This window comes from Archocentrus centrarchus, chromosome 17 (genome assembly GCF_007364275.1).
Source record: "Archocentrus centrarchus isolate MPI-CPG fArcCen1 chromosome 17, fArcCen1, whole genome shotgun sequence".
NCBI classification, from domain to species: domain Eukaryota; kingdom Metazoa; phylum Chordata; class Actinopteri; order Cichliformes; family Cichlidae; genus Archocentrus; species Archocentrus centrarchus.
In genome coordinates this window covers 29,610,189-29,682,277 of record NC_044362.1, presented here as the reverse complement: position 1 = coordinate 29,682,277, position 72,089 = coordinate 29,610,189, and the positions used below count along the sequence as shown (strand labels likewise).

Sequence of the window (72,089 nt, the reverse complement as noted above, 5' to 3'; positions counted from 1 at the left end):
AGCCATTAATGTCACAAATGTCTCTGCAAAATCCACTTAAGGTATTTAATATTCATCAGATCAAGGAATTTGCCAACATTCCTAATAGCACTCAAAAGCGCTTAACTACAGCTGAGCCATCTCTGACAGTATGTTGTGCATTAGTGTAGTGATAATGCTGCACTGCCCGTGCGACACATCCTGCTTTGTCGCCCACTGTGAGTGGAATGCAGTCTGTCACAGTGGGAGGAGGAGGAGTAGACGGGCAATGCAGAAGTGTAAGCGGGGAACTGTTGACCATCTGCGTTTTAGCAGGAGAGTGGGGTTCAGAGTCTGGTCTGAACCTAAAAGGCTGTTGACCCACATTTTTTTGTCATGGATGGTACTTTGTATCACTTAGCTGTCTCAGTGGAATTCCCTGAATCCCTGCGTGTGCATGTATTATGTACCAACTTTTGTGCAGTTATGTTTGTTCTTACTCACCTCACTTTTAGTTATTTTGTTGTTGTGTGCTGCAGTGTTTGATTCAACAATATTAGAGACAGTTTATCAAAATTCAGTGTAAATTAAATCTCTGCTGATTGGACAAAACAAGCAATTTAAAGATGTTTCCTTCGTGCTCTTGTAAATGATTTCATTTCTTTGATGCGTGAAGCAAAAACAGAAAAGAATTTATAATTTCATGAATGGAATCAAACGGGAAATGTTAGCATATGGGACATTTGTAATTACACATACACCCACCCCGTCATGTCTCTGTACATTAATCCATCCTAAACTGGACCACCCGAACTAATGGCGTAATGGAGCGCAGATGGAGAGATGTGGATGGTGTGCGTCTAACAGTGACGGGGATATCAAACTATTAGAGGAGGTCACTTGTCTTTGCTACTTTCTATAAATGTATGTCCTTGTTAGGAAGACGGGACCTAAGATGTCCAGTTATTTAAATGTGTGCCGTTGGGCAGGTAAAACATGGGTCTACCTGATTTGTCCCGTTTCTATTTCAGACCCTGAGAGCCTGCTGGGTTTTATTAGCACAGCCTGTTCCCTGTTAAGACTCCCTCCCCTTCCTCTGGACCATAAATGGCTGTGTCAGTCAGTCTTCAGAACACACTGATCCCACCATTGCAGATATGTGGTTGAGATCGACTTTCAGGTATCTCAGTGGTGGATTTTACATTTTCCTTTTCTTAAGTCCTTCTTCAAAATGGCTGCTGACTTTATAATGTTCCCATCTTGCGACCTGATGACCTCGTTACAAATAGCACACAACGTGTAGGTAGATGTACGACAGCGATCCAGGACCGTGTCAGCGGGGACTCTGGTTGTAAAGGAAGGGGGGGCACGAAGTTGTTTGACAGCGAAACAGTTGAGCCATTAGGGATGTGGCTGATGAGTTTGCCTGGCGTTACAGCGTGTTGCAACATCTCCAGAAATTTTCACGCTCCCGTTCTCATACTCATCCCCTATTCAGATGCTTACTCCCCAACAGCATATGGCATTCAGTATTAATGTATTTCTGCTTCATGTTCCTGCTCTCCTCTCTGCTGTCAAACATTGTGGCTTTCATTTCTTTTCTTACAAAACACCTGGAGCAGCAGGAGGGTGGGAAGTTAAAGAGAGAGTGAAGATACTCAAACTTTTCAAGCTTTGCTATTTGCACACACACACACACACACACACACACACACACACGACTCCAGAGTGCCTCTACTTACAGCTGCACCGCTGCTCGAGATGCATCGCTTCTCAACGCCGCGATTATTAGATCAGAGTCGGCAGGAAAAGAGGGGGGAAATGAAAAAGCACACAAATATGCACACGACAGACCACGGGGCATCAGAGGAAACTTTTTCATCACACTGTCGAGAGCGTGGCGTCCTCTTTGAAATAAAGATATTTACGATTATCGTTCCTTGGAAAAAGCAAAGCGTGACTGGTTTTTGATTTCGCTCTGCGTCTGTCTGTCTGCTTCTTCTGCCGCAGCTCATTACCAGAAAACATGCACTCATCTCTTCGATCTTCTCTGCATTTTATCCAGCACGTCCACAGGCTCTTACACCCCCCCCCCCTTTCAACAAGACTTGTTCTTACACCACATAAAAATTACATCAGGGCTCTCATCTTTAAATGGCCTATGACATTTATAGAGGGGCTGAAGTGTGCATTCTCTGCGCCGTTTCGGCCCGGGGCCGATTAAAGCAATTGAATCGTCTTTGCATTTTGTCTTTGAAGTGTGGGGAGAATCACTGTGCCGTCCAAGTTCTGGTTAATCATTAGTGATAGCAAAGCGCTCTATGTGAAAAACCACTGCTTTTATGGCAGCGGCAAGCACAGCATGGGGCGTCTGTTAGGCACTCCTAGATAATGTAATCTCTGGTATGGAGGGGGGAAAAAAGAGAGATGAAGAGAGATTTTGATGCAGCAGGGGAACTTTGCTGTTTTTATGTTTGCGTGTGTGTTCCCTTTATGCCCCCTGAGGTATAAAGCATAGCTCTGGTTATAAGAATCCTTTTTTTTGTGTGTGATGATGTAGCCATTAGCGCCCTGTGTCATGCCTCTCCCTCTCATAATATTACTCTGAATGTGAACTTCTACAAAGGGTTTCTGGCCTGTATTCATATTCTGATGTTGGATATGACGCCCGCCTGCGGGCTTATTCTCTCATGTGATGCACCGCAGCAGAGAAGCAGAGCTGTCTGCTATGCTGGGAGTCACCTGCCATGTGAACTGTTGGGCTGTTGTGGTTAGCCTCAAGAGACATGAGCATTTATGCTTTGATTATTGCCTGACCTGAACAATTGAAAACTGGGAATCATGCAGCCTTGGTCTGCATCCACCAGCACATCCTTTTTTTTTAATCAAATACTAAATCACGGCTGGACATGATAAACTGGTCTTTGGTGGGTTCCTTGTGCTGTCAGGATCCCGGGGTCTTAGCTTGGCGATAACAAGATTTCATGTTACATTGTCAATAAAAGATTATAAATGGGTTCTTCATATAGTTTGCACATGAGATATCAAACTCTGTGGAACGTTAAGTCGATATTTACTCTGCTCGTAACAAATGCATCTCGTTCTGTTTGAACAGGAGACCAAAATAGGTGATCTTACAGGCGAGCGGGGCTTACACTGTTTTTTTGCTTCGGTCTGATGAAGTGTGTTTTGTGCATTTTATTTTTAACTTCTCAGCTAAAAACAGACACTGATAATGGAGAAGGTTTTCACTCTTTGGCAAGAATTCACTTTGTTCCTAAGAAGGTTTAATGTTTTGCGCCTGGCGTTCATCATACTTGTGTTGCATATGTGCTTCTTGGAAAGATAAACGTGAGCCCGTTAATGATGAGTGACACTGCACCTTGCAAGACCCTTAGAAATGTGCATTGCATTAAGATAAGTGTCTGCCACTCAAGCAGAAACACACACACCCATCTCATCTGTCTGTTGATAAACTGCTATGTATGCAATTTCCAGAAAAAGTACTAATATTTACTCTCAAAGGGTTCTGGGCAGCCCAGCGGCATATCCACTGTGACATGTACATGCAGTCTGACACGGCGCTATTGTTGTTAGTCGTCCTCCTGTCTGTTCTTCTCTCTGAGAAGTACGGTAAAGTTGTCGGGAGCAGTTTTGTGAAGCATTTTGTAACTGTGTGTTTGTGACATTATGCTTGATGTGAATGCTGTATATCTGAGTAATTTCAGTCACTGGTACTGATTCACTGCAGTTCTATGGGTGTGCAAGTAAATGTCAGTCTAAATGTGTGTGGTTGAGTGTGAGTGTGTAATTTCAGGAAATGGACATCAGGCCCTACCCGGCTTGTCTTCAGCCCAGCGTGCTTCCCACAATTCTGAGGCCTCAGGTTTCCCTCATGGAGGGCAGAAAATAGAGGGCGTTCCTCTAAAGCTGTCGGCAGAGCTCAGCCAGCAGGAGCCGCAGGCTGCATCACAACGATTGGATTTTATTTAGAGGAGGCAGGGATGCTAAGGGGGGGGGGCCAAGAAAGGACTGGAGGAAAAGCTAGGGAGGAGGAAGAGTGGAAAATCTGGTGCTTTTTCTAATATGTAGAGAAAAGGGAACAGAAAAAGAAAATCCTCCGACAATCAAGCAGTGTCCAGTTTTTATACTTGACCATTTTTGATCCTGGGTGCTACGATGCATTTCAGTTAAAACTATATATATTGAGGCGTGATACTCAGGTCTGCAGTAAAGACATTATTTAACACACCTCAGTGTTTTTAAAAAAAAAGAGAGAAAGTTTAAATAAGTGCCTCGTGACTTCTTCTCATTACACGTCAAGAAAACGGAGACGAACGCATTTTGCACGTTTGAGCTTTTTCAGCAGCGCTCTGAGTGAGGATTTTTGTACAGATTACATCTAATGGCTTTAGTTATAATTTTATAGTTATAACTATATAGTTTTGTAGACAAAGAGAATAAGATGTTGCCAGTAAAGTAAATCTTTTATTTTGTCCTCCTCAATTGAATTGAGCTGCTGTTGTTTGCAGCCCCCCCCCCCCCCTCCTTTCCTCTGCTCTGCTTTAATAAGTGTAACTGCATTTGGGATTAAGAGACGCCCTGTTTCAACTACTTCACTGTAATTATCCTTGGCCCCTTTCCACACACACATATACACAACTATAGGCCTTTTTTTTGTTTTGTTTATTTAATTAGATGCAGTGATTTTACTGTGTTAGAAAAAGAGAAAAAGTCATTAAACTAATTACAGTTGCCACAGAAGTCTCTGTAGCAAAGTGTGTATCTGTATTTTTGAATCTTTTATTTCAGTGACAATCTATCGTCCTTTTATGACACCAGTGAAATGACCTGACACCGCCGTGAATGATGCCAACAGCTGCCGGTCGGAGATTTGCCAATGCGGTAAATGTCGGAACAAAGCACAGTCATTCCTTTTGGCCTCCGTGTGTTGATGCCGATCTGCAGTTGAGTTTGATTTTCAGCTAAGAGACGAGGCATGTGGAAAGTATGTGAAGTCTGAGCCTCTGCGCTATAAGAGCCTCTCTTATAGCGCAGAGGCTCATGTATATAAATGTTTAGAAAACTACTGTTTAAAAAAAAAAAAAAAGTTCACCAGCTGTTTAGGCTTTAAATACTGACATAAATTGGTTTGAGTAAAGAAGAATGAAATATGAAGTTGGCTTTTGAGATGGGGTTGGCTTTCTGTCAGCTATGAGTCAATGCTAGAATCTGAGTTATTATTGTTAAATCCATTTTAATCCAAATGTCTGTAAATAACTATATTCACAAATAGTTCAGCTTAAACTCTTTTTAGACCATTAATTTGTGAGCTGAGAAATACAGTTATGTACATTAGGACAATAAAGAGTCACAGTGCTGTTTTTAGTCACACCCTCTTTTCACTGTTTATATCCCACTCTGCGTTTAATCATTGCTTATTATTAATCTCTGGCGCTCTTCCACTGTGCCTTTTGTCCTATCTTCCTCTCCTCACCTCCAGCCTGTTGCAGCAGATGGCTGCCCCTCCCTGAGCCGTTCTTCCTGTATAAAGGGAGTTTTTCCTTCCCACTGTCACCAAGTGCTTTGTCATAGAGGGTCATTTGATTTTGGGGGTTTTCTCTGTATTATAATATAAAGCACGTTGACTGTGATTTGGTAAATAAAATAAAAATGAATTTGAATAGTGCTAAAAAAAGCAGTTAACACCACATGGGTGTCTTGCCTAGCATAGAGCCCTTGATAGCTCAGAGATTGATTGACATGCTTTGTTCTTACTGTACTTAACACTGACCCTACAATGACAACTGTCCATGACATTATATCTGCTAATCATACTCCTGAGACTTTCCAGAAGTATGCAACTCTGTAGCTCGACTGAATAAAAAGTAAAAAAAATGCTGCTCTATAGTAAAATTCAGCAAAAGCACTTTAGGAGTTAATCGTTTACTGACGTTATGAGAAAAAACACCCGGTAAGCGAAATAGAAGAGGAAAAATGTCCCCCCTCCCTCCACTACTGTGTACTTGGACGCCACATAAACTTTATTTAAAACTACATAGTGAAATAAGTGAAACTGCATTGTTGCCTGTGATTGAAAACATGCCTTGATGTTCTCCTGGTTCAGTATTACTGTTTTTTTTAGTGTAGTTTCCCCACACGTCCCCACTGTGACATCAGTCAGATTCTTTTCATATGATCGATGGACTGAAGAGGACCCACGCCGCCATGAAACAACACGTTCACGTGTCATGTGTTTAACATTTGAACAGATAACCAGAATGACAGACAGATCCTTTTGAATCCAATGCCTTGCTCATTTGTCTTTGTTCTCATACAAGCAAGACTCTGCTTAAATTATTTTTCTTGTTAACATGTAATGACTGCTTGATGACAGGGGAGGGCTCTCGCCAAAAGACCTCTTCTTTGATTGGTAATTGGGCTCTTAAATCACCTTAATTCACACACACACACAGAGAGGAAACATTCTAGATTAAAGGGATCTCAATTAGTCCTCATTTATCTGATATTTTCAAGACGTCAGGCCACAACCTCCCCTCTTTCTCTGCATATCCTGTTCCATATTCTGTCCACTTAAGGACTTCTGACAACAAGCAGACATCTGCAAGCAATGGGCCTCTGCCCTGACAGACCACCGGTTGCAGAACTGCTAGCTTGTAGTTCTCATGGGTTTAAGAGGGAGAATGTAAGGATAAGAAATTGAGGAGCATTTTTTTTTAATTCCCAGAGGCCTCCAGAAACATTAAGAAGGGAAAGGAGCGAAAGTTTAGCAGAGGAAAAGGAAGAATCTATGAAGTGTTGACAGCTTTGTTGCTTGGCGGTGAAGAAGGGAAACTTCTTTTCCAGTCTCCCTTGATGAGCCATGTCAGTATTTCTTAATATATTTTTCTCCTGGTTGTGGGTCTTTTTCTTTTTTTTTTTTAATAAGAGGATTTTCCATATTTCCAGTTTGTCTTTTTTTTTTTTTCCAGCTTTAACAGATTCATAAAATTGGAAAGCAAAGCAAAGTTTCTACTGCTTATGACTTGTGGCGAAACACAGAAAAGCTTTACCTCTTGAGGCCTTTAAGATTAGCCAAATAAAGAATAATTAGAAACAGAAATATCAGTGATTGTGGCTCATAGTGTCATTCTAACAGGTCATAAGCCAGAAAGCCTAGAACCATTGCTCTACTCGTCATGCCACTCACTGTAAGTGATTTTTTTTTTTTCCTGTTGTGTCTCAGTGGAACTTAAGAGGAAGAGCAAAGTCACAGCCAGACCTGTGTGAGACATATTGATCCGTGCCAGCATCTTTTCTCCCCCCTTTAGATAATGGATTGCCAGCTCCTACCCCCGTCTCTCCTCCCCTCGGGCCTGTTAGTACAAATAATGTCTAATCAATATGCGCCGGAGTCCCCGTGAATATCCTTTTAACACTAGATTTATGTCACGGCAGCACACGCTCTCTCTTACTCATTTCACTTACCAGCCAATCAATTTAACCAATCACAGTGAAGACCCATTTCTCTTCATCATATGTGGTTAAATACATTTTTATTTTATTTTAGTTTATTTTTAATTAAAGGAAGCATGACCTCAGTGACATAGCTGGATTGGGTGAGATTATGCAACAACAAGGCAGCTTGGTCACACATCTGAGGCTTTATTGACTGGGTATTTGGAATCTATTATGTAGATTTGTATTGATTGGCAATTTCAGTTCATCACTCACTGTTTGCGTGCAGTCGTTGGTGGACAAGTTGTAACAGCAGATCAGAGCATCAAGAAGGGATTTTTCTCTGCTTCGTCACGTCTGTCACTTTGGTGTGTCTGACGTATATGAATGCTACATTTTAATGAGCGGGAGCTCGAGTGTCTTAAGGAATGTATTAGCAGGGCACACGGGGGAGTGCATCTTAAAATTATCTTGAATACATTTTGATTAGCTAATGATCAACTGGATAAACATCTAGTTTTCAAAATGGTGCTTCTTACTTCTTAGAAAAGAGTGGAAGAGGCTATGTATTATTCCATGGTTCTCTCCCCATCTTTATAGATATGCATATGTATGGGTAGGTGAGGAAGAATATGCGGTAAACAATCCGTCTCACGAGGGCTGCTCCTGTGGCCAGCGCTCAGCGCACTGAGGTCGGGGCTGCTCTGACCTTCCCCTGTCAGTGGATCTGATTTCCGTGGCTGTATGTCGGAAGCAGTGATGACAACCACATGGGCAGAAACTCTCGCCCTCCCTCACTTGCCTCCTTCATTGGCATTTGACTCAACATTTGTGCCTTTTTGCAGAAATAGAGTTTACAGGGTTGTGTTCAGTTCAGTCTATAATCAGTGTTCAGGTAGTAAACTAGTAGTTTGCCCTTGCCAGGGAAGTAAAGGTATGATTTTTGCTCTTTTGATTGTCTTTTGATTAATTTTGATATATGCCGATTCTTGTCTTGTCTGGTTTGTGGACCTCAAAGTCACTCATTTTATTTTGTTTTTTCCTTTGAGGTCACAGTGATTTGTTAAAGAAATCAAACATACAGTTGCCAATGACAGCATAAACACTCACTTTTTTTTTTCTTTCAAAGTCTAAAAGGCATGACCTGAAAAATGTGTTACATTTTCCCCTCTTGCTCATTCCCTTGTTCCCTTATACATAGGTCTCCAACTTATGACTACATTGTATCACTAATTGACAAGTAATCCTCAACAAAAGGAAGCTTATGCATTTTTATCAGGTATTTCCGTATATTAACATTTAATGCCATATGAATTACATCCAGATTTTGTGGCTAATCCCCTTCCAAAACAGTAGATTTGGCTGTAAATGTTCCATCACTAACACTAATCCAGAGTGTATCCCTGTCATGTTCCCCGAGCTATTTTAAGAGGGCATGTCTGTCATTTTTGCTTTTTAAAAAAACATGTTGGAATTAACTAACCCTTGTATCCTGTCAAATTTTGTGGATTTTTCACGCTCCGTGGACCTTGACAACCCAGTGACCGCACACTGACTGAGGAAGGTAATGGCAAGTGGTATTTATATGTTAATAGCTAGTTTATTCCTTAGTGTAGTACAAGCTAATTTCTAACTGGAAGCCAGAACTGGATCATACAATATATTCTGTCTTGCCGTTTAGCGCTTGAAGGCAATGCAAAGAAACTTGTGGCATTGTTAATCACAGCAAACAGTAATGAACTGATTTGTATATTCACAATTGCCCCGTCCTTTGCGGCAGACTCCGCCCTTCTGATCCTGAAAAGGTTGCCACAACTTTGTCTTTGCATTTACTTTGATTCCAGTGTCTGGTGAGCATCTGTTACCAAACTGTACACTTCATGGAAATGACAGGTACAAATAGTATTTGACTGGAGTTTCCTATGAAAGTAGTACATCCTGGTAAGTGGTGCATAGTGCAGAAAATAACTCTTACAAAAGCTGTTTAAAAAGCTTTTTGTCATGTAGTTTTTCTTTTTCGTCTCCATCATCAGATCAGCATCAGATGCTGGAGTCTTTCAGTGCTGTTAATGACCCTCGAGCTGAGAAAGAAAGCTTATAGGCAGCTGAGAACGTGTCCGTGTGTTTTACTATGTTGCTATGCTAAAAGAGGTGGTCGAACTGTTATTTTTATGTGTATTTACTATGATCTACAATAGTTTCTTACTGTAAAAATATTGCAGTACTGTGCCATATAAAAGCCTTATAGCACAATACTGCTAGTTGTTCAGCTGCTCTTTCACTGTTGGTTTTAATGTTTCTGCTCATAATATTTCATCCAGTAGTTGACTGCAAAATCATGGAAAGAAACCATAACACACATCTATCCAAATGTAATCATTGTGCCAACACAACACATCATAATTAAGTATTTATATTGAACATTTATAGTGCAACAAGTGTTTTTGTTCAGCTCAAGTCTCATTTAACCCACAAAGGAAAAACATACTGGATCATGCTGTAAGATTTTGCAGTAGCTTGCTGTTATTATATTCTGTGGCATTGGTATTTAAAATCTAACAATAAAACTTTATAATATATTTACAGCAATTTGTTACAATGTAATTATCAAAAACTTAGAATGCACAGTGTTCAAAAGTAGTTTACGGTTTGTGCTGCTATATCACACATGCACAGTATAAATGTACATGTAAATGGCACATTGCCTTCTGACACTGGATATCTGAGTGGGTATATTTGGTGCAGGTTGCACTTGCATCGCGCTGGTAAGGCTGCTTTGAGGCAACTGTTTCTGAGAGTTGGTGCTATATAAACAAAACTGAATTGAATTACAATAGAGTTCTAGTATTGTCTTGTGCACTAGCAGTACAACTGTCCCTGCTCCACTGAAGGAGCGAGGCAGCTTAACAAATAAGAGCTGATGGGAAAGATGAAGAATGGGGGGAGTGAAATAGAGAATACATTACATTTCAAGTCTCATTTGTGGAACTCTGGCAGATATGAAAATGTAGGAGATTAATAAATGAAGGAGAAAGTGTTCTAATATGCACAATCAATTCAACATCTCTTGCCTTCACAATACAATGTAAAATATATTACAAGTGATTGAAGAGCTTTGTTCCATGATGAGATGGCCACCATTATGCACCATTATACTCCAGCTCTTACAATATGATTAACAGCACAACAGGCAGGGATGAAGGGAATCATGATCTTGAGACAGGCGGCTCCCTCGAGGCCCTCCTGGGCTGTGTCTCGCCTGGCCACTTAAAGTGCGGCGCTGCCGTAGTGAGGTCACTGCCATGCTTGCAAGTGCGAGCACACGCTGGCCTATCACATCAACCAGCTTGGACACTCAACTAATAGCAAAAAGGCCCTTTAAAGCAGCACACTTAAACCCACCACATACCCCCATAGCCTTAATGCCTTATTTATGGGCCCCCGGTTTGCTATAAACCCAGCCTGTGTCAGCAGCTGGTTGCAGGACCTCCAGGGATTAATTCACTTCATGCCAGAACGTAGACTGCACCTTCGCCCGCCTTCTTCCTTATTCAATTCTGGAACCGCCAGGGGCTCAGTCTTCTTCAGCTCTGTGACACAAACTGTCTGCAATTGGCCAGCTAAAAAAAAAAAAAAATGTTATAGTGATAAGCAAAAGATGTTTTCAAATTTAGTTCACTTGGTGTGGATATAGCAATAGTAGTTTTATCTCTGCTTCCCACTTTCCCATGTATCATCTCCTCTTCAGCATCCTCTGTCCCCTCTGATCTCTTTGAAGTCTTTGCAGAAGGCCCTCGCCGGACTCTGGCTTTTGTGCTGTCATTCAATCTTATCTCTTCTCTCCTCCTTACTGTCTGCCCTTATCTATAAATATTTCTTCCCTTCGGCCATCCTTTTAGCATCCCTTGACTTGTCGCTATCTCCCATAACCTTGTCAGTTCAGCGTCTCCTCCGACTGAAATGAAAAATTATCCATATTTTATTTTCAGAATCCCAGACGCATGGTGTGTCTCCAGTGCTCTCATTTCTCACTGAATAAACTGAATAATGTAGTACCTATTGTTTTGTCCCGTATAAACATAGAGCTCAAATGCATTAACTAAGATTCCAGTTGAAGTGCTAGCATTTGACTTGCTAAATTTCCTCCCCTCTTCATCATCATTTAAGTTTCATGTTGTCTCATTGTTGTTCGCTTTGTTGTCTTTTTGTCTCCCCCAATTAAATTACATTAAATTACGTTTAAGGACATTCAAGACAGACTGCGTGCTAACAAGAAAGGATGCACTGGAGCCCCTTCTGTTTGCTTTCTGTCACACCTTTTTTAGTTGTTGTTATTGAATCCCACCACCATCTTACCTCCTTTGTCCTCCCCTTCACTCCCCCTCCACCATCATCCTTCCTTCACACTTGGCCTATGACCTCCCCCCCACCGACCTGCTTATCCCCTCATCCCTCCTTCCATTACTGTCTTCCTTCTTTGCTCCTTTATCTTCTGCCCTCCGCCTCACTTATCTTTCTCATCGCAGCTTTCAAAAAGAGTTCCCATCTTGAGGGGTCTTGACAGCATTCTCTAGACAGCAACCAGCCTCCCTGAGGGATCTGAACCGTGGAGAGATGTGTGACGGGTACCTGCCAGAAACTCTGTGACTCCCTTTGAGTTTTCCATGGGGGGGCTCTTTGATGGGCTACGCTTGTGTGTGTGTTTCATGTGGGTGCATGTGTGTCTTTTTTGTTGCATCAGGCAGAGCAGAGGATCTGTGCAGGCCTCGAAAAATATTTTCTTTTAATTCAAACAATTACGTAAAATTAAAATGTCTTAATTAATTAGAGCTTTTATGCGTCTCCATCTATATTATTAAATTCGCCCAGTTTACGACTAGAATGTGTTTTTATGGTGCAGTGTTGCAGTTATTTTCTGCCCACTTACATTTGGTTTGGCTCTCCATTTTAGATATTGGTCTTAAATCAAGAGGGCACAGTGGGTAACAATGAAATACTTCCCAAAGCGAGGACAATAAAGCAAGTTGCTCCTGCTTTACTTGATGGAGACTGTACTACTGTATATGCTGTGGTGTATTTTTGAGGTTAGTTTGATTATATAAAATGAACAGTGTTTGGAAATTGTTAAAGAAAAAGTAGAATTAAAAACATCTAGCTTAAAATTTGTGATTATAGTAATTCCAAACCACAAACATAATCAGTGTAAAATGCAAACTTTTTTTTTTTGCTTTTTTTACTTTAGAAATTAGATAAATGATCATTTAGAATATAGATACATCCAAAAATACAATGATCGTTGCATATACAAAGATGCACGAGAGAAATAAAAAGCAGATATATTTCACCTATGTGCAGAAACATTGTATACACACACACACACACAGACACACACTTGGTGTGGCCACCCTGTCAACTCCTCTGCTGCTCGGTGTCTAACTAAGCAGCCGCTGAGGCCTCGGCTCTGTTTTGACGGGTTGAGAAGCAGACTGTATTTTTTTCCCCCTCTTATCCTTAGGCAGCGAGTGTGACCAAATCTCATTCCGATTGCAACATGTGCTTCTCCAGTTCGGAGAAAATATTTGCATCTGGCATTCATAAAGTAATTTTCATAGAGATAATTATGTGGATTGGAGATATTTTTTTTAGCTTTTAGGGACAGATTTAAAAAGAACTTGTTTTCCTGGTTCTGCAGTAGTTAAACATTTGAAACAGTCCTCTTTTTTTTTTTTTCCTTTATTTGTTTTCAAATCATATAATTGAAAAATATAAGGCCTTTTATCAAAATTATCAAAATGTGGGTTATTACTCCATTCTCCCCCACCCCCACCCACTTACAGGCACACATGAGGGTAAAATGGTGACAAACTGCAGTTTACCGCAGCTTCTGAATTTTACTTCCACAACATGTGACTCACCAAAAGCCACAGAATTTCCACCTGTTTGGGGAGTTCATGCTGCTTGGATTTGAAAGGCAGGAAAAGGTGGAAGAGGAATTGACACATGGGAGGGAGAGCACAAAAGAGGAAGCGTCTGGACCCTGCTGATGCTATGGGCATTTTTCATGGTGGCCCTCCTTTTGAAACGTTTGTCCTGAAGAGAGGCAGGAAGGTCTTCATGCGTGCCCGTAGAGCCTCTTGGTTTTCACGGCTGCAGCTGCTTCTGCGGGAGCGTTTGGTGAAGGACTAAGAGGAGTTTACCCAGAACTTCCTGTTAAGCAACTCCAACATCTGTTTTACTAGGAGACAATAACAGTTTGGCTTGAGAATTAAGTCAGCCCTAAAAAGATTCCCGTAGCTCTGTGCTGGTAAAAGCCACTAATATTTGTTGTTGATCTGAAATGTAACACTTTAATAACCATTTTTAAGGAAAAATATAAAGCCATAAGAAGGGTCTCCAAAGATTTGCACTGTAGAATATAGGATTTATCTAATATAGCCTTCTACATTCCCATTTCCTTTGTCATATTATAAATCACTGTACAGTGTTCAGGCCTTTAAACCTGTAATTGCTTTACTCAAACTGGACCTCAAGGATCAGTCCAAGTCTCATCAGTATCTGAAGTAATAAGCTGTGTCTCATCGAGTATCTGACTTTCACTGCAGTGTTATTAAAATCTCGAGGTTGCAAATATCAAGGAGACGGCTCAGTCTAACCTTTAAAAAAATTATACAGTAAAATAAATTTAAAAATCCGAGATATTTCTGTGTGCCATCTTAATTTACAGTAGCAGGGTAGAGCTCTGTGTGCTTAAAAAAAACACAAGTATAATTTCATGTTTCTCATGCTCAGAGTCACATTTGTTTTTTTGGTGGTCTGGAAAACATGTCCTCCAAAAGCTCCTATATACTGAATATTTCATGAGGCTGTTGTGTAGAGTCCCAGTTTTTAATGAATGCTTGCTGAACCAGTGCTGCACTTTAGCTTCATTCCCAAGAGTGATTTGGAAAAACAAATGTCTTTTTTTTTTTTTTTCCACCCATTTTCAGCTCATGTGGGATACATGGGTTGAGCTGGTAACAAAATACTAATTTGAAATATATATATATATATTTTTACATCTTTCACAGATCTGTAACAACACAGACCGTCATCTTACATAACATCGTTTTCATTGTTCAGTCAAAAAGAAAGCAAAAAAAGTCAGTCAGCCCCTTTGAAGCATGATATTGCAAATACAGATATTTAGATTTAACAGACAAACTGTTTTCCTTTAGATAAATATATTTGTAGGAGTCACTGTCAGCGGCTTGCATTTGTAGAAAGAGGTTTTCTGGATGGTTTAAGGGCAATGAGGATGGTTTGGATCCTGGTTTTGTCAAATTCCAGCCTCAGACTGAGCATTCTCCCTGGCATCTAGGACACATATTACCGTGGCAATTATACATGAAATACTCCATCTTTCTCTCTCAAAATTGCCTGCTGTCACAAGATGCCTGCAGTCTCATTTTCTTCCTATGCTGCCCTGAAACAGGGAAAAGGGCCCCCTGCCTCCTGATGATAATGGATCCTAATTTGACTTAGATTATGATTTATCAGATGCTGCTCGTGCTTCAGTCGGAAGTATTATGCGGCTCTCTGAGAATGGGAACCATTACAAGTGAGACATCCATCCGTCACCCACCGGTCGCCATAACGGGGGAGAGAACAAGAGGAGGGCCATATGAGCTGGACCGTGATGCCTGCCCCAGAAATTAGACTGCTCCAATTTGATTTCTTTTCTCTCTGTGTTGTTCTCCCTCTCCTCCCCCTTCATTTATGACTGTTCCCCGTTCTCCCCCGGTCCAGGTCGGGCCAAAATTGTCAGCCAGCATTGGAGATGAGCATCAGTCAAACCCGAACATTTCCTAATAAAACTAGCATCGGAATTGTAATGTTCCTGCTCTACTTACTTCCTTAAGTTAAAATTGCCGCAGCCCAAAGGACTGCTGTCTCCCAGTTCCCTTCTTTATCTTGTGCCATATTTCCCTTTTAAGCCTTTAAAGGGTGATCCACTCTGCTGCCGTAGATGGGATGAGTCCTTTTGTAGTTGCCGTGAATAATGTCCCACTCAGACTGCCCACTTCCTAATGTACAGATCTTTGTGCCCGCTGGCTATTTTAGGCTACATTGTATAACGCAGTCTTTGATACGTGCACAGATCAATTATTTTTGGAGGATTTAAGATTTCTTGCCTCTCATGCATATAATAGGTTCAAAGTCATTAATAGCCATTATTGAGGTTTTTATGCGTTCTCCCATTTTTACTAGTCTATTAGATCTGGGGAGTATATCAGGGCCTATTTATTTATTATTATTATTATTATTTTATTTTAGCGGTGCCAGTTTTGTGGTTTATCTTCAGAGGGTAATGCCCTCCACTGTGAAGGCACCTTTGACGGTAACGTGAGACATGCTGCGCCCATCAAAGGCTTTTCTTTTATAAGCCCAGATATTATATTTAACCTGATGTTAATACAGAGTTTAATAAATGGTACTGAGACGGAGCATCTTGTAGCCATACTGAAGCTAATAAATACTTAATAAATGTTAAGTTATAGAAAAGAAAGCGTCGGTCACAGCTCTGCTTTCCAATAGCGCTCCGGGCATTGAGTCATATTTAATAGCAACCCCACATCCTAATTAAAAAAACAAACAAGAAAAAAAACCACTGGTAAATCTGAAATCCTCTATTCTCACCTCAACAAAGAAATAATGTTTGAGTGAAACTCTGTGATGCTTTGCCAGTATGAAAAGACAAGAGCCAAAGAACTTGTTCAACTGTAGTTTCTCATTCAGACTGAACTTTATTCATGAGTATGAAAAAGTCAGCCCTTGTTATCAATGTTTAGTTTAGCTGAGCCCTCATAAAAATGTAAAAAAGCCAGTCGGACTCTTTAATGCCTCCCTAATCCACTGCTGATAAGACTGCGCACTCACCCTGCTGGTTTGAAAATCCTCTCCTCTTCCCCTCACCCTTTCATCTCACACTTTGCGTTCTCAAACTCTGCCAGTAATTTGCACAACCTGTAGGAAAACGCTACTCTTGTGGGCACAGGCAGGTTGAAACTAGTTTTCGCTTCACTGCAGAGTTGTTAAAGCACCACTACAAGTTAATAGCCTAGAAGAGTCTACTTTACGGCCATGTTGACACAGAAAGGAATAATTAGTGGGATGCGATGCTGCCAGCGGTAAAGCCATTAACTCTTGACGACCCTTTCTCCAAACCCTGTTGCCTGGTTACAGTTTCCCCAGGTGACCAAATGTGCTGAATCATAGTCATCAGCTGTGAATCACTAAGATAGTGGCCTACAGGCGTTAGTTATGATTGGTGGGATCATAACGGCAGTGTGAAGCCCAGATATATTACAGTAAGTGACTTATGTGACAGCACAGATCTGTCTGTTGACTGATTGAACGATGTGGGCTGATGGATGCCGTCTCTGCTTAACCCTCAAGTCATTGTCAGTGTGTGTAGGGGAGAAAGAGCAGCGAAGCAAGGTGTGATGGAGATGGCGTGAAAGGGTCTGTGAATTTATATCTGAGATGAATAGACTCTGAAACAGACATGCGGTGGAAGCGACTGGCTTTGTGCTTCAGAGCAGTTCCAAAATCTCACAAAGGAAGAGGAGTCCAAACACACGTGTGCGGAGATTTGCACGGTTTTAAATAATCTCGCGTTCATTACGCTTCTCTGCGCAGAGGAGATCGTCATCTATCACTGATGGATGAGATTAGGCACTTTTTTCTCGTACGGCTGCATCAAAGCACTGCTGATGATACTGCGATGGCATCTGCAGCAGTTGCTGTTAATGTGGATGAGATCAGATATCCATTTTAGCATTTCAGTGCTGAGCAGGGAGATGGAATTGAAACGTAGGTAGGCGAGACAAGTTGTGGTTCATGAAGTCTTGGAATCAGTGGTGCCCGTTTTGATCTCAAGTAGCCACAGTCGACTCGAAAAATCCCCTTCATCAAGATTTCTCATGTTAAAGATGTTCTATTTATCAGTTGTTTCAGCTGCTTCTTTTTTTTATTATTATTATTTCAAGCAATTTTGTGTTTTCAATTTTATCCATTCATGCATTTCTTTTAGTTGGCTTTAGTTAACTTTTCTATTCAAACCTATTCGGATGTACTTGTTTCATCTCTGCTTTATTCTAAGTTACTTAAGCTAATCCCCACCCCCCACCTGGCAGAAGTACTTTTAGGGGTGCTTGTATCACTGGGTGGGAATCACTGCCTTCAAAAATATATTACAAAAAGGGGAACCAATGAGCATTTTTGCTAATCTGCCTCTTGTCTTTATGGGTTGTTAACTGTATGTAAACCATATAATGAGATCATTTATTACATCACTGTAGGACTGAGCTGACAGCCAATGCAGTCTTTTTCTTGATGGACTGTCTAAATATAAAAAGGGTGTCATGGCAACTATGATCTAGACAAGCAGTGATGCCTCAGAACGCTGATGTAAATACCAGCATGTAGCCAGTTTGACAGTCTTTCGTAGATACAAGGGTGGTTGTTATTTGTCTTTATAAGAGGGTGTGTAGCATACTAGTTACAGTAAAGTTCTGCTGTTCTTACACTCGGTTTTTATTCTGAAACAGTAAATCTGATTCCATTGTATCTTGGACTGAAGGCATCCATCAGATTAGATTTGACACCATCCCTTTTCAGCTTAATCTGGGGATAAAGTTTAATCTTTGAATGATGATGAGGGACATATTGAAAGCACTGGTTAGGAAAAGGAATCGGAGCTCCTGCTAAACCACATGTGAAGTGCTCCTGCAGATATTGGTGACATATTCAAATGTGGCTTCACCACATGAGGGGGGAGGGGGGAGGGGGGGGGGGGGGGGGGTGACACGTAAATGGCCCACATAGGGCAGCATGTCCCTCACCTTCATTAAAAGTAGGGCAGAATTACAGATACTAGAATCGCAGAGCAATTTATTTGCTTGTAACCGAAAAGGCCGGCATTGATACGCTGATGTGTGCAAGCATGAAATTGGCCCATGAATTAAAAGGAGGCATATTTCCGTGTGCCATGCCATTATTGCTTCCAGTGGCGCCATGGCTTGAAATCGAAGAACTGTTACCCATCTTGCTTTAAATGTGTGTGTGTGTGTGTGTGTGTGTGCGCGCGCGCACGCATTTATATCAGTCAAATATTATATTACCATCGCCGACATTTCTGACCAGCAGTGCCCCTGGAAAAATAGAGACGCCTTATAAAACTGAAAGCCAATTAAATTCAATCCGTTCCGTCAATGGATTCCAATGTTTACTGTCTGCTGTGCACAAGTGTTGACACCCTGTGGGATTGCTACTGCTCAGAATGAATGCTACTGTAAGCTGCAGGAAGGTATCTGTGTGCTGGCTTCATGTGCTGTAGGAAATTAGTCATTTCTTGGGAAGTTGTCTTCTGTTAGTTTGAGGAAAACAAATGAAGGGTTTCCTTCAGTAATGCAATGCATAACTTTTTTCTTTTTTGGCGCTATTACACGATGAAGTGACCCAAAATAAATCTCAGTAAATCAAGGCAGTCATTAGATCAACTCCTGTATCAATTTTTTGGACTTTAAGCTCATTAAAAATTGCCTAAAATGTGACGTGTGAATTTATTACGGGTATTCCATCTACAGTCCCCTCCAGAGGTGCAGTTGTTAATGCTACCCAGTGACTGCTTCAAGTCGACTTCAAGTGCCACGTTTCTTTCCTGGTGAGCACACAAACAATTGCACACTCGGGCTCCGAGCTTGGCACAGCGTTGCCGGCGCTGTGCCCGTGCTGCGCCCTCTGAGAAGAGAACGGTTTGATCCGAGCCGGGCCGTGAGCACGCAGATGGTGTCAGCTTCAGCCTGGGTTACAGAACGTGTTAGCGAGATTCATTAGCCTCTTAACTTCCCTGTCGACACATACACAGAATGGTAAATTTTACTCGACTGTTTCTTCCTCTACATATTAACTGATTTGTTTGTGCAGTTTATCAACATGCAGTTCCACTTTACTCTCACTTAGTCCATTGACATGATGAGGCAAATACCAGGGGGTTGATAATGAGTTGCTAACTGTGGTGATATTGTATTGATTGGTGTCTAATTGCCATGTTTCTGCTGATCAATTTGGCTCTCTCTGTCTCAATGTTAAACCTGTGTAATCTGGAGTAAAGGCAAGCTGAGGCTAATAGAGCCTAAAAGGCACAGACACGATGGCCTCTTGGACCCTCTAATCTTTCCAGTGCATCAGCAGACACCAGTGAGGCTGTAATAGACATCTGAGCTAATTCTGTTTTATCCTCGTGTGTATCAAGCCAAAGTCCAATGATCATACTTTTTCTTTGTCAGAAATGCCACGTCATCCATATAGGGTCAGTCAATATTAACCAGCTTCTTGGAAATTATGTTGAACCACAAAAAAAAAAAAAAATACACAATGCTAGATACTGAATGTAAATCAAGAACATCTATCTTCTGTTTTTTGTCATGCACACAGCCCACATGGTCTTATGAGACACCATTTATACAGTAGCTGCAATGAGCAGCACTCAGAAAAGAAAATTACTTATTACATTACTTTAAAAACAATAAACTTTGTCTCTCCTTTGAAGCTTTACAAATTAAACAAAAAAAAAATGCCACAAGAAGGGCTCCCTTGTTAAAACACACTTTTATAAGCATCCGACCAGAACAAGACGACGGGGATGGCAGACAGTTTATTTTAAGAGTATAGCCATTAAATCATCATGCACAGCAAATCAAAGCTAACAGTTTATTTAATGTTGAGTGGGAAAATATCTACACAAACTACATATTCCAAGGAGACCTTTTCTCTCCATCTGTATGGCTAACTGTGCTGCTTAACACAGCTGAACACAGATTTTTTTTTTCGGTTCTTAGTCTTTCTTTGTACACAAAAATAAATTCTGTAATCAGAAATACACTTAGACAGGTACTTTTTTTTTTTTTTAGCAGAATAAATATTTAACAGCTTTCACAGATCTGTGCGAGAGCGTAAATAAGAGCTGATCCTTCTTGCTTTACTGCAGCAGATAACGGGGACACTGTCACACAGCGCCTCACAGATAGAGAGTTAGCTGCTAGCGCCGGTTAGCAGCAGCATCAGTCTCGCTTCTAGCTGTCGGCGAGCCTTCGATCAATAGACCTGGATAATCATCTTCAGCATCTCAGTTCATTTTTCACAGCAGAGAAAGCCGCCACCAGCTACTCCCTCTTTGTCATAGGATGTAGGGCCTAGTTCACCCATCTGATAAGATTACAGAAACTAACCACCGCAGCTGCTGCTGCGTGTCGCCACTGTTTTTCTTACTGTGTGTATCTGTACATCAGGAAATGTTTATTTAAGAGGCTGGCGAGCTAGTCAGTACACCAGTCACATCAGAGATGGGAATCCCATGACTACCCATGCTTAATTAAATGTTTAATTAAGATGGTGCTTTTAATTAAAAAGTTGATTATTATGAAGTAAGGATTTTTGCCACATTAAATAGATAGAATATCACAGAATGCAACCTCCTAGTTATTAAAAGTGAGGTGAGATTTTTTTTTGGGAGTCAGCAACTGTTAATTTGCTTAAAGGGCAAAAGATGCCCTTTAAGTTAAAGAAGGGAAATGAAGTAAGCCTGATTTTTTTTTTTTTTTTTAATATACACTAAGAGTTAAGACACTGAATAGTCTAAGCTGTCTTTATTAGTTTGCATGCCTGATACATTTAGCTCAGGGTGATGCTTTCATGCAACACTTTGAAGTGTGAACCAACAATGCTGCTCTTGTATCTTCAAGGTCACACCACTTGTAACCACTCACCACGAGGGCCCTCATCACAAAAGAGACACAAGATCCACTTGAAGCTTCCCACCGTGTAGGCTTCTGAACTTCATCACGCTGTAGATGCTTCGATGGTCTTTGTGGGCCGTGGGGTCGTCTCCAGTTGTTTCTCTTCTAGTGCTCTCAACTATGTGGACACCCTCAGCTTTGCATTGATCACATTGATCCACTAAATGTCCTCTGAGTGAGGGTTGTAAAAATTTATGCCCGCATGCAGTTGCTGGTAGGTCTGGAGAATGCTCGTATAGGCATGGGAAGGGCACACATTGTGAATGAGGCCATTCATGTATAATCTGCAGGATTATGGCACTGCATATCAGCTGCCTCTGTCACTTACTGTACGTCGCACCTTCCCTTTCTCCGTTGGCATGCTTTGATTGGGATCTGTGAAAGCAGTGCCAGAGTCGGGGGGGATTCTGAAGTGACAGCCCATATCGACTAATCCTATTAGACTGGAGTTCCTCTTCCCTGCCAAATGAAGCAAGGGCTTTGCATGGCTGCCTTCAATCGATCTTGCTCACAAAGTTTTGTTTTCTTACAATCTGAGTGATTTGCCTGCATTTTTTTAAACATCGAGGCTTTGTAGGTCTGAGATCAAAGATTGACTGCAGCACAGACCAGATTTAAAGAAGACCTAAATTTTTATAGTTCTTATAATCAGTCCTATTTTTTTTTTTCCAAGATAATTTCTTAGATCGTCTAAGATCATGACATTATCACCAACGATGTTAAATAAGGCCTGAAGTTGGGTTCCATCTCTGCGAAATACTTAGACTTGCTCAAGTTTGTAAGTTGATGAATCTCTTGTTGAACCTTTTGAAATACTTTTACATTTGCAAGTGCCAGTAATCACATTTGTTACCTGCAGTGTTGCTTCAGTCAGAAAAGACCTTTGAAATGGCAGCAGATTATATGAGCTCTTCTTCTTCTTCTTCCTCGCGTTAATCCCGCACAGGCGCAGGGTCCGCATGTCTGCATGCCCGGCTCCGCTTGGCCCGGTCAAAGGCATCCTCTGGCACCACGTCCACGTGCTTCATATCTTCTTTAATCCGGTTGAGCCACCGCACACACACACAGCAGTCCTGGCCACCGAGTGCTCGTTACTTCTGACATCATGTCCGTACCATCTGAGGCGGGCCTCTCGCATCTTGTCCACGATCGGGGCTACCCCCATGCGTCTTCGGACGTCCGCATTCATGACGCAGGGTCAGACCAAGGCTCCATCGGTGCATCCGCATCTCCATAACGTGCAGCGCCTGCTCGTGTTTCACGGTTGCGGGCCAGCATTCACAGCCATACAGGGCAACGGGGTGTACAACGGTCTTGTAGATCTTGCCTTTCAGGCGCACTGGCATCTTGCCATCGCAAAGTACGCCCGTCACTTGGCGCCACTCAGCCTTAGATCATATGAGCTGTTATTAACAATAATTCTGATGTATCTGCAGCAAACTCTTGTCTGCTGGTAATGATCGCTCCAAGCTGCAGTTAGTAGTTGCTAAAGATTGTTTACTGAGTAAAAATGACACATTGCTGTAAGTCACTCTGCAGCTGCCACTGCCAGTAAACGTTCATTGTAACAGTGTAATAAGGAAAATTAACAGCCAATGGCAGCACATTAAATAGAATAGTTTCAGTTTATATCTTTTATACATCAAATCAATATCGTGAGCTCGTTCAGCTTGTAGTTTGGAATCACGACCTCCATTATCTAAGTCGGTGTTTTCAAGCTGTTACATCAGGGTGTCGAAACAATATCATCAATATGTACTGCTTGCAGCTACAGATTGTTCTTGGTAGTTTAATGTTAATATTACCTCCTTGCCCAACAACTGCTGATCACATATTGAACTGGATTTAGCACTTGATGCTGTTCAGAACCCCACCCTCCCACCTAAAGGTGTTTAGGAGAGAAAGGAGAAGGTAAAACTTTCCCTCAAACATGTATTTTCTTTTTTTTTTTAAGCATTTATCAAAGTTACCATAGAGTTTATAGGCTTCCTGACCCAAATTTTAGCCAAGGATTTAAAAAAGAAAAAAAAAGACAAGTTTTGATTAAAAATTTGTTTGACTGTTTGGATTTTATTCTCAAAGCTTCTTTTTGAGCAATCCCTCTGCTCCAACATGCCGCATTAGGACATATTGTAGTAGTGTCGTCAAAGTCTGCCCACAGTGCAGACATTACATCTTCCCAAAGCTCCCTCCTTGCCAGGCTTAAGGCTGAGACAGACAGCTTTTCAGGAGGCACACCCGACCATGAAAGGCAGGGTGCATCTCAGCGTAAACAGCTTTGCTGGCAGCCCAGTCAGCAAGCCACAGTCCTCTTATTGAGTCCCCGAGACACTCCACTCCACAAAGCCTCACAGTGACCTTTCAGCCTCATACAGTAGTGCCAGATATTGAGTGAGTCTGTCTAGATGATGAAGCTCATCTCCGACTGAATTTCAGCCTGCTGTTCTTCCTGGTCTCTGGGGTTTTTTTGGCAGTACAGTTGTATTGTTATGTTGCTCTTTCTTTGATTGATTTTACAGTGTTTTGTCAAAGACTGGAGATCTTTGATCCCTTTATTTGAGTTCCTATTTTCTTTTGCCTCTTGGGCAGGATTCCATATATAATATAATTTTTTATTACAAGGTTGAGCCTCATGAGATTGAGCATCTTCCATCAAACAAACACTGCATTTTTAATTTGTACTAAATCGCACTGTTGAATTTAGACTGTGCCAAACAGTCTTTTTGCTTTCTTGGTACAGTCATCTGTTTACATGCTCATACCTTGTGGTGGTTTCTGTTAAAGGTGACATTGAATCTGTAACCTGTAGCCGGACGGTTACACATCAGATCAGCTTAGCCCCAGAGAGGCCAAGCAGCTGTGTTACATGTCATGGAGATTAGCAGGATTGCATATGGCAGGTTCCTGGTCTTTAAGAAGGCTGACCGCCTCTGGCTTCTCTATTGTGTGCGTCTGGAGTTGATAGCCGGCTAAGTTGGTGGTGCTGTTGTGTGTTAGGTTATGTCATTAGGGCTCTCAGTCTGGCTGTTTTGTGATGGATGAAATGAATTAGGCAGTAATTTTATGCTACATAGAGTCATACATCGACCTAATAAAGACAAACTGATATTATGTTTGAACTGTGCAAGTGCTGTGGGATTATGTGCGTGCGTGCGTGTGTGTGTGTTCATATGCACATCCTGTTTTTTGTTTTGTTTTTTACTTTATTCAAAACCCTCAGTAAATGGAGTTTTAATTTTTTTTTTTTGCTGACCCTAAAGTTTCCCTCACTTAGTCAGGAAAAGGTTTGCAAAACCTGGAAAGATCTGCACATCAGACCTTTTTTGAGTTTCAGACAGTCCACAGGAATTTCCTGGCAAAAGTTAGAAAGTTGAAAAGTCAGGTTCAGAGTCAGTCGCCCGCTGCTCCTTCATTCAAAGAGCCTGACACTTCTATTCATTCACACAGTGTGAGGGGGAAAATGTGTTAATTACTTTCCTCTGTAGGAGGCCGTGTGAGTTCAACACTAACCTTTGTTTCTATTTATATCAATGGAGTCATTCTGTGCTCAGGAGCCAGCAGAAACCTTTAAGATAACATTCAGAAAAAAACGAGCTGATTGTCCCTAACAGCTTTTAGCAGAACTGTTAGAAAGGACATAATTACAGTTACAGAGACAAAACATTTATAATCAATCAATCAATTTATAATCTTATAAAATTTCACAATATTTTTTAACCTGAAATTAGTTTTGAGAAATAAACAAGAAAACCAAGTTATAAAAACATTTAGGAGACAAACACACAAAATCTATAAATACACGTTACATACAGTGTGTATAATGATTTTATATGCAGTAGTAAATCAAAAGCAGATTTGTATCTTATAAACCTCAGCCTACATGCTTTTGAGCAGGCCATGGTGTCCAAAATGGAGAAAAGTGAATATTTCATAGCTGAACATTTCAGACTCCATAATTTCTAATATAGTTGTAGAGTTGTTATGAATGACCAGTGAGAGTGTATTTGCTCAGTGTACCATGAGAAAGCTGCACTGACGGCTGCATTGTCTGACGTAAACAGGCCTGCAGCAGACAATAGCAGTGCAGTGGTTGAATGATATAAGGCCTTGATAGGAAGGATGGGGGGGGGGCTGTTGGCGTGCTACTCACCGTTCGCCACTAGTCTTTGTTCGTTGTTCTGAATAATACATCAGAAGCGCATTAGTTTGATTCATATTGCTGTTGGCTCAGCTGTAAGCTCGCTCTTGGCTCTTGCCTCACTTTATCACATTTTTTACATTTTCTCTGGGTTGAGTAAATCTGGGTGCTTTGCCAGTGTCAACAGTGCATTTGATCAATTCATGGACAAAGCATGCTGGACTTTAAAGAACATCATCCTGCAGGCCATTTCCGCCTGCGCTGATGGAACCAGGTCACTTGTTAACAATGGACCTCTCACACTCATCCGTCTTCCCACCCCCCCTTCTCTTTTCTCCCTTCTCTCTCCCCAGTAACCGGCTAACCCCCAGCAACCATGACCGGATACAGAGGCTGAGGCAAGAGTTTCAGCAGGCCCAGAACGTCCCGGATGACCCAGATGATCGCAGGAGGACCTACAGCTTCGAGCAGCCCTGGGTGAGTGTCTGAAATGACTGGGGCCTGTAACTTAAATCCACTGCTGTCCCCGAGAAGATGCCTAGACTGCCAGACTGTTAAGAAACGACCTCTACCGGGCCCAGACTCAAGTGCTAGCCTGAGGAGAACGCAAACAGTGCTGGCACCTGTGGCTAATGGTGCTTACGTCACTAACCCCACTACTAGCAGCCATGAACAAGACTGACGATCCTCTTCACCTGAGGATTACCATTAACCTCCATTAGCCTTCTTGGCTAATTGTGCTAATGCTAACACCATCTGCATGCAGGAGTCCTCACACCTCCTGACACAACCATCACTAACCCCACCCGCCTGTCACAGCCTGCTGTACTCATCCGTCATCCCCATTTTCTGTGTGTCAGTCGTCCACGTGGACCCACCCGCCATCTCATGGACTTTGACTTGTTTCCATTTTGCTTGTCTGTAAAGGGGGCTCCCTTTGTTTTCAACTGTGCCTTCTTACAGTTTCAAGTGAGGGTTATGTGCTTTTTCAACTGACATTTATTTAAAGTAAAGTTGCACTGGCTGAGGAGAGGGATAACCAGTGCATTCTGAAGCAACGAGGGGCAATTAGAAGCGAACAAAATCTGAATGCCTTCAAAGTTTTTTTTTTTTGAGGTGATGCAATCGCTTGTCATATTTTTAGTATTTATTTTAGTCCTTCTTGCTTCCTGCACCTCAAGTGTGCTTGGTTTTACATTATTTCTAGTAGAATATTATGATTATATAAACAGCCGGCTGTAGCAGATTTTAAATCTTATATGTACCTTTTTAATGCTTTTTTTCTAATTGTTAACTTGTGTATTATTAGAAATGAAATGTCTTCATATACTTTTGTCAAGTCTGGGACAACACACTTTTTTTCACACAGTCTCTCCTAACTCATTATGATATATATGGAATAATACCTTAAATAGTAATACTATGGTGGTCGGTAGCACAAATGCGGGTTGTCCCAGACCGGACATTAGGTGTGTTGTGCATAATGTCGTCTACAACAAATAACACTGAACACCCTTCTTGGTGTTTTCTCTCTACAAGGTGTTTTACACACAGGTATGTTTTTTTATATATATATTTCTCTATGAACCTTTTTTTTTTTTTTTTTACTGCTGATGTATAAACTAGAAATTCCCACTGTAACTTTGCTCAGTCTTTGGTGTGCAATGGGAACATTTTGCTCTTATGACTTATAATGAACTGATAAAGTAAGAGCTCATGAACCATATCCTCTGTGCTCTGGCTCTTTCTTTTCTAGCTAATAAGCCCAGCAAATATGTGTAGCAGCGTTTTGCATTTGGCAATGTTAACCAGAGTCCTGCCTGTAAGTGGGATCGATGGACTGGTGCACATTCCAGCCGGCATTGTACAGGAAAAGCGGGACCGCGTGGGAAAGAAGAGCGTAGGTCATCTCTCCCTTTGTCTCAAAACCACTGAGCATTCGCTCAATTAAAGAGCCGGTCACTGCTGCAGCATTATGTTTGCTTACATCAGTCACAATGAACTCATGAACGTAAAAATCAAATAGTCTATGAGCTATAACGTTTTTACCAGATAAATTGGTACATGAAAAAACTTCTGTGTGTCAAATACATTATTATTAAAGCTTAATTAGTCTGGAAATAAATCTGCCAACCATAGATTTCTCCCAGCAACCCTTTTCAGTTCCACAGCCTGTTAAATCCCCTTTACTTTGTCAGGCTGCAGCCCACACTCAGGCTTTCTATAGTAATTGCATGTTATTAGACTCATGCCCTGGCCATACTGGTGGGCCATATGGAAAACAGGAGAATATGTCTTTGAAATTCAATTACCTCCACCGTGCATTTATTACATTTTCTTGCTTCATCCGAGTGATGTGCTGCAAACCTCAAGGAGCCACCGTCCTTTTTTCTTAATTCACCTACATCTGCCCCACTTAGTCTATGCCAGAACAGCGCTGCATACGAGACGGTGCCATTTACTGTTCTTTTTTTTTTTTAATGTTCTGCTATATGATGCAAAACAAAAATAGATTTGCCTTTGTTCAGCCTAAATAGATGAAAAAGCAATGGATTTGGGTGCTGAAATAATTAGCCAAGTATTTTATTTATTGAAATAATGGAGAACACCTTTGATCAACATTTTGAAGCAAACATGCCAAATATAAATTGTGAGGATCATTGCAAAAGTCCACTTTCCACATCCTTAAAAAGAAGACTGTGTTTTTGGATATTTCATGAAATAATCCATGGATAAATATAAAACAGAGAGACCAGTCAGTTTTAAAACGATCATGAGTTGCAGCCCTAATCCGCTCTGTTATCGCTCGTCTTTTAACTGTGGGCCTTGAGCACAGACCCCTGTTAGCGTCACGCTGTACCGATTAGACAGATATTTCTGAACAGCCATATGGAAGCACTTAGCATGCTGTTGCAGCCCAAATTTGGACACTCGAGCTCTCTTCAAATCACACCTTCAGTGAGATAAATCTGAAGCCGTCACAGCTTTCTTTCTCATCCACCCAATTACACATTTTCTAAATATGGACGGCTAAGAAACAATCCAAGTTGTTTCTTAGCCGTCCGTATGCAGCCACATGCCTTGGGTCAATATATTTATTCTTTGTGATGGGTGCCCTCTCCGTCTTTTTCACCGTAGTTTGGGGAGCAGGAGAGGATTGTGGGTAGAACGGTCTAATTCCATCAACGATGACTGATGTTCACCCTCTCGGCAGCACCGCGCCAAGCTTTATTGCACTCATTTATACCACTGTGGGAACTGAGGAGTTCATTCAGTTGATGTTGGGGGTTTAGAGAGGGCATGATATTGCCTTTTGTATTTTACTGTAACATTTTAATGCTGCTATTATCTGGCCTCCTTTAGGGTATTTTCCACTCCCCTCTGCAATCACTGTGTTTAGGCAGATGAGCCAACATTCTTGAGAATATTCAGCAGGTCCCTGAAGGGATTTTTCTTTTTTCTCAAGTGGAAAAAATGTTAAGACTGCACTTCTCCCGTGAACATTTTTAATTCAGATATGGAATACGGGTTATGTAGGCACTCGCTCCTCTCTTATTGTCAGCCAAACCACGAGGCAGTGCCGCTCGATGCCAGAGATGATTGCCCTGGCTTCATTTGGTATAAAGGCGAGCCTCGTTAGCACTCTTAATCGTTTTATGGCCTTCCCACTAACTGATGTCCACACTGCTCCCACCAGGCTCTGAATATGTTACAGCCATAAAAGTAATTAGATTGGCTTTGTGTTGCAACTAATCTGCACACAGTTATTGCACCCACCCAACTAATGAACATCGCAGGAAGAGGGGTTGTGGTACGAGTGTGGGCTGAACCTCAAGCTGGAGCTCTGTTGCTGAGAGAGATCTGTGTGCGTGCATCCTTGTATGTATACCTTTGTGAGGTCCAGTATTTAAAGAGTTGTTTGGGTTCTGGTTTAGCTTCTTGTTAGGTTCAGGGTAAAGACGCGGTGTAAACCTGTAGTTTCAACAGTGCAGTTTGGGGTTAAAGGCTAATTATACTCCAAATGAAGCATTTATCAAATCACTGAATAGTTAAAAAAGCACAACCTTTCCAACTTCTGAATCAGTGGGGAAAATATCCACTAATCGAGGCAATTTAGCACCACTGACCAAAATGCACGAACAGGCAGGATTTGAAGTCTTTTCACAAATTCGCATCTGCTTCCACCTCTTTCAGTGAGTGCCTTTTAAGGAGACGGCGTATCAAAATGTACCATTATCCCTGTTTGAACTCTGGGTTCTGTGAGGCTACAGCAGCCTAGGACATGCATCCCTCCAAGAAAAAAATGGAGAGAAATTATTTCAGGTTTTCACCTGCCTGCAAGTACAGCTACTGGGAACAGATATTAGTACTTTTCTTCTTTTTTAGGCATGGTGGGGCAACAAATATATGAAGGAGTTTGTTTCAACATATTGAACTTCTTTTGGGCTAAAAAAAAAATTGCATTTCTCACATAGTTGTAGAAATGTGTGAGTGTATTAGAATATATTCATGCATATGTATGCACTCGTGAAGTATTTGCTACCACAATATAAATATATCTCAGCTGCTATAGCCCGATAACAGCAACACGGGAGGTGTTCATGTTCATGTATGGGGAAGACTGTCACAATGTCAGGTGTTGTCTTTTTCATTAACACCCACTAACATTCATCACATCTCATCATGTAAACCTTCTGAGTCTCCAGCATGCCCCCCCCCCCCCCCCCCCCCCGCATCACCTCCCTCCCCGTCTGTCTGTGTGTCTCACCTTCACTGTGACCTGAGAAGAGACGAGCTCAGGGTGTGTCTGCCCCACTAACTGCTGGTAAGTGTCTGCGGTTTGGGCTCGGGCGGGTGTAGGGTGCTGCGATGTGGAGATTTTGTGAGGGTATCTTGTGTCAGGGATGACTGTTGGTTTTTATTGCTCCTACTGTGAGGAAACCCAGACTCCAAGTTGTGGTGATTTTCATGCTTTGAATTTGTACTGAGGGATCATGTGTTCTTTTTAATATGTCTGTGCAAATATAACTCCGGGGCAAGACGGGCACTTCTTCGGTTTTATAAACTAAAAGCCATTTTTGAGAAAATATGTGCCATGTATACACATGCCAGTATGAGGGTAATATGGTGCTTTTTGCCACACTATGACAGGAAACATTTTTAGAGATAAAAAATAGGTTTCTTTTTTATTGAAAAATTTTTTCTCTTTTGATTTTTAAGGATTTTGTATATTTACAGCATGAAATCGCCACAGTTTTGTAGTCTAGCCGCAGCTAAATGTGCAGCTGCAGCATGTACATACAGTTTGAGTTTCCAATATGATTATCAGCCCTGCAAACGTTCACAAAATTCTTCTACTGAAAGATTTAGCGCATTGCAATCGTTCTTGCATTTCTTGAGGCTCTTTAACCCCATAAAAATTTAATGGAACACAAAAAAGTCATCAGTATTTATTTAACACTGGGAGTGTAAAACTCCTGCAAGTCCCAGAGTCGTATTAGCTTTTATGAGAGGACAAGTAGCTCTCTGATCAACACGTCGTCGCTCTGTGGACGAGGACGTTTCCAGCAGCTCGGGGTTAGAGGTGATACAGAAGTTTTAAGAAATGTTAGCTCTCATTTATATTTTGAAATAGGTTGCTTCTATGCCATATGAATGTGTATATCATATCCTTAACTAACCTGAGAAGCAGTTTACTGTTGCTTGTGACACATTTGCAGTTATACAATGTCCTTCACTGAGAGCAGCATAATCTCTGAATTCTGTAAGTTTTCTGCACAATATTTTTAACCCATTTTTTTATGTGTGGATAATCATCTAATTATAGCAGATAAACAAAATGTCTTTATTAGTTACAGTGCAGTGAAAAAGTCTCATGCCACGCCCCATTTCTTTATATTTTGCTGGGAAATGGGCAATAGGTCCAGCAATGTATGTTGTTCGGATGTTGGCTGCCTTTTGTTCTGTTCTTTGTCAACATGATCCCTCACTGCTTCAGTAATGTTTAGGTCTGGGGAGGCCAATCCATTACTGCTAATGTTTTTTCCATCCTGGTGTGCTTTTACTGCATTGGCAGCGTGCTCAGCATCACTGTCACGCTGAAGCCGTTGCCAGTCAAATGCTTTCCAGGTGGTTTTGCACGATGACTCAAAATCTGAATCCAGTGTGTTTTATAGAAGCCTGTAGACACTCACATCTGACCTCCTCTGTGCACACTGATGATGATTTGAACCAAAAATCACTCCATAAGACTTTCTGATACTGACTTTCAGTCCAGTTCTTGTGTGATTTTGCATACCTCAGTCATTTCAGCCTGTTTCCTGTCCTTAAAAATGGCTCCAGACAGCCAGTTCCACTGAGGCCATTTCTAATGAGGCTTCGGTGAACAGTAGATGGATGAACTGAAGGGCCAGATGCATCTCTCAGGCACTGCGTTAAGTCTTTATTGGGTCCTTCTTTTGTTCTCTACACTTCCAGTTTCCTCATTTGCACATCATGCCAAAATGTTTTTTTTTTTCCCCCTTTGGGGAACTTTGGCATTTTTCATAGATTCAAGTAAAGAATTTAATCCAACTTGAACAACTTAGCAGAGAACCTATTTTACAGTAAATTGGTTCTTTGCTCAATTGTCTGTTATTTGTAGCCACAACAGTGGTTCATCCCTTGTGTTTGGGGACTTTTCTAAGCTCAGGTGATTCAAAAGTCAGTGTTCAGTGACTAAACAAACATAAAACAGTCCTATGAAAGTGGTCAGGTACAAGAACTGGACTGAAAATAGGTGAGAAAGCAGCCAATGTCCAAAAAAACCCCAAACCATGGAGAACTATTGCTCAATACCACTTTAAAAATGACAAAACCAATCTGACTCTATGGAAATATAAATAAATGATCCTTGGACCAAGACTTTTTCACAGCTCTGTATATAATGTTCTTTATTTAAGTTTTCTGCACAATATCTTTAATCCAATGGACATTTTCTGTGATTTTCATTAGGCTGTATCTTGCGTGGATTACCATCCAAACATAATAGGCAGACAAAATAGGTATTGATTATACTGATTATACCCATGGTGATTGTGTTGAGTTCTAACTGTTCTGCCACTTTCACGTTTTCAGTCAAACACCAGCAGCAACGGTCCGGGCGGGTACAGCCAGCCAGGTCGTCACTCGGTGTCGGTCGAGGTGCAGATGCAAAGACAGAGGCAGGAGGAGAGAGACTCGTTCACCCAGGCACAGCGACAGTACAGCTCCCTGCCACGGTAGGATTCACGCACGCGGAGCTTGACATGATTGTGTTTGATATTTGTTTCTGTCCAACGATCAATACGTGCCAAAAGATTTTCATGTGTCTGCCTAATATGAAAAGTGTCCCGGAGGTTGTGACTGTTTGAGATCTGTAATTCAGTGTAATGGATCTGAAGCAGTGATGTGTGTGTGGTTTTGTGTGTGTGTTCATGTACGTGCCTGTCTGATTAGGTCTGATTCATTGTAATAGCCTTGTGACAGTAGTGATGGCAGAACTGGATATATGTGTATACACACACACACACACACACACACACACACACACACACCATCTGAGTAAGAAAAAGGGTCATAGCTGGTCAATTTCAGACCACAAGCCTACACACACTCAGTGTCAAGATGGACAGATCGTGTTACCCTCTCGCAAAGATAGGACATGATTGCTTTCCTTTCCCTTAATGTAATTCCCTTTGATCTGCACGAGATCCCGGTCTCTTGTTCCAGGAAGTGCTGGGGTGTGGGTGTCCTTTATTTATTTATTTTTATTTTTTTGAAAAGTTTTGACTATCGCTTGGGATTTTTTTGGTGTCAGTCTAGGGTGAATTTTTTACCTCCAGGGTGGACATTTTTGCATCCGTATGGGCACCCCTAAACAAATGATATATTTTCTTGCTTTTTGAAGCTAAACCTCTGAAGCAAACGGAGGAAAAATGAAAAGGAAAGGAAAAATCATTGTTTCTGCCTCAGTATCCTGTTTTAACAAGAAATTATTTACATTAATTTCATGCAACATTAAGTAACAGTGACACATAGTAATGAGATTATATCATAGATATGATGTTAATGTAGAATTATAGCAGTACCCTACTATGGCTCTTTTTTGAATTTCTCCCTTTAGGCATGAGAAGTCCAGAAGGGAACATTGTTCACAGTTACTGTCATCTTTCCCAAATCAGCTGTATAATTTTAAAATTAAGACGAGCTCTGTTTAAGCACACGCATTCTGCTGCATGTCATCTTGCACTTACCATACATATACAACATTAAATACATTATCTTCTCCTACTTCACCGTCGTGCTCTAATCCACTGTTATTAACGTAAATCCCTTCCTTGATAAATATTGCAGGCAGCTTTGCTGAAAGATTAATGAACTGCCGTCGCGCTCCAGCGGTCAGAGGCAACATCCTGTGGCCACATACCCTTACTTTTCCACTAATTCCATTAATAAACTGCTCTGTTTGGATAAACGCGGCTGCAGTTTCTCCAGAACACTAACTATTGTTTGACTGAGAGAGCGTACCATCCTTTGGAGTCACAGAGTGAGACTTTAAATTTTCCGTTTCAGAGATCATGACTCTGATGGGATTCATATGTTTCCATGTAGTTCATGGAGGATGAGCATAGCTGATTTATATATTTATTCTATTAATGACATTAATATAAACACTTTTATTGTCGACAAACGTTCAGCTCTCTCCTGGATGAGACTCTTTCCTAAACACGGAGCTACGAGTGAAAATAATCTCCCGTTTTGAAGCAGTGACGGCGAGTGAAGAGCCTTCCTCTTCATCACAGATCAGCACCATTGATCTATGAGGCAAAGTGATGCCATTTTGGAAATCCAAAGACTGGCTTCAACAGCTGGTTTTACTTGTGTGTCTGCATGTGTAGGCGTGGGTGTTGTAGCCACATGTCATGACTCCCCTGTCCTATCTCCCCTTTTCCTGTCAGTCTCACTCTGTCACCTTTTTCTCCTTTTTTTTTTTTTATCTTCATGCTTCACTGTGTGCATGAGTGGAATACAGAACAGTATACATCTTTCTGTATTTACCACACATGTACATGCTCCCTCTTGGCACAGCATAAGACAGAGTCAGTGATCTGGTTTGCATTTCTCAGCAGGGAGGCAGACCAGCTTTGGCCTCTTTGTCAACGTATGAAATGAAATCAGATGCCGGGGACGCCTGTCTCTGAAAATTGGAATCACTCAGGCGTGTGCAAGAATAAACCTGGGCTATATTCTCCTATCTCGCCGATCGAGGAGTGTATCCATTCCCAATTGCATTCAATCCCTGCTGAATAAAAACAAAGGTCTTTTTTGTTCTCATTAAGGATCCTTTTTTTTCCCCCCTCCTCTTCCTACTCAAATCCAAACACAGGAATAATACGATTTCTTCACAGCTGGCTGATAAACCTGCTAATTATGCATGGCTGGCAGTCAAATGCCCATTGATGTTCTTGTGTGTTGCCGTCTTCTATGAGTCTGCTCCCGTTTTGCCCTTGGGATAAGCGGGTGGAGCTGTTAGGATCGGGATACTCATGCATATCGTATAGGCTCACAAACACACAGAAAGGCAAGGCTAACACAAAGAGGCTAGCCAAGCAGAAATCAGAGGTGATTTCTGCTTGGCCCCCCGCCTTTCACATAAAGGGCAGGGCAGCCCTCCAGAATCACGACAACCAACTGTGCCTTTAAGACACTTGTGTCAGGTGTTGCATATCAGCCTGTACGAATCCATAGGGGACAAGATGGTTGCCTCATTTTTCTCACTGTAAAAGCTTTTTCTGTCTGTCAGATCCAATGCTCTGCTATTACTGTCTGTCAGATCCAATGGTGGTTTTAGTCTGTCTCAGCATGAGCCCAGTGGGCTGGAAGGAGACTCTGACATGGTTAGGTGTCCCTGTGTGATGTTGCTGTAGGTTTGGTAGTTGCCCAGAGGCAGTTTATGAGGCCCTAATGGTGCCTCATTTCCTTTGAATGTGATGTTACGGCGCCTGTGTTATCGATGCTATCAAAAAGATACTTGTCATTTGCCTAGAGGTAACGGGTTCAATTGTTAATAAACCTAAAATGAGGTTGTGGTGGTGGTTGTTGCTTTTTAATGGAGGGAACGTGTTCATTTTACCTCATATTCATATATACGTACCTTAATTTCAATCAGTTTCAAAAAATGACATTGAGTTCCCCATCAGTTCCAGTCATGCTCAACTTAATTTATTGGTTGTACTACAACCATGTAAATGAATGATCATCTTGGAAGGGCACTGAGAGAGAAAAACGTCTTCTGCCAAAGCCCCCATCTCTAAATTTAAAAGAGAGCCATCCAGGATCCACGCTAAAAAAATGTCCTTTGCTCATGTAAGCAGACAAACAAACGGCCCTGGACACCCCCCACCCCACCCCCGCCCCCACCCCCACCCCCTGACTCTCATCTTGGTCTTGATTTTAAAATGTTGCGTGTGGCTGATCTAAACTGACCACTTTGGCAACATTACAGCTTATGTTTGCATCACCCATGTGAAGGGAGCCGTGGCCTGAAAAAATATTAACCACCATAATGGCGATAAATGTAGGAGTGAATATATCTTACCTAAAACTCCAGTTGATTTTTCCACAGCTTTAAACCTGATGTCACAGTCTCTCTGAAGAAGGCCCAGAGATGCAGGAAAAGGTTAAAAGCTGACTTTGAGAAGAGACTGTTGACATTTTACACTCAGTTTCAAATAGTGCTTGCCTTTTTTTTTTTGGTTATGAAACCTACAGCATGAATTGTAGCTCTTGCATGCCAATGGTGAAGTTTGTAAGCAAGTATATTTTGAAAATAACCACAGATGGCATAAAAATATGGAGAATCTAAAGCCTTCTGGCTTCTGTTATAACCTGTTTTATATAGGAGGCTTTGTATGGGTGCAGGTAAACGGTCCATGTGGAGAACAAAAGAGGGGTCACATTTGCCAAAATGAAATCTATCATCTTAAGACAATGTACCAGGAAGTCATGGCAAGGATGTCCAATGGCTAGGTCAGCAGACTAGCTAGTAAGTTCCAAGACTGCTTGGTTAACTAAATAGGGAGTCAAAATGATGGGGGGAAAAAAACCAACCTAGGGTTAATTAATCACGACTATGTCAAAAAACTTCTAAAACCAAGAGTGGTTTCACACTTCCTTTTCCTTTATTTTCCTTTCTGCTTCAGGCAACCTAGGAAGAACCCTAGCACCATCTCCCAAGACTCTTGGGAAAAGGCATACCCACCTGGAGAAGGTTTCCAGACTGCTAAGGACAACCCCAGGTACTCCAGCTACCAGGGCTCCAGGAACGGCTATCCAGGCGGAGGTGGCGTCAACGCCAGAGTCCTTCTGGAGGCCCAGGAGCTCTTGAGGCAGGAGCAGAGACGCAGAGAGCAGGAAGCCAAAGGGAAGTTAATGCAGGAAAGCGCCGCTAACAGCAGCTACGAGGGCTACACAGCGCACCTGAAAGACCCCGCGTCTCCTAAAGGCCCATACCGACACGATGTGCCACCTTCACCGTCGCAGTTAGCGAGGCTTAATAGGTTGGGATCTGAGAAAGGAAGACTTTTTTATTCTTGAAGACTGTTATTGGGCTGATTGATGAGGAGCTGAACAAAAAGATTAGAGCCAAGGGAATTATTCTGAAGAAAGAAGAGTGGACACTATGAATCTTGACAGGGGACAACCTAGAGGTCCTATAGCTTAGCAATGATCTTAAAGGCAAACAGTTGTGAAGTGTACTCAGTATGTGGGTGTTTGTGTTCAGTCCACCGCTGTGAGGATGACCTATACTAGTCAGTCATTCACTCACCCTCCCACAAACAGTGCCTTCTCTGCATTCACGAACACGAAGCTTGTTCACAGTCGTCCAGGACTCTGATTCATCGAGATCTGGCATCGTCGTGTACTGACAATCAAATGGGCAGACAGGCAAGTGAGTGGGCGCTTTTTTGTGCCCACGGGGAGGCGTAAGTTTCTGTGTGGGTTTGGTATGTGGGCATGTGACAAGGTACATGTTTCACTATCAAGAATGTGTCCCGTGGATGACTCTCCCCACCTGTCACACTCGGCCCCGACAGATGCTGCCGGTGTTTATCAGCATTCTGTTTTCTCTACTTTTAGTCTTCTCTCCACAGCAATACAGCTCTCACAGTACTCCACAGGGAGCACAGAAAACAAGGCAAAGTGTGTGAAAGAAAGCAGGGCACAGTGAGTGTGTGTTATTAATAAAAAAGACCCCTCATAAATGATTCATATTTTGTGTTATCTCCGTGGAGGAGACTCAGGCAGAGAGGGTAGACAGCTCTGATCCTCTGCCTGGCCCCTCTGCATGGCTCTGGGCTTGACTCGCTGGCCCGCCTGCCTGTCTGTCTGGAGCCTTCATCCTCTCTGTGTTGTTCTCATCTTCTCTCTGTTCATTATGCTCCTTTTTTTTTCCTACCTCAACACCTTTATCCTCCGCTGCCCTGCTCTCCCTTCGTTGCGCATCTCACACCTTCCCTTCCCCTTACTCTTCCTCCTGCTACACACTGCCACCCTCCTCCTCCTCCTCCTCGTCTCCCGAGTCAGGCTCTGCACTGCATTTTTCATCACAAGCCACCTGCTGCCTGCCAGAGCCAAAGAACGCTGCCACCAGAGGCATCGACAGAGGGCCCGGCTTCTGACATAAAGAGTGGAATAAAAGCCAAAAAAAAAGAGACAGAATAAAGATGGGTAGAGAGACAACGAGCCTCGGAGTGTGAGATTAGCTGGAGCTTATTCCTGGTTTTAACAAAAGGCAAAACTGTCCTCGGGTGTTAATTGCTTTCAATTGCTATAATTGCTTTTTGTATTTTTGCAGTTGTTAGCATTTAACCAGCACTGTTCTCCAGAATAATTTAAAAAGAGGCGACAGGTAAGGGGGCTATCTTACTTTTATTAAAAAAAAAGAAGCATCACTCAGTTAATAAACTGAATGCCAAAGCCTTTTAAAGGAAGAACAAACTGATAAAGCAGCATATTTACTGGCAGGTCATTTTGCAGCGTCTAGTTCTGCTACCGTATTACAATGAAGGTGAATGAAATATGACTTGAAATTGTTCTTTCCATACAAGTAGTTCAGAAAGAAACAGTGTGTTAGGGTTGGTTCATCCTGAAATATTTCCCATTAATATGGTAATCCTAAGTTTGTGCTCTCCAGCTTCACCTCTCTCTGTGCAGCTTGCCTAAATGTGGAATCATTCCACAGCCTCACATGTAAACAAACAGGCATTCATTAATCATTATGCAAGGTGAGTGGGTCACCTGGCAAGTCGCCCTGGATGGAGTTCCCAAAAGTTGGCAAAATGGTTTTTCCAGGCAGCAGAGGTGTTGTGTGAGGGGTTTAAGCAGCAGCCTTGTCACAGCAGAAAACGCCACAGCGAACTTCAGGCTGGAAATTTCAGCAGGCTGGAATAATGCTAACACCTGTCAGTAACAACAGCGCTGCGGTTGCTTTTGCTCACTGTCCTCAAACAGGCTTTTCTCCCACTGGCTCCGCTTAAACTCGAAGGACAGCTGTTATGAAAATGGAAAAAGATGCATACAGATTTTCTTTGGCCCTCTTGTGAACTTGTTTCACACAATGCTTTAGTGCTGCTGCGACTGAGCTGAGAAGGATTTGGGTTTTTTTTTTTTTTTTTTTTGCCTTGGTCTCAATTAAATAAGGAAACAGAAGTATAAAACAAACCTGGACAAATTAAATGAGAAATATATACGTGACTAGATAAAATTTCCATTCCAGTCGAACTCTGCGGCCACTGATTAGAAACTTTTTCATGAGGCACTAATCAGTGAAGCCAGCTGTTGTAGGTGTACTGGAAAGAACACCTTGGGCATTGATGACACATGCTTAAAAAAAAAAAAAAAAAATTACTGCCACCAGCCCACTGTTATAATTACTGCCGTAGGTGGCAACCTCTTACTCCGTGCTCGTCTTTCTTTGACAGCACTGTTTGTGATGAGATTGCGTCTGCCTGCAAGCAAACAAATTAAACGGGGCAGAGGTCAAACTTTAAACAAAAGGGAAACACAGAAAAAGCTATGGAAAACAAACAGGCAGTGCATAATCACCCTTCACTCCCACACCATCTCTATATGCAGAGTGAAGCAGCGTGACATACATTATCTCCTGCTGTTTAATGAAGACCCTTGCTGGGAAAGACACAGGCCTAGTAAGGGTAATAAATGAGATGAAGAAAAGCATAAACCTTTAGTGGCATTATTCCAGTGTGTAAACTTTTATTTTATCCTTAGGAAAGCTAACAATATCGGTCAGCGCGCGTATTTATGTGTGCAGGGGTGTAACGGCAGAAACGGACTTGGGCCTCTCTCCCAGTTTGAAGGTTTTTAAACCGACCCGAGAATGAAGCTGATGAAAAACTGTTACCAAATAAAGACGCAAGCTGTGCAGGTGAGAGACAAAGGGTTCTCCGTTGTGAGCATTATTTTAGTACGTGTCGGGCTCCTGCTGTGAACGCAAATTGCAGACACGCACATTTAGAAGGACGTATTTGACCTGTGCTCTAAAATCAATGGATTTTAATGTTCAGCTGTCCTGTTACGGCGTCTGATATCGATAAGTGCCTGAGATGATATCACAAAATGTTACACGGAGGTGGTTATGATGTGATTTTTCTGTCAGTGACACTGCAGCACACAAATCAGTGTTTTGTTTTGTTTTTAACCATTTTAAATTCATAAAGGGTACACTTTCCTCAACATTTTTCTTATTACTATTTGCGAGAGCCAATACAGTTATCATTGTATTTGTACTCTTGATATGCCTTCAACTATACTGCACCATGATGTGTTTTTAAAGTATCTAAAAAAGAAATGGAAGTTATTAGATGCTGATGTGCAATGGTTTTGTTTTTTGTTTTCCAGAAAACTTTTACATGATCTAAATGTATACAGCCACTTCTTCCTGTACATATCAAATTTTAGAATAAAACAGAAGGCTGTTCCATCCTGTTTACAACCTCGCCTGCCTCTCTCTCTCAGGCACATCTTTTCTTCCCGGCCTCGGCTTTGAACCCTGATCAGACGTGTCGTCAATTAAGCGTGAGGGACTGTGCAGTCAGATGTCAAATCTGTCAGGGCTGCTTGCTGATGTCTTTTTCAGAAATACAAACAGAGAGTTTGATAGATACAAAGGAGGTAATATGATGAAATCATTCATCATATTGAATGATGGGAGGGGGGGGTGTTGCAGCAGCTGATCTACAAACATAACTGAAACAAACATTTGGCTACTGTGTAACAACGCCATCTCCCCGTCTAACCCATCTCGTGAATACAATGAGGTAATCTCCCAAAAACACCGCTGTGTTTCCTGTTCAGTCCGACTTCAGTGCCTCACAGGGGACCTGTTGAGCAGCTCCCCGCTGCTGTTTTTGTTCTTCAGGTCAAAGGTGACATCCTAACAAATACAATTAATGCTGCTTAAGACAACAGCCTGTGTGTGTTGAGAAAGACTGAGGTATAAGTACACAGGAAACAGAGCTGGAAGCGGTTTAATCTCCACTCCATCCTGTGCTTTTATCATTCTTTTTATTAATTTAATGACATTCATACATGGTAACCATGCCACAGTCAGAGTGAGACAACAGAAGGGATTTTATAAGCTTAGTTATTTAAATTTTTGAGTCATAGCCTGTCGACCACATCCTTTAAGGTTCACTAAGGAAGCTCACATGAATACCCGGCCATTCACGTTTGCGTTTGTGAGGACATTTGCACTGACAAGTGTGGATTTGCAAGAACACAGGATGCTGTTTCAGCTGTCTCATTCCACGCTGGTACTCAAATACAGCTGAACTCTGGAGCATGAACAGCACTCCCAGGGCTTCTTACATTACACTGAGACCAGTCCGAATTTACAGGTGCTTTCAGGCTTCAGCTCAGATCTTTGTAGATCATAAACTTATGCTCATATACTGTTATGTACTGTGGTTTTCTTTATCCAAGGATGAGATGAAATTTAATATAAAACCATAAATGTTAAAAAAAAAAAAAAAAAAAAAAAGTGGCCAAAACACAAAATAATAGAACAGAAGTTCCAGTCAAATGGGGGAATTGAACAAAACTATTTAAGTTCAGATTTAGGTGTAATTCATTCATATTTCATAGTGTTTTTTAGTAAAACAAAAGTCTCCTGAGCTCAAAGGTCCACTTGTTGAGCTGTTCATGTTTTCAATTTACGGATTTGTTTGAAATCAACAGATCTCTGTGAGTTTACCTCGGTGACTTGCAGCTGGGACACAATCTCTTTTCTTCTGATACAGCTGCAACACTCAGAATGACGTAATGCAGTGTAACAGATTTATTCCATTGTTCCTACTGCATGTTATCAATGAGCAGACTTTGTTTTTCTTAAGCGTGATAATAATAATCCGTGAAACAATCAGTCCTTAATACGTTTTGGGACAGCTTCCAGAATATCCAGGGAGAAGTTCCAGTAATTAAGGAGTTGTTTCTCTTGGCTGTGCAAAATATAACTTCACTCTCATACTGTTTGCCATTAATAATCCCGCTGCAGTACGTTCAGTTCTCCCACCTTGCCGAAAGGCTTTCCAAAAAATCCTTCTTTGGAAGAAAATAAACCCTCTCTCCCCAACCCCCCCCCCCCCCCCCCCCCCCCCCCCCATTAAAGGTGATCATCTTCACGTGACCTTTGTCCAGTTCAGTTCTTAGCCAACAGCTGCACAATGAGGTCCAAAAACATCTGCAAAATATGAAAGTGGCAGCTCTCCACAGCAAGAATTAACCTCAGTTAAATCATATCTCTATTAACCGTAAACATCAGGATAATGCATTCCACAAACTTTTCATCACTGTATGTGAATCACAAGGAAAAGCTAGTGGAAAATTATAAATAATCCGAATGAGCGTTGGCGCAACTGTGCATTTAATAATCTTTAACACAACTGACTAAAGGCAGAAACCTGCATGTGCGGAGTCCACAGTGTGCTGATATTCTATTAATGCATTAAAGTACACATTAGAAAACTACATTTATTTTTTAATGAATGATGGTGTGAATGAATTTCCTGTAAATTTACATATTTTCCAAACAAGTTCACACACTGCTGAGAAAGCCTGTTGATACCACGTAAATCTGTCAGTACTTCACAGTATTTCAGACTTTCAAGTATCTGTGGAGACACCTGTACACAGGCGCATGTGTTTTACATCAGCCAGAGAGAACTGGTTTTCCACAGTTGAATGAAGCAGCAACTGACAATAAAGCTAAACCAGCTAAGAGTGCGCCTGAGTCTGTGGTGTGCAAACATGGGAAGCAGCCCCCCCCCATCCCAATAAAGGGAAACTCTGCATTCAGAGGAACAATTACAACCTCGAAAAGAAAACAGTCGGCATCCTACATGTGTACTTTATGAGCACTTTATGTTGACCGTGTCGCTGATCTCACTGCCCAGTAGAGACAAATCTCTGTACTAGAGGTCTAAAGTCAAAAAGAGTTGCTGGTTAATTATTCTGATTGCTTATTCTGTTTTTAATTAAAGTAATAATTGGTTTTCAAAATGTAATCACAAGTCTGTTTATAAAAAAAGGGATTGTTTCTCTTATTTTTGTTACCTTCAGTTCACTAATGCGTCTGCTTATCAATCATGCAATTAATTTGTTTTCTGCTGTTTATGGTTTCCATTTTCTGATTGTCTCAAGTTAATTAGATTAAATTTATGTGTCGGTGTGGTCAGGACAATCAGAAACTGGTTGTTTTGCTACATGTTTTTCTTTATTTTACATTTTTAATAAATTAGATAAATGCAAATGTAATTAATCTATTCAGGTTTTTTTTTGTTTGTGTTTTTTTTTTTTAGTTCTGGGAATGACAACAAATTAATTGTTTGATTGATTTAAAGGTGAAAAGTTTGTCATTTCTCATGTGGCCGACTTCAGATTCTACAGTTTGTGTTTGGAGGCCAGTGAACTGCACCTCCTGTTATTTCTCTTTTCCTTCAGCGGCACTACAACATTTTAATGTGCTCCACGTCACAATGTTACAGATCATTTCAGCCGCAGCCTTTTCTGTCAACACGGAGCCAAAACAAGAAGCTACGAAACCTTTTATTTTACAGCCATCTGTGCACCGTGATGCCATTAACAAAGCTTATCATTTTCTTTAATGTCATGCTCACCTTGTATAGAGGGCAGCCAAGCCATTTAGCTCCTGGGAGGTCGGATAAGGGCCTATTCAGAGGTGACACCTGCCCCCCCCCCTTTTTTTCCCCTTCCACCATAATGTTGAGGAAGAATCGCTCTTAGATGACACCATCCTTCTGGAATTTGGGCAGGAAGCTGGAGAAGTTACAAAAGGAGGGCAAGACATGAGAGTGTAAATCAAGATGGGAGACAGAGGAAACTAACTGAGGAAGTTCTCCAGATTTAACATCCTTTCCACTTGTCAGACATCTGGAAGGAGTTTTTTTATTTAAGTGTTATGTTTTGACCCTAATAAAACCACACAGACTCACAGTAATCCCTTGCTCACATGTTGTTGAAATATAAATATGCGAAACACGGCATATATAGTATAAAAATGTTCATAAGTGAAAAGTCTGTGAAGGAATATACACCATGGACAGGTCGGCAGTCTATCACAGGGGTAACACAGAGAGAAAGACAACCATTCACACTCATTCATTCATACCTACAGCCAACTTAGAGTCACCAGTTAACCTAACCCCACTAACAGCATGTTTTTGGACTGTGGGAAGCACAAAAACAAACCTTTCTGTGTATATAAATTCTTTATTTATCAGGGTAAAAAAAGTGTCAGTGATGTTAAAAATATATTTTTCAAGAGAAATCTGGCCAAGAGGGCAGCACCAATTACGACAAATATAACACTTGTGTAAAGATATGTGACGTGGCCAAAAAAGGTCTGGATTTATGATAATGTAGATACAACATAGAGTCATAAAGATACTTGCAAAATAGGTCATTTCTTCATTTTCTACATAAGCCCATAAATGCTGTTGACTACAGTCTATATACCCATACAGGCAAAGACATTACACACAAAAAAAAACACATAGCAACATCAGAAATCACTTTTTGCCACAACACTGGAAATAAGTCACTCATCTCCGGTGGGTGTTGGACTCCACCCAGACTGCCATTTGTCACGATTCTGTTTATAATTTTTTGGACAGAGTTTTTAGTCGTAGCCGAGTGTTGGACTCAGGAGCTCGTGTCTGCTTTTTTTGCAGATGATGCAGTTCTGTTGCTTCATCGGGTGGTGGCCTCTAGCTTGCACTGGAGCAGTTTGTTTTTGGGAACTTCATTAGTAGTCGTGCCCCCCCAAAAAACATTGTGGTATCCTCTGCCTCCCTAAACTTGCAGAGAAGTTTGGGGTAATAGTAAAATAAAGCCTAGCTTTGAAAGAAAAAGAGAGGGGGGGGTTTAAAGCGAAACCAAATAAACAGGACAACTGTTTGGATTTTCAAACCCCAAATAATACAGTTTAGTACTAATACAGAAAAAAATGTAGTAGGCTCAAAGGAAACATTGCAGTGCTAATTAAGTCTATAAATCAGCAAACACAGACATGGAGCTCCATCAACTAACACAGACTGGGAAGAACGAGGAGCCCCAAATCCTGTGAGCATGGACTCCAAGAAGATTCTGTCCAACTTGCCACTGTCAAATGCTCCATGAAATGGGTCTAACACACCCAGCTCTCTGCTGCTTTGCCCTGCTTAGCCATGAAACCCCCTTCCTGGATTTCATGCTTCTGTAGCTGGACATTGAGCTGTCTGATGCTGGCGGGTTCCCAAGTTTGCCTCCGAGAGGATGAGCGGCTCATCCCTGCAGTATCCTGCAGGAACTCTGATCTGATAGGAGTGAGACACACAGCGTATGCCAGTCACATAAATGTTACGCTTTCAGTTCTAGCAAGGCCACAGACTTTTAACAAGACTGATGTTAACTGTCACAGAGCAAGTATGAACTGCAAGCTTTCAGTTCAGTGTAAAAGGACATCAGCGAGCTCAGCTGAAAAAACCCTGATGCTTGTTTTCCAAAAGTACTTAATTTTTTTTTAAAGAGGTTTTTGTGTAATTTTTGAGCTAACAGACTGATATTTTTTCCCCCTATATTAGCCCATTCACATTCCCAGAGCATGAAATACTCCTTTGGCATCAGTGCTGTCAACTTGTTACATATGGACAGTTATAAAAGACCCCTCAGCATCATATTGTATTTGCACCTGGGTTAAATTTCCAACATGCAAGATTAATAGGACCTTATCTTAAAACACAATGCTCCCAATCAGGAGGCCCGATGGTCTGTGGTCATGTGCTCTTTGTTGTTCTTTATTTGAAGCCATGAAATGAGAATTAAAAATAAATATATATGCAGTGAAAGCTCAGTATCATTTTGTCAGCTGTTAATCAAAAGCATAAAAACCACCATAAAGATTATCACTTGTGCTTATTATGTATGTAAACACAGGATGACGGAGTATTTGACCTTTACAGCACTTTAATCAATAGTGACACACAGTTTCTTTCATTGTCTGTGGTGTGTGTGTGTTTGTACAGTCACACGCACACACAACGTCCTGCACCTGTTCCCAATCAGTTAAGACACCACCTGTTGAATATTTAAAATGTGAAAGATGTTATCTGCTTCGTTTGATTTCCCAAAGTCACGATTGAAAATAAACTTTTTATAACAGTCTTTTTGATCCACATGACGTGAGCATTTACCATTGGTTTGTTTCACTGAGCTAAACTGAAGTATGTGGTTTGAGATGACATCGAGTATAAGAAGTTTGCTTTCCATTTTGTTCCAGGCTCATGTGCCGCACAGTTTAAAGGATTGCTCAGTGCAGATGGATAGATAATGGTGCAGGTTCAGACTTGCCTGGTTTTGATTTTATCATGTTAATCGCAAAGGACAACAAATGAGTTGTGATTTGTGGTGCTCCATATCTACAGGCAGAGACTTCAGTCACCAGCTTTAGTTTCTGGCTGCCTGTCACTTATTTGTCCTTCTGCAGGAAAATTCACTTTCCCCTGGCTCTGTCATTATTTCACTCTGTGACTCCACCTCTAACTGATATTGGGACTTAACCACAGTTGTATGGTTGACTGACAACTCGATTTTCGCCCCTCTGCCCGTCTCTCAGTCTGCTGCGCCACTGACTTTGAATTTTTGACCTGGCGCTGCTCCATTGCCTTAAACTCTCCTGCTGCTTCCTGTCCCAATTTTCAGTTTGCTGTAAGGAGGCAGAAAAATGTTGCAAATAAAGAAAATGACCTCAAGGCTGAAGCCACAGTTTTATTAGACAGAGACGTGGATACGATGAACCGTGGAACCAGATGTTGTATGATCACAGGGCTGAGGAGATAGGTGAGTGAAGGGGAAAGCACCACCACCTGTGGAGGGAGGTGCTCCTGTTGGTGACCATCTGGTCAAGGTGATGAAAGTCGCGTGTGTTGAAAGACCAAAATGAATGAGTTGGTCTTTAAAACTCAAATTTCTTTATTTTATTGTAACTGTGATCATCCTGAACTTCTGTAGGTTCAGCACAAATATAAGGAATATTCTCAGTAGCATATTAATCCACATTTTACTGGTCACGTGATGCTGCAACCCTGTGTAGGCCTTTTTGTGCCTCAACAAATGGATCAGGAATCAGTAAGTAAATCGATTAAAGAATCAGGTCTATAAGAATTAATAATGACATTTAGTTAGCAACACGATCGTACTGCTATATCTGTAATGAAGACAAATTCTTTTTTTTAAATTGCTAAATATTTTTCTTGTTCTTGTGGTTCCCATTTAACGTAAAAAAACAACTACACAAAATATTTTCATCCTCATTTCGTGTGTATGTTTAAACACACAGCCTCCAGTAAATATCCGTATGTGCTGACAGTACGTGGGAGTTTAATTTTACATCGAGCACAGAAATGTTTCTAAAAAGGTAACTGCGTGTTCGCTGGTCCGTGTTCAGTGTTTTCAGTTTGCACACATCTTATTTCCTCTCTTCCTCCCACCTGCTGATTTGAGGTGCTGATAAAAGAAGACAGCCTGATGATTCACCCCCCCCCCCCCCCCCCCCCCCCCCCCCCTCCAAACCTGCTTCTGTTCATCCCAGCCTTTTATTTCCGGGTAAGGAGCGACAAGATGGGGAATGTCTTTATCCTTTCTTAAGTTTAATGTCAGAAGCCGCAGTGCGACACCGTCAGTGAGCCTCCTCTTACAGGTTCATATTCCTTCTCGTTGGCTACAATAGACTTGTGTGTCACCCCTCAAGCAGAGTGTGATTAATTCTGAGCCACTGGACAAGGTGGCGTCCTCTCTCTTTGTCCCATCAGTCATCTGATGCTGGTAGATGTTAATCACTTCTCGCTGTGACACTGCAGTTGGTCCATTTTGGTTAAAGAGCCACACAACCCCTATCAGAACACCGAGCAACTGGTTCTGCTTCCTTTGTCTTATTGATAATGGGATGTGTAGATGTGGCGGGTTGATGAGAAGTGAGTTCTGTGATGGTGCCAGTAAGGATGAAGATTAATGGCTCCACCAGGCCTCTGTCTCCTGTTTAATAATGCTTATTTATCACTGTCACCACACACCGACGGCCTGCACCAAGCAAACCGTACACAAAAATAAGCTAAACGCGCACATAATTCCACATACAGATACCTCGTGAACAAAATGAGAGGTTACTATTTTCCACTTCATATTTGCCACCAACACTTTAGGCAGAAGCGTGTGTATGTTGGAGGAACCTGGCGTGTGCTCATGAAAGTGTTTCTTCTCATTGCATTGATCTGGGTTTGTGTAGATTTGCATACAATTGCACAAAACAAGCCAATCACAGGCGCTTGTGGAGCATGTGTAAACATCTTTTATGTGATGTGACAATGCTGCACAAACCACATGCCTCAAAGAAGAGATGAAAGGAGGCGAGAAATGAAGAGAGAGAGGAAAAATAAGGGACCTCTGGCCTTCCACTGCTGTGCAAATGAAAGCCATTTTGTCTTCTGTGTTTCTGCTCACCTCCTTTCTCTTTCTTTCTGTGTGTGTGTGTGTGTGTGTGTGTGTGTGTGTGTGTGTGTGTGTGTGTGTGTGTGTGTGTGTACACTGCCCTTTCTCTCTGTGCTTCTACTTTTCATCCACAGGCATTTCTCTCCCTAATGGAAAATAAAGACTACAGAGTGACCAAGATGGGGGCTGCAAATGAAAAACATGGGGTCAGTAGCCTGCGGCCAAGGCCTGTCCATCTAGGCCCCAGAGCTTGAAAAGGCCCATCTCTCTTCTTTGCTGCACATGCTTCAGAATATAGCTATCATAACAATGTGTGCATGTGAATTTTGAAGACTTTTCCAGGCTTCGGGAATCATTTTCATTCTACGTGTAAGGTAAGTTCTTACCCACTTTAATATCTGACAGAGGCTTTGCAGATCTTGCTGTATCATCTCTCGAGTACTGTTGTGGGGCCAGCTCTTGTCATTTTATCTCTTGAAATAGGAGCTTGTTTTTCTTTTCAGTCTGTCGCTGTTGTTTTTGCCACCGCTGAAGGAGGGGGCGCTGATAAGATTGCTGTGGATCCACTGAGTTTTCAATCAATGGAATTGCACATTTTTGTAAAAACGTTGTGCTTCAAAGTTGGCAGCATGCTATTCCGAGTATCCACAGCAAATCTGCAGGCATATACTAGTTGAGATGCGATGTGTATGATCCATAATGTGTTTGAGTAAATTGCAGAAACCCACGTTCTTTTTGTCATCCAGGAGGACACCCCCCCACCCCCCGGTAAGATGCCTCTGATTAAGGCAGCTTTATCTGCAGAGATTGCTACACAATTGAATTACAGTCACAGTCTCTTCGTCCATACTCCATTATATTCTGTACATCTTTCTTCGTCCAGCCTCTTTTCACAGGCTGCCCTTCAAACATGGCTGGTTCTCCCACCACACCATCATTGTCCAGATTTGGCCACAAGTCATGCCATGTAATGGCTTAGAGGGTTAGTCTGTGCTTAGCCCACACATCCAGCTTATCTCAGACTGCAGAGACTGAATGAAACAAAAGTCTAAATAAAGGACTTGGCGCTATCAAGACTGTGGCTAACGATCCTCCCCCTCGAATAAATGCTTTTCCAGATAGCTTTTTCAATCACTGTGCTTAAGCTACAACAGGGTTGTGCTCTTGTAGCTCCACTGATGGAACTCAGTCTTAACAATGGAGTCCAGTTTGCACCCTCAAGCAGAACTGTTGGAGTAAAGGCTTCACTGGGGTTAACGGGGTGGACTTAAAATGCAAGACTCTGGACAAATCTGACTTTATACTGTTAAGAAAACCTAATGATTTGGCAGTTTACATGGTTTACTTGATATATACAACAGCATCTCTTCATATGTATTCAGCTGCCAGCAGGTGAGCCATAAGTAACTTGTTTTTTCTGGCCTTGTCCACTGATATTTGTTTTGATTTGTGTTAGTACCACGTGATGTGAAAAAGAAACAAAGAGACACTCCACACTCTGCAGGAAGGTCCTCATCACAAGCCAACTGAACTGAAGCCATGCAATGAGGTTGAAAGCTTTGAAAAAAGAAGGTACTCAATAGGCATGCATACGGTGTTGTCCATGACTGAATCCTTAGCAAAAACTATATAGTTGAGGTCAGAATAACTCATCAAATGCATGAATCACATGGTAATTTGGGGCTTTTAATATCATGGTTGCTGTGGCAGGCAGACAAAGGCGGACCCCAAATGCAGACTTGCAGACGAGAGTAAACTTAAAGGTGGTTTATTAAGGAGTGACATGAAACAATAAACACAGCCACACTGGAGCTGGACGGGTGCCAGAACTAAATACAAAACTAAGAGGCAAGATGACACACAGCAAGGAAAACACTGCCACAGACTGAGGACATAAATACACACAAACACAAGGTAATCAGGGAACAGGCAACAGGTGAGGGGCAAAGCTGAACGTAATTAACCAAACAAGACATGAGGAAGCTAAACTAAACACAAAGCACAAGGAACAAAGGACTTTCAAAGTAAAACAGGAAACACACAGACACAGGACAGAGACGCGGGGGGGCACACGAACCAAGGGAACCAGGAGATCAAAATATAAACCATAACTAACAACAAAACATGAAACTAAGATGGGTAATGAAAACCAAAACAAACTCAGTGAAAACAAAACTAAACACAAAATGCTGGGCACACGGCCCAGGACCATGACATTTAATGACTTCTTGGAACTGCTCTTTTTCCAAGGTGCAATGATTGTATACCAAGCATCTTTAATTCCTTTAAAAAAAAACAAACAAGAATTGGGTGCACAAGTTTGATTTTATTTTGGATTTTCTCTAATCCACACTGGGTCAAAAGTATACATATAGACTCACATATACATACATTCACTTAAATCTTTTAATAAGTGTTGAAGGTTCACTGAAGCAAAGGTTCACTTTGCCACGGTCTGGAAGAAGACCCAAAGTGTCACCTTCAGATGAGAGGATATTGGTTAGGATGTTCAGGAACCACCAAAGCATCACTGTCCACAGTGAAGCAAGTCTTACATTGCAACAGACTGAGAGGGTGCCAACCAAGACAGAAGCCTCTGCTCAACTGAAATTTGATGCTGCCAGCTGCCTTCTGGGGGGAAAGTTTTATGGTCAGACAAAACAAAGGTTGAGCTATCAAACCTAATAACACCTATACCAGCTGTATATGCTCTGGGGCTGTTTTGCTGCCAGTGGTACTGGTACTTTTCACAGACTGGATGGAATAATGAAGAGGGCTGCCTTCAAATTCTTCAATTTCACCTCAAATCAACAACTAGAAAGTTGAAATTTGAACACAGTTGGGTGTTCCACCACAACAATGATCCCAAACACACATCAAAACTGGTTTTGAAATGAATAAAGCAGAAAATATGAAATTGCACTTAAAAGTCAGGCGCATGTCAGTTTAAATGAACTTTACCAATTCTCCCAACAAGCGTGGTCAAATATCCAGCCAGAATTATGCCAGAAGCTTGCTGATGGCCTCCAAAAGTGTGAGGCTGAGGTGCAACTTTCTAATGGACATTTAACCAGTGGATGTGTATGTACATGTTTGAGTCCGTATGTATACTTTTGACCCTCTGTGGATCAGAGAAACTCCAAAATGTGCATTCAAGCTTGTGCACCTAGTTCAAGAAATCATTAAAAGCCCAAATTTACCATGATATTCATGCCCACAATGACTGCATGTAAATTTCTGACCACGAGTGTATGCAATATGGAAAGTATGGAACTCAAAATAATATGAAAAAATCACTAGATAGGATCTATTGATACATAGATTCTATAAAATCTGTGAATCAAAGCTAATACTAAAGATCAAATGCAGATGAGTCGAACAACAACTGGTGCAGAAGTTCATATTTGCGTGTGTGCTGCCACATGTAGATTAAGATTCTTTTATTGCCATCGCATGTGGAAGCACACACAAACGAAAGGAGCAGCAGCAAAAAATAGTCCTGCACAGAGTGCTGTTTGTATCTGTAATCAAACTGTGGTAAAATCCCAATCTGTACTCTACACCCTCCCACTCCGTGATGAGTGTAACTCCATGTGGAGTCACACACTACAGGGCCCCTTAATTAAGGGGTAGATTATAAATAAAGCAGGACGTTTTGGGAAGCTCTGGAACAGGAACTTCTGATCAGCGTCTGTAGCAATTTATGCTGAAATAACCACAGTGGAACCATTTTTTCTAAGAGTGTGTGTGTATGTGTGTGTGTGTGTGTGTGTGTGTGTGTGTGTGTGTGTGTGTGTGTGTGTGTGTGTGTGTGTGTGTGTGTGTGTGTGTGTGTGTGTGTGTGTGTCTTTTTCCATTTTGGACACAAGTAGGTACTACACCTTCAAGGAATGTGGTTAGTAAGCTGGCATCAGTGGCTCTGTGTTGGAGCGATCTGTGACCCACTCCCACCTAAGGTTAGTTGGTTTGGAACAGTACTTTCCACATGAACGAGCAAACGGAGAGAAAGTGTGTGGAGAGGGTGTAGGGGCTGGATTGGATATTGGGCCTATGTTTGATTCCAGAAACATATGTGGGAGGGGACAGATAATGTATCTGGTGTAATTGTATAGGATTTCACTCTTTCAGAGGTAGAAAGATTTCTTTGCAACCCCATTAGATGTGCTAAGCATACTATTTATCATGCTAGCTCATTTATATTGTAATTATCATTCAAGAATGGTTTCATATATGGGGGTGGGGGTGGGGGGTTGTAACTGTTGTGTTTTCTTTCACCCTGGACGAGTGTAACATCTGGCTGTTCATCCTCTCTTCAACCTGTTGTGTGCTCCGTCAGTATAAGCAATCAGGCTCTCTGTGGTCAGACATGATAGTAAAACAGCTAATTGCATTGTCTCTGCCACTGCCAGCTTTCAGCTCGGCCAATTGTCGGGCAATAAAATTATCCATTCGGTTTACTAAAACTGTGTTGAGGAAATTATTTTGTGGGAGTTTTATAGTGTGAGAGATGATAACACAAGTCAGCTGTAAGGCTTCATGTTGGAAAGCTTTTTTAAAAATGTAAATATAGACATTTTCTCCAGTGAAATTGTTTTTGTCTTCCTTTGAATTCCATTTCCCTTCTATAGTCTCTTTCTCTCGCTCATGCTGAATTTATGAGATACATTTGCCAAGTAGGGAATTCTACACAGTAGATTGTGGGAAGTAGACTTCAAATGTCTTTTAAGTGCAGACTGTGCTATGGTAGTCACTTTTAAGCTCTCTTTTCTCTCATGTCTAGCCTAATAAACAAAGCTGCCAAGCACCCAGTGTCTTACAAAGTCTCCTGTGTTTTCTTTTTATGCAACAAGCACACTTTTGTTTTGTTTTTTTCTCAGTATTTTCCCAGACTTTAGCTCTGAATCTAATAGAGCAGACTGTGCAAAACACATGTTGCCAAAATCTTGAGAGAAAATAGAACCACTGATTAAATGATAATGATGGTAAAGAGTTGCCCGTTCAAATATCCATCAGAGCTTCCTGGTTCTTATATGAGCTTTTAAACCTTCGGGTGAAATCATCTTTTGGTGTTGTTATGCATGTACACTGGGACAAGGCTAAAGTGCAATGTTAACATGAACAATAAGAACTACAGTCATACTGTCACTGCAATACATGTAGTCAAAGGTTTGGTATTAACATTGGGACATGAGTCCAATCAGTTTCAGGGGGGCGGGGCAATCAGGGTGCTAATTACACTCGCAGAGCAAATATTGGTAGAACATCTCCCTCCTAATCATACGCTGTGATTGGTACGGACATAACGGACGTTATTTGTTATTTCGGGGGAGGTGCAGGTCAGGTTATGCATAGATTTCCCACTTGATAATTAACGGTAATTAACACGTACTGCACCTGCACAAGCGTAAGTACCGGCAACATCGCTGGCCACTTACATAGGTTATGTTGTAGGGCCGCAAAGACATCGCTGCAGAATAAATCAGGACTAAGAGTATACAGAGCGTAATGTGACAAAATCATTTCAATAATAATAGTTTTTAGTCATTTGGAGCCAAAATCTTAATCAAAATCAAATTTCGATTAATTGCATTGCCCTATATCTTGGTAAAATATTAATTTACCCAATAAAAACAATAGCCAATACTATGTAAATTCAAGTTAAAAATTTGTAATAACCCAGAGTTATATGTCACATACTTGGGACAACAGTTATATGGATTGTAGAAAATGAATTTAACCCATTCTTAAACAAGCATCTTGCCACGGGGCAACTGACCAGGATTTTCCATAGTGGTAAATAAAAACCAGCAAATGCACACTTCAACCATTTTGATGGGCTGTTTCATAGCTCAGAACTACACTGTCCATACTTTCCTTTGACCTTTTAGTAATGACATAGAGCTTGTTTCCTGCTGTGAATAGATCTCTCTCAAAGAGGGAATGTTTTGCAGTGCTTTGACACTTAACCTTTGCTCACATCTGCTCTGGTCCATCGGCTGCCAAATCCACTGATATCATTGATTTTTGTGTCATGTGCAAACTCTGTGCGTTAGCTTCTGGTCATTTAGACATCCCTCTGAAAGGAGATCATCTTTCACTTTTGTCTCGACATGTAAAGCGACTCCTGAACTTTGTGGCTTTGTGTTCTGTTACGTTCTGCTCTGCCCTAACTCCGCTGACTGTGCTCTTTTGAATATCTAAGGGTAAAGTGAAGAGGAAGCGGTTGTGTAGGCTGATAAAGTAAGCCGCTCAGAAACAGCTTGCTTTATCAGCCTACTCGTATGATTTGTAAATGTACACTGAACAAGAATGTAACAATGAGAAAATACAGGATGTAGAAAGATGGCCAATGCCACCATTTATGTTTTTTAGATTAACAACATATAACAAGATGTTAGCTAGAAAGCTTATGTGGGTTGCAATTCAGAGTTAGTGGCTGAATCACCGAGCTAACACATAGGTCCTATTATTCATGCCTATAATTTTCCAAGGTTTAAAAAGTTGTCTTTGTCCTCCAAGCTCAGGTCTTCGACCAGAGGCCTGGGAGCTTGAGGGTCCTGCGCAGTAGCTTAGCTGTTTCCAGGACTGCGCTCTTCTGGACAGAGATCTCAGATGTCGTTCCAGGAATCTGCTGGAGCCATTCTCCCAGTTTGGGGGTCACTGCCCCGAGTGTTTCGATTACCACGGGGACCACTGTTACCTTCACCTTCCACATCCTTTCTAGCTCCTCTCTGAGCCCTCGGTATTTATCAAGCTTCTCGTGTTCCTTCTTCTTGATGTTACCATCACTTGGTATTGCAACGTCTATCACTACGGCTTTCTTTCTTTGTTTGTCCACCACCACGATGTCCGGTTGGTTAGCCATCACAAGTTTGTCTGTATCTGGAAGTCCCGCAGGATCTTCGCTCTGTTATTCTTGACCGCCCTTGGGGGCGTATCCCATTTTGACCTCGGGACTTCCAGGTCATATTCGGCACAGATGTTCCTGTATACTATGGAAGCCACTTGGTTACGTTGCTCCATGATATTCCCACACAGACTTTATAGGATGAAATGTTCACTGCAATAAATATAAATTCTATGTGTCCATATATTCAAAGAGTCAATAAGCACACCAGTTTCTATCCAACAGGTATTTCGGATTCAGAGCTGACAGTTTCTGCACTTGATTGCTTTTAAGCTGTGTAATATAAAAGAAGCCAAAAGATAAATGCATGCCCTGATGAACCTGCTTTGAATAGGCTAAAAGCCAAAAGAAAAATGAAACATGCATTGCTTTTTAAGTGTGCAGAAGTGCTGCCTATATTACACCGCAGGCACAATCTCTTTTGTAAAAACTTGTGTTCAGTTTGGCTCATATTCTTAGAGCCAGTTCCACTTTTGTTATCATGTTTTGAAGCGTGGCTGTTTGACATGCATTAGATAGTCCTGTCCATTTATACTCTATCAAAATAAAAGCCTAGGCCCATCTATCCTCAAATGCTGCAGTTAGGGATATAATACAGATAAATCTGTCTGCCTCGGTTTCTCTGAATTGAAGCAATTTTCTGATCTCGTCTTGCCAAAAGCCTGCCACATACAGAAGTGTTTTTCTTCTCTTAAGAGAAAGTCTACTACAATTTCTTGTCACAAAGCTTTATAAGGTACATGTAGTGAAAGATGGAAAAATCGCACAGATTGTCTTCATGTTCTTGTCCAAAAACATGACTGACTACTTCTGTTTCTTGTTCAATTTAATTCTTTTAAAGCAATGTTTAATTGAATTATTAATGACAAGGTCAACAACTAAAGCTGTTTTGGTTGCTAGCAATAGTAAACCAGTCTATCAAGGTAACCGTCATCTAAGTGACTTCCCACAATCAAAGTGGCTGCTTAAAATAAATGCAAACAAGGCAAAAATATCCCCAGAGAGCAGACTTGCTTATATGCCTGTTAATTTTTATCAGTAATAAAGATTTATGGCTAGACTAGCATGTTATTAAGTACTTACTGCTATTTTTCTATAAAACAATAATACTAAAACATTGCAAATATTCTTAAATGAGCCTTGTTATAACCATAGCGGGCTATGACATGGATCCATGTTGTGTTCCCCATCTTCCTGCCTGTTTGTCAAGCATTCCCATCTGTCTATGAAATGCTTCCCTGGGAGCCACTCAGCCATTTCCTTCCCCTTTGACTGAAGATGATTTTTTTTTTTTTTTTTTTGGGGGGGGAAGATTCATTTTGCAAGGACTCTGGGGTGAGGAGACGGGGCATTTGGAGGGGCAGCTGTGAGCTCACACAGATATTACATCATGTTTATCCGTGCAGCAGTACAGACTCATCCCTGACCAAGAGTGCCAGAGTCCTGCAGGACAACTTTGATCTTGACCACCTACTACCCTGCAGCCTCCCCAGAGTCACATACAAGTGAAGGCCATAACTTCTCTTAAATTAAAGCTGCTAAACCTTCCACAGGGGCCATAGATTCTATTGGTTTCCCTTTGACCTTTGACCCATTCCACTAAAGCTGAAATAATAATTTTAAAAAAGCCCCCGCTGCTGTAGAAATGTGGAAACAAGCCACAGCATGGCTTTGAAGCAAAGGGTGATATTAACGTATCAAGTAAGTGGGAGACCCATTTCTGTTTTTATCCTCCTTTTTATATCTCTCTTTGACCATTCCTCCCTGTCAAGGTGATGTTGCTGGGCAACAGCCAAAGGGAAATAGGAATCAGCTTGGCAAGGTCAAGACTAAATGCCTCACACATCTCTCTCTTTCTCATACTTGACACACACAGGCACACACACACCTCCAGCAGTGAACCTTGAGCTAGATGCAGCAAATCCCCTGAAATCCTTCTTGACTTTTTATTTTTATCTGTTTCCTAGCCACCTGACTCTTTGCCCTGTCTTTATCCGTCACAGGCATTTAGTTTTTTCCATCTACTTGGGGTCAGGTGTTGTAATGGAAAGGAGGCATGGAAGCCGCCCTCCAAATGTGCCAAGGGACCATCGCCTCTGCAGAGGTGTGGTGGGATTACTGTCCCGGGTCTCACCTTGAGTGGACACAGTTTGCAAAGACAATCACCCTCAGTTCGTTTTTAGCCTTTTTATTGCTGGAACTGTGAAAAGCTAACGTTTCAGTTCAGTTCAATTCAATTCAATTTCAGTTATTCTTGCCTCAAGGTGCTTTATATTGTAAAGATCCTACAATATTAGCGAGAAAACCCCAACAATCAGACAATTCACTATGAGCAAGCATTTGGCGACAGTGGGAAGAAAAAACTCTGTTTTAATAGGAAGAAACCTCCTGCAGAACCAGGCTCACGGGGGGTCAGCCATCTGCTGCAGCCGGTTGGGGGTGAGGGAAAAGAGAAACGAGCAGAGGGAGACACGATAAAAGACATGCAGGGGGAGAGAGCCAGAGTTTAAAATTAGGCTCTGCCTCCCATTCTACTTTTAGAAACCCCAGGTACCACAAGTAAGCCAGCAGTCTGAGAGTGCAGTGCTCTTTAGGGACAATATGGTACTATGAGAGCTTTAAATCAATTCTGGATTTAACAGGGAGCCGGTGAAGAGAAGCCAACATGAGCGAAATATGCTCCCTCTTTCTAGTCCCTGTCAGTACTCCAGCTGCATCATTCTGGATCAGCTAAAGCCCTTATATGGAGCTTAAACATAATTTAGCGAGGTATTTGAAAGGGAATTTGAAGAACCTGATATTCGTGATGATGAAACTCGCTGGCTGGTGAATGCTAGCAGAGTAATTTCAAGTTCTAGTTGGTTTGTGCTCCTGACCCTTTGAAATGAAGCCATGCATAATTGCATGTTTGAGTTGTGATCAGTTCACTAATTTAATTTTCTCGAGTGGTTCAAGAGTTTTAGTGAGTGAAGTTCTCCAATTTAAAAGTTTGGAGGACGGTGAAATGGGTTGCAGCTTAAGAAGACATGCAAATCTATGGAACAGAAGCAAATGAGGGAACAGAATGTTACAGCATGTAATGTGGTGGTAGACAATCAGCAGGTTCTTTTTTTAGAATAAACAATATGATTGGGTTATTTAGATTTAGTGATACTTTAGTACTCCCAGTCAATACTGATTACTTGTCTTATTCAGTCCATGTGACAGGACAGCTGTGTGCTATTTACAGTTTAACTGAACATTGGTGCACACCATCTTCCATGCTTCTCGGTTGCTATTTGATATCATAACAGTACATGCAAGTGTACTGTATACTTAAACAAATCATTTTAAACATACTTTTCTTTTTACTAGATAGGACAATTTGCAAATGTTTGCAGGTCTCATAATTAAAAAAAAAAAAAAAGTACTTGATTTTAATTTGGCTCGTCTCCCCTTCAAAGTCATGTCTGGACTCATTCCAGTGGCACTGAGCCAGTGTTTTAGATCACTCACTGGAAATCCCTGCCTGACCACTTAAATAAACAACTGCGTTTAACTTGACAGAAGAGCAAACATCAGCTGTGTCAAACTGAACCATAGATCATCATTTTGGGGTAGAACATGTTTAAGTTAAGTTAATGCCCAGCAGGTGGCAGATGGCTGCGCATTTGGCACTGAACTGTGCGCCAAATGCGCAGTTCAGCAGGTTCACAGTCGGCTCGCCATATTATTTCACCGCATATGGAGTCCAACCTCAGTATTAGCTCAACTTTTCTTCAACCCAACTTTAATAGCCTAACATAAACAACATAAAATATCAATAAATAAGCAAAATAAAACATCGGGCTGCTTTAAACATCGTCATACCTCAAACTAACACGTATGCACCGCAACATCCTGCTTTTAAAACCTAAACCAACATAAATCTCCCATCTTAGCTCATATAAATTTTACCAAATAATCCATTTAACTTAACACAATCTTTAAAAGAAATACATTTTTATTCACTCACCAAATCCCATTCAGCAACATGCAAAACGTCTGAAAAGGCAGGACAGAGTGGAGAAAAAAAAAAGAAAAACTTCTCAAAAGTTAAAAAAAATATAGTTTGTAGGTAGGCAAAATTTTCTTTTTCAAAACAGCAGCTCTACATTTGGTCACCTTTGTTAGAAGAGAAAGAAACCTGATTGGCTGCTGCCAGTCACGTGTGCCTTGCAGTGACCCTTTCAAACAAAAAGCTTGTGCATTTTAACAATTTCAAACACACACGTGCATATTTTTTTAATGAACCAATAAACAACAGCAACAACAACAAAAAATGCATGTCCATTTGTTTCTAATCTTTTTAAACCTGTTTTTATCTCAGATGAAATAATTAAAAAAATAATTTAACAAATGGTTATGTAACAGGTTTTCATCTAATGTACGCTGCACACTATGTTAACCTGGTTTACACATAAAAGCTGCGCCACTGACTACAACCTAGAGACCAAACAGCAGTTTTCAGTGGAAGAATCCAGTGTCCACGCTTGAAGACATTGTGTATTATCCTTCTTTTTTTCCCCTTTAATGGCATTCATGTGGCTGTGTACTGTGAATTTGGGGTTTTAGCATAACATCCTGAAGTGTCTGAAGAGGACAGTTTGTCACAAACAACCTCAGCTGTGGTGCCTGTCAGCGTGTGTCTGCTCACGGTGCATTGAGAAAGAAGGATTTTTTTTTTTCTTTTTTTTGGCTAGACCAAAATGGTATTCGCTCACCACCCATCCTACTTGCCAGATTTGGAATTATTTGGCACTATTTATAATACTGTGTTAAATCCACAGCATAGGCCCTATACTTTATGCCAGGCATCTTCCCAGCAACCTGGCAGTTACCAGCAACCTCAACAGCTGTGATAGGTCAGTTTGGTAGAAATATGTAGTGTAAATACAATATATTGGTTAGGACAGGAATATTACCTCCATATTATCCTTTTAATAATACCGCCGTAAAGTTGCTCCACAACAAGCACTCCGGCTAAAAACCATACAGGAACATTTGCTATTAAAGAGGTGGTTCACACCAAATCAATCAAATTCACATTCAAATTAACAGTTTAGAATATTTTTGTGCCCCATTTTTAGGGGCCTCCCCTGCAGAAATGTGAATGTGAATTTAGTAAAACCAAAACCATGCCCGGTCAGTTCACAGGTGCATGAATAAAATCCACAAGCCTTCTACTGAGCAGTTTCATCTTTTACTGAACTATTAAACAAACAAACAAAAACAAGTAAAACTGAACTGATTAGATACGAACTTTGAACAAACAGTATCACTTGGAAGAGAAAAGCATCCATCTACCCATTATGAGAGGCTCTTGCTGGATGGCTTGGAAACAGTGATGATGTCCATCTCAGCAGACCTGTAATGTTAGCTAGCTTCAGGCTCCTGGATTGGAGGATGTTGGCAGTTAACAGAAAAACATTCCTACCTGAAACACTTCTCTACAAGCCATGTGGATTTTGAGCAACATTTTGAGCGACTTCTGCAAAGAGACATTGCTGCTGATTTTTTCAAATGTATTTTTTTTTTTCTGTTGTTGATGCTTTAAACACCAAAAGCTGTCTTTTTTCTTTTCTTTTCTTTGATTATATTTTTTCCTTGTTACAGGTATTTAATTTGTCTGGATGGTATGCAGGGAGAGGAGGGGAGCACAGAGGTCTCATGGGCATTAAGCAGCATGGTAAACAAGCTTCAAAGCCCCAACAGGAGCCTCAGACCTGACCTAGGGTGACTTGCAAGTCATTAGTTACATGCCAGGCAGTATCTGGAGTAATCACACCAAACACCATGGGCTTTATCACTCTGAACTGCTTGCGCTGGGAGCAAAAACAACAGGGCGTAGCATGTTGGAATGCACTCTAAAATAAACAAAGACATGTTACACTTTTAAAATTTAGCAGCTTTAGCAACGCTCTCGGTTTGCAGGAGTTTTTCTGTTTGACTTCACTGAATAAGAGAATAGAGAATTTTCTTTACGACACCTGCAGCTCAAAGCTCCTCTCCTGAAGACGACAAAATGACAGCACAGCATCTCGCCAAATTCGTGTTTCATATTTTAAAATGAGATTTTTGTCCAGAGCTCCGATACATTTCAGTTTTATTGAAGATGTTCGCTTCCCGGGAATAACTTCCATGCTCCACATAGATCAGATAAATGTGGTTGTACAGTACACCTGAGGCACTTTCGCAGAAATCCATCAACACATTCTCTTATCATTACAGAAAATCACTGATTTATTACAGGCGGAGAATGCGTGCTAACCTGTCCCACTATCGTTTTGATCATGTAATGACAAAATACAGTGATGAAAAACTCAAAAGCTGCACGCCTACCTCCAGCCACACAAGCCTCACAGCTGAGCCCATCATTGCCCACTGCAGCTCCTCTGGTCATCTGATGATGGATAGCCATGTGGCAGATGTTTCCGGAAGTACCCCATTGATAATAGTCCCACAGGAGCCCCTTGATTGGAGTTCATCTCCCTCCCTGTGTCCCACCAGCTCATTCATCACTGGCTGAAATTAGAGGCTGCCCTTGAGTGTCAGCAACCAAAGTGCTGATGGAATAGGTGCTGATGAGATGCACTGATTTGTCTGCTGCGTGGTATCCTGAGAGGGTGCGGGATGATTGTTTATGAGTTTATGTACTCGTGCAGTAGATGGGGTTGTACTTTCATCTAATGTAATACACCTGTCAATCTGGAATTGAAACAAATGGTTGTAGTTTTAGACATTTATTTATGTGCACAGTCTGACGTGGCAGTTTGGCCATTGGCGCTGTTAATGTGCTGAATGTGGAGCTCCTAGAAAGAGCAGCTCAAGCTCAAGTGAACTTGTGAAGAGTTTGTGGAATTGCATAGAAAACAGCAGAGGAGAGTGATTTGATGGATTGATGCAGCATTAGCACTGATGCCTAAGTCGTACTGAACTGTTATGGTGAAGTGGTAGTTCAACCCGAAAGGCTTTCTGTTTACAAGTCAGTGTGTTCTCCAATTCTCACTTCACGTGGTCATTAGTTTTGGGCAGTTTCATTTTGATGTCTAAAGAAAGAAGTTGCCAAACTAACTGTTCCTTTATGGGGGGGGGTCAACGTGATGGAGGGATTCCTGTTGACTTTACTAAACTCTAGTACTCTGCACATGAAAACGCAGTGTGTTGCAATGTTTTGCATACAGGTCCTGATCAAGTGCAAGTATGTTATGATCAGTCTACAAATATTGAAAGGAGGCATTTGAAGTTTTTTGGGCATTTTATTACTGTGCCTGCTTAATACTTCCCTTTGGAAGACACAGAACATAAAGGAAAAGTTACACTGTATCTTATCTGCCTTAATTTGCTGGAGGCAGTGACTGGGCAGATGGATGGATGCACATTTGTATAAAACCATGTTTTTAACAGACCAAAATGAAGGAGAGGCAGTGACTGGTAAAAATAAAAGGATCCTTAATCTGACTATTTGATAACAAAAAGGCACCGTATGAATATGGCAGAATAATCCAAAGTTCAAACAGAAAGCCTAAAGGAAGCAAGAATATTACGGAGTGGGAGACACAAGAGTAGGAGGTGGATGGCCTGACAAGGTCACAAAGACTGAGGAAAGACACACAAATACTAAATACACAACAGGGAGAAGAGTAATAAGACACAGCTGAAGTCAATCAGATAGCAGGGGGGAACAAAGACAGGAAGTCAAAATACAACAAACCGCACGAGTGAATAATATTAAGATCGGGAAGTAAATGAAAGGAATGTGGCATACACACAAATACAGGCAGGGACGTGCAGAAGACAATGGGAAAATTGAAAAACAGGAGCAAAGACCCAAAGAAATAATAAAGAATTTACAGAGTAGACCATGACAAAACAGCAAAAAATGTATTGACTACTTTGGTGACTGCAACTTAAGTGCAGCATTCAGATGGAATTAGTGGTCCAGTATTACTGTAGCATTTCATCCTGGCAACAAAATGATGTGTTTGGGGTATCGCATACAGTTCTCCACAGTTCAGTGTCGTATCTTTATTAAGTATCCACAGATGGCTGTCTTGTACCTGTCCCTGTCTGGCTGCCAAAGTGCCCTTTTGATTGGGATCAAGTACACTTGAAGTGCAAACTCGAGGCAGAAATCAAATCTAACCCTGTCTATAATGCTGTGGTGGTTGTGGTCTGTATTTATTTATTTTTTTTTGGTTTCTGCCCCTCAAGAGATTTTTACTGCACCACTGCACTGAATTACCATTTTATTGGGTAGGGTGGTTACCAGCGTGTGGGCTTTCGACTCGTTTTTATAGTCCAACAAGGCCTACCCGTCACTCCTTAGACTGCACGTCTGAACTGTGAGCTCCTAAGTTCTCTTTTAAGCACTGATCACTCAGCCTCTAATGTTCACTTTTTCTCAGAGAGGCGCTGATTCGATCACATAAACACTTTTGAAAACTGAGCCAGTTGTGATGTTTCATTGTTCACCTCCATATCTAATAACTGGTTGATGGTAGCAGACTGGCCGTGCTGTTAGCATGACCTTCTGGGCATTTTGAATAAAAGCACCACACCGTAAAGTGCCTCTCATCAATAGCGATCTGAAAACACAACGTGAGAACCTGTAGGCTTCCCAGTGTAAAAGTGTCTTGCCAGGTAGATAGTGCCGCCTTTCTAAGCAGACAAAGAGATCTGCCCTCTGTGTGCTGCTGCTGCTGTTCGTATTTTCAGCTGCAGCGTTACTCTTCTGAGGCTGTTCGACGGGGTGCAAAAAGCATTCAGCTCTGAAGGATTTGAGAAACAGTGCAATCGTCCTGAATTTAAATGGGTTCAGGGCCCCGCGTACAGATGGCTGTGTACACAGCCAGCTATGGCGTTCAATAGTTCAGAACCCGCTTTTTTTTCTCTCTCTCTCTAATCGCACCCTCTCTTTTTCTCATTGCTGTCTTTGCTGCCTGTTTATCGCTGCGGTTCTTCACACACCTTGTACGTGCAGACTCACAAACACACATCCTAAAGAACAGGTTTTACTCCATTTCATTCTTGCCACCTCTCTCACCCGCATCTGCTTTCTCCTCTAATTCACTGTCCCCTCTTATTTCCCAGGACTGAAGATGGAGATAAAGAAATCGTTTTCCTTTGACCGTCAATCAAGTTGACATAATTACACAAACCAGAAATAATGTTTCTGTCTTTATCCCCCCCCCCACACACACACCATCTTCTTTTTCTAAGCTTCTAAACACTGAAAAATGAGATAAAGAAATTGGCAAATGGCACAAACTAGCAAGCACACACCTCAAGCTTTCCCTGTGTCCACCATTTGGCTTGTCTCTCACCCTCAACCTATTGTTCTTTCTCAAACACACACATGTCTGAGCACATTCTCCTAAACATTTATTTTCTTTGCTTCACATTGCAGCACAAACTCAAACTGTGAAGATAAAGTAGCCTGGAGTGTCAGAGTCTGACACAATGAAAGAATGCCATGCTGTAGCACACCACAGTGATAGATTAAGACCAAAGTACCAGATTAAAACAAACGAGGACCAGTGAAGGCTTTCAGACATCTCAGTTCTCATCTGATGTAGCAGGCTTCCCAGGGAACCTTATGCTGGGAACTATATATATATATAGTTATATCTATAGTTTTATATATATATATATATATATATATATATATATATATATATATATATATATATATATATATATATATATATATATATATATATATATATATATATATATATATATATATATATATATGTAGACAACTATTATATTTTGCATTTCTAAATCTGCAACAGCTGACAGCTTAAGGAATAAAATAATTCTATCTCCTTTTAGTTTTTTCTTTTTTAATTGTCACATTTAGTGAGTATGATTTAAAAATGCAGTATTTTAAAATGAATTTCTTTTAGCAACAATAAGGTTAGAACAATAAGGTTTGGTTACAGTTAGCAGTTTGCTATTTGCCAAATAGACCAGTATGGTTGATACTGGTACCGGTTTTAGGTTGCCTGTGGCCTTTTTGAGTTTGCCAGCAGGTTTTATTTTTTGCTCTGGTTTCCTCCCACAGTCCACAGACATGCATCTTAGGTTAGTTGGCCATACTAAACATTAGACACAGATTAGGCTTGAACGATTGTCTTTCAGTCTGTGTTAGACTTACAATGAACTGGCAGCCTGTTTAGGGTGGCACCATGCCTCTGAGGATACATCCTGAACAGCTGTCAGATGAATAGATTATAGCCCCCCATGACCCAGTTCGATGATGGATGGATGGGTGGATGGATGGATGGATGGAAGAGCAACAAAGATATATATATATAGATGAAGATTTTGTAACTATATTTGCTAAAAAAAAAAAAACGTACACACAAAGCGCAGTTCTGAGTGTTATGTCTCATGGGCTCTCTCAGTGATGTGAGGAAAGTTGAAAGACCTGATTGGTTTTAAAGACCTGGCTTACTGAAAGTTTAATGGAATTACATTAAAGATGATGAAAGAAGGAGAAGATATTTACTAATAGGACAAGAAAGATGAAATATGAGAGAAAAAAAGCCTTTTATATTGAGAAGCTCCAGTTGTGAGGTGTACAGATGGGGTTTGATTTTGCCATTTCTAAACTACTACATATTTGTACACTAATCATAAGCCTAAATTTATTACCAAATGTACCAATAGTTTGCTCGTAGGCTTATTTCAGTACTCAACTCCCCTTTTGGCACTTGATGATCATTATTTCTAATTAAAACAAAGTCGATGTAAACCACTGATTTTCACACTTTCCTTATTTTTTTCTGTAACATGGTGGTCCATGCATTTGTTTGTTTCTTGCCTGGCATGAAGGGAAAAGACATTTAATCCAAACAAGTTAATTAGCGGGGAGATAGCATCAGCGCAAACGAGGCTAATGAAATAAACACTGTCCTAAAAGAAGAGATTAGCAATTAAGCTATTGGAGCGCAGAGTCATTTATGTTCCATTGTGCTGTCTTTTAATGTGGCACAGTAATGAATACTGCTCTTGCTTTTATATCTGTGTGAGTGTGTGTGTGTGTGTAATATGAATGTGTGCTGCTGGGTAATAATAACCCTCTCTTGCCTATTTGTTTACCAGCCTTTGTTTACTGAAAGACAGCAGGACTATTTTGTGTTTAACATCTACGATGCTGACACTGTACAAACTATTCTACATTTCCTGTATATAAGATGATGCTGTGTGATTAGACAAGAGTGTTATGGATGATCATACTGAGTCCCCCTCCACACACACACACACACACACACACACACACACACACACACACACACACACAGTACACTGTTGTATAAATAAATGGCAGTTTGAGTGGTTGTACGTTTTTGTGCATGTGTTTTTTTTTGACTGATTAAAAGCATAAACCGTGTGTGTGTGTGTGTGTGTGTGTGTGTGTGTGTGGGTATGTGTGTGTGTGTGTGTGTGTGTGTGTAAAATTCCTGCACTTTCACATTGTATACACAAACCTCTGTCACACTATGTATCCTTTGCGATGCTGAAACAAAGTGCATGTGTTCTGCCTCCAAACAGCATGTTACACACACACACACACACACAGAGAAAACACAAACCGCTCTCGGCTGTGTGTGTGTGATTCATGCGGTCTGGTCCTGTTCTTGCTGATGAATGGAGACCAAAGGGCTTTACAGCAACCAGGACACATGGCAACTCCCCCTCCACTTTATCTGCAACAACACCATCTATTTCACACATCTATCTATCTGTCCAGCCATGGCTGGGAAAGTCATTAACCCACAGACCCTCTGGGCTCCTGAATGGCACTGACCAGACAAAGACAGAGAGTGAGGGGAAAAAATATTAGCATAGTGTTTCTGAAAGTTTTAATTTTTTTTCCACAAAAAAGTGCATTTACTAGGAAAAATACACCCACCTGCCACTTTATTAGGTACACCTGTTCAACTGCTGGCAGCAACTCAGTGCATTTATGCATATAGTTATGGTCAAGATGACTTGCTGAAGTTCAAACTGAGCATCTGAATAGGGAAGAGGGGTGATTTAAGGGACTATGAATGTGTCATGGGGTGCCAGATGGCAAGTATTTCAGAAACTGCTGATCTACTGGGATTTTCCCGCAAAACCATCTAGGGGTTTACAGAAAATGGTCCAAAATAGGAAAAAATATCTAGTGAGCTGCAGCTCTCGGGACAAAAAATGCCTCGTTGATGCCAGAGGTCAGAGAAGAATGGCCAGGCTGCTTTGAGCTGAAGGCAAAAATGTTGATTATTGTTGGTCCAGGGTAGGGGAATGACTATGAATCTGGTTTTTAGCACTGACAAGTGAACATGTGTTATGATTCTGATCATCTCACTCTATTGTAACAAGGATTACAATATTTCACTAATTCCACCAAGTACACGAAACATCTTTTTGCATTTTTTTTTTTATGCTTTCGAGTAGAAACTGTTAGTAGATATTGTTAGGGGGAAAAATCAGTAGCATAGTAAGTATTTACAGATAAACATAATGTGTATATTAAACTTGTCTAAAAAATATTTAAAAATGATGAAGCCTTGCACAACATTTCCTAAAAATACACCTGCTAATGCTAAAGGTTGTGCATCTGTGTCACATTTAGCAACATTGTCGTCTCTTTAAGCATACAGAAGTTTTCATGCAAAGTGTTTGTTTTACATGGGGAGTGTAAGCCTTCATGCTGGCTGTCTTTGTACGCTTATCTCATCTTTTAGTGGCTTATTTTAGAGCTCTGGTGCCAGTGATTGTATGAGTCCATGTCTGATTTCATACTGTGTGTGAGTGTGCATGTATAGTGGCTGTCTCTGCCTGCTTATCTGCGATTTCTGAGGTGTATTTTATGGTATCATGGAGCAAGTCTGTGAATGTGAATGTGTCTTTGGCTCCTTACTCTTTGTTGTATTATTTAAAACCCAATGCAAACATCTTATAAGACACAACTGTTCAGTTAAATAGCCCATTTTCACTCAAAGCACACAAACTGATCTGTATGTTTGACTGTATTTGTGACGATCACATCCCTGTTTGCTTTCATGTTGAATGTGTACATACATAACTAAGGCAGTGTATTACCCATTCAAGTTGTATAGTATGGGTGTCTACTCAGGTGTATGCTAAAGCAAGAGACAGTTGCCCAGGCAGAAGTCATCCCTCATGTCCTCCTCCTAAACAATAGCCTATTGTGGCACACAGGCAGAGTGACAGATTCAATACAGGCCCTGCAATAGAAAGCAGATTGAGTCACTGCATCATTGCATACGGCTCCTTTTAGATGCCATTAATTGCTTTCATCACTGGCAGCCATTCTTTAGCTTGAAGTAAAGCAGTGTAAGAAAAATGACTGCTTTAGCAAGAATGGATATCATCATTTTAGAAGTGTAGCTGAGCTTGTTTACTGTCCGTTTGTGAGGAGCCTGTATTCTTTAAACCACGGTGATAAATAATGAAGTTATGAAGTGTCACCTACAGTAAAATAAACATGCTGGCAACCATTCACACAAGTTTAGTGCACAGTTAGCCTTTAAAACTTTTGAAACAAGCACAGATGCCAGCCAGAGATGATGGTGCTATAATGTGAGAGCCTATAAATGTTAAACTTCAATAGAACATCTTTGTATGAAATGCCCTGATGGATGTAACACATATGTGTATTTAATACAGAGAAAGAGCAACTGAGGGTTCTTTGGGCCTTTTTTTAAAAAATTGCTTGACTGACTCAGTGCTGTGACAGTTTTTATTGTGTTGGTTCTGCCATGATATCATCATTCTGGGATTGAGGGGCATTCCTCACATGCTTTTTCGACTGTACTCTAGACCAAAAAGCTACAAAGGGACTTTCACACAGCCTAAATTTAATGCCAGAGTTCTTCCAGTGCTATGAACTTTGAGTGTTTCTTAGAGGAGGCTTGGTTAAGCAAGCTTTGACTCTGCACTGGTATGTATATGATCAGCACCAGATGTCTGTGTAGGTTATCAGTCATCCAGATTATGGTATAAAGGAAGGCAACTGGACTGCAAGTTCATGAAGAAGTCTTGCTTCTCATCCAAGAGGCTTCTTCAGTTTTAAAAGAACTGATGGAGAGCCCCAGGTATTTAACCCCTAGCGAGGGTTGGTTGGGCCTATGGAGGTGGTACAATTGTCTCGCTGAGGTGGCTTTCCTATGTTGTGCCATGCATTTATGGAGTGGTAGTTTGTAAAAGTCTGAGCACTCGTCAGTGCATTGCAGCACATACGCTATGTTGCTTGTCTTGTGTTTAAGAATTTTGTCTTTGGAATGAACCAGTTTTTGTCTAAGGGTGTTGCTGAGTCTGAAGTGCACTGGGATATTATGCTTGGTAGAAAATTCTTCTGAGATTCTCCAACAAACCTGCCACATAAGAGACAATGATGTTGTTCTCTCTATCATCCTGTTTCTCCTTGGTTGGTGTCTGAGGTTCCAACCTGTGCATGTTTACTGACTTAATGAAGGCCCAGTTAGGATAACCGTAGAATCTGAAGAAGCCTTTTAGATGAGAGGTGAAGCATTTTCGTGTAGCAAAAAGAAGTCCAGATGCCTTCTTTTCAAGCGCTTGAGATCTGCTCCAGATGAATACAGTAGAATGAATACTTCTTAATATACACAGACCCCCAAATCTGGGTGCCTACAAGAAGATCCACCTAAACTCCTAACCTCTGGGGCTAAAAATGAAGTCAGCACTAACCAGAGGGTCTGTGTCCAGGTTCTGATGAGTCAGAGCTGTTTTTCGTGCAATGAGAGGCGCTCACACAACATTAAACTTAATGTTGTGGCCAAGCAGCTACCTCTGGGATGAAAAAAAAATGCAGAAATGCAATATTAAGTTGAGATTAGGTACCTGACTTAGCCATTGCACGGTATCCTACTTACTTGCCTTGAGAGACTCTTAGGTTGCTTTTACAGTATGCTTTGGATCACTATCCATTTGTACTATGAAGTGCTATCGGATCTTTTTGCAGCATTTGGCTGAATCTGAGCAGAGAGTATTGCTCTGCACGCTTCAGAATTCATCCTGTGACTTCTATCCGCAGTCACATCAAGCACTAGTGACCCAGTTCCACTGGGAGCCATCCATATATGCCATAACATTGCCTCCACCATGTTTGACAGATGTTGTGATGTACTTCAGATCATGACCTGTTTCTTTCCTTCTCCACACTTTACTCTTCCTATCATTCTGGTACAAGTTAATCTTGGTGTCGTCTGTCCATAAAGATTTTTTCTCCCCAAGAACTGTGCAGATTCTTTTAGATGTTTTCTGGCAAAATCTAATCTGACCTTCCTGTTCCTGAGTGTAACCACTACACCTTGTTGTAAACTCTCTGTCATGAAAGCATTTCTTGATTGTAGACATTGACAATGATATGCCTACATCCTCGAGAGGATTCTTGGCTTGATTAGGTGTTGTCAAGTTGTTTTTCTTAATCATGTAAATAATTTTGTCATCGTGTACTTAACTTCTGTGATCCTTCAAATCTTTTGGTGGGATTATTTTCAGCCTAATAATGATCTCCTTCACTTACACTGACATCTCTTTGGACCCCATATTGAGGGTTCCAGTAACCAGCCACCAAATGCAAGTTTAACACTTTAACAGTTACTTTTGAGCCTCTGAAAATGGGGGACTTTTTATAAAAGGCTGTAATTCCTAAACAGGTCAATATTGTACTTTTTTAACCTCCCTGAATTAAAGCTGTAAATTAAAATCCACTGTGGTGCTGTACAGAGGCAATATTCCAAAAACTTGTCATTATCCAAATATTTACAGACCTAATTGTATTCATATATAACACCAAAATTATTTTTATACTAAGCTCCGAAGCTTATATTCATGCATCTTCACACATATCTCAGGAACAACAAGCTGAGCAGTGGGTTTATTTCACAGCACTGATATGTTTCAGCAAACTTTTCCAACCAAACAGTAAATTATATGGCTTGAGTATCAGGATGAGCTGTACTTTTATGATTAATGGCACTACTTTGTGAGGCACTCCATGCGGCAAATAACCACAATAGTAAAAGCTGTGGAATGCACTGCAGGAGATTAAGAACTATAAAACTAAAAGGAAGCGGGAAAGAAAAGCCAAACGTATCTTTTGGGGGTCTTCCTGTAGCACCCTGAAGCTACTGTGTGTGAGCTGAAAGAGAGAGCTCAATAATTTAAACTCTGGAGTGCCAAATAATTAATTTTCTCTTCCAGTAAACTCATTTTCTTCTCTTCCTCCATCTACATTTTATTTGCTTGGCCTAGATTTGTTTTGTTCCAAGACTTTGACCAAATTCCTTTAGCTGAAGGCAACATGGGCTTCTCCAAAGTTCATTCAAATTTAATACATCGCATTAAATCATGGCATCATGATTTTTTTGTAAAAACATTGTTGTCACATTAAGCCAAATCTGGGAGCTGGGGGGGGGGGGTTGCATCCAGGAACCCTTGGACTCCCTAACAATGTGTGAACGTCTTCAACATTTCATGAAAACATTGAGTTCACCAGAGTGCAAAATTAACAAGAACTGCTTCATGATTTTTGCCTTCTGCCTTCCTTCAAGTCTTTTCTTGTATCATAGCAACTCACTTTATTGTTTCAATTTTTAACTTACAAGGTTATTTATTTTAGTTACCTGAATAGCAAAACAGTTTGAAA

The 72,089-nt window shown here is 41.1% G+C and overlaps 1 protein-coding gene across 1 annotated transcript; it reads left to right on the top strand.

The window, feature by feature from the left end:
• The first annotated feature begins 16,688 nt into the window (after positions 1-16,688).
• Positions 16,689-40,419, top strand: LOC115795325 (partitioning defective 3 homolog). Its single transcript, XM_030751155.1, has 4 exons — positions 16,689-16,763; positions 25,746-25,869; positions 32,509-32,651; positions 36,615-40,419. The coding sequence occupies exons 3-4, from the start codon at positions 32,581-32,583 to the stop codon at positions 37,006-37,008; spliced, it is 465 nt and encodes a 154-aa protein (XP_030607015.1). The 5' UTR covers positions 16,689-16,763; positions 25,746-25,869; positions 32,509-32,580; the 3' UTR covers positions 37,009-40,419.
• The last annotated feature ends 31,670 nt before the right edge of the window (positions 40,420-72,089 follow it).

What these genes read in the sequence shown, in the direction of transcription:
- LOC115795325 (XM_030751155.1), top strand. Translation starts at nt 32,581, where the DNA reads ATGCAAAGACAGAGGCAGGAGGAGAGAGACTCGTTCACCCAGGCACAG. An exon ending in CAGTACAGCTCCCTGCCACG is followed by an intron (nt 32,652 to 36,614) that starts GTAGGATTCACG and finishes TTTCTGCTTCAG; the next exon opens with GCAACCTAGGAAGAACCCTA.